The sequence below is a fragment of the Uranotaenia lowii genome, chromosome 1, assembly GCF_029784155.1.
Source record: "Uranotaenia lowii strain MFRU-FL chromosome 1, ASM2978415v1, whole genome shotgun sequence".
Lineage (NCBI taxonomy): Eukaryota > Metazoa > Arthropoda > Insecta > Diptera > Culicidae > Uranotaenia > Uranotaenia lowii.
Genome location: NC_073691.1, coordinates 50,932,550 through 51,004,638, shown reverse-complemented (window position 1 = coordinate 51,004,638; position 72,089 = coordinate 50,932,550).

Below are 72,089 nucleotides of genomic sequence, written 5' to 3'. Positions count from 1 at the left end.
TTTCTCCCTGAAAATCCCAGGAAAAATGGATTAGTTGATTGGGTGTCAGGTCCAGGATGGTTGTTACCTGGGTTGTAGTTTTAAGTGGTTTTATACCAGGCTACTAGTTCGATTGGCTGTTAGATTGCAGGTGTTGGTGATGCATTTAGTCTAAAGTTTGGCTGTTTCTTTGGCGAGGTTATTTTGTTCATTAGATTGATTCCTCCCAACATATGTTTCGATGCATTAAAATTGCTGTAACGCGTCCTCCACTGCTACCTGGTTCTGCCTTATTACTTGATCACCCAGGTGGTAAATACTTTTTACGGATTGCATTCCAAGGCACGGCGAGCCACCGCATCCCCCCAGTATGCTGATCTGAGCCCATGGGTGCAATTGGTCAACTCTAGATACTATGTACCCCTACGCCATAAAGTCTACCTGGGGCCTCGGTCTTAATTCCCATACCGACTTGCATCGAAGGCTGTACCCTAGATGGGAGACCAAGTCCACGCATTAGCGCTCATCGCTCATCCAAACTCCAGCATATATACTCTGCCTCTTGTTACGATTCGAGACTAAGAACCTCTCCTCTGACGACTCGAGGTCCAGCCTTTACTCGTAACTCGAAGCTCACTTAGTTTGCACGACTATCGTGCGCTCCGTCTCTGTTCGAGACCACTGCAAGAGACCAATGACCTCTCCTCTTACGACTCGAGATCTTGGCTCCGCTTGGTTTGGCTCGAGGCCTTCTTCTCTTTGCCCGTTCGTGTGCCGAATCGAGAACAGTTTATCCTGAACTCGCGCCTGTCACAGCACACGTCCGGGGCTTTACGAAAACAACTCGGATGATTCCCGGCGAAGACGTCATCCTACACTGGCTCGAGCGACTCACCCGCCGATGGCGTGAAGTCACTCTACCCGAGAGTATCCCGCGGCTTAAATACTCTTCTCCCTACGAGTTCAACTGTGATGAAGGTATAGTCTTATCCCCGCTGCTTCCGTCGATGGGAGAGCGTTCTTCTTAAATACTCCGAGCCGGTGGGCTTTGGGGCTGGCAACCCTAGGCTTTATGCCCGCCGTGTGCCGAATCGAGAGCAGCTTATCCTGGACTCACGCGTGTCACAGCACACGTACGGGTCTTTTACGCTTGCGACTCAGATGAATCCCGACGGTGATGTCAGCCTACCTGACTCGGACCACTCTACCCGAGAGTACTCCGCGACGTGAATACTCTTCCCCCTGCGAGTTCGACTGCGGAAAAGGTCTCATCTTATCCCCACAGCCTCCGTCGCAGAGGGCGCGTTCGACTCGGATACTCCGCGACGGTAACGGTGGAGGTATCCTACAAACAAACACGGGCGGCGTACCAGGTAGCCCGGCATACGCAGAAGTTATAGTCTTATCTTTGTATGTTTATTGACAGGTTCGGACGCACACTATTCAGATGCTCCCCGACGAAGGAGTTACCCTACATCGGTCGCGGACTGGTGGTGGTTCCAACTCCTCTGCAGGGCAGTCATGATCCGGGTGAACCCATCGCTGACCACGGGCCAAGTATTGGCATCCTCACACACTACTTGCTCTGGTGTCTCAACTGTGTCACCGCAGGTTGGTCAGAATGGCGAGGCAACATGTCCAAACCGATGGTGGTACTGCATGAAGCATCCGTGACCACTCAAGAACTGTCTTATGCAGAAATTCACCTCTCCATGTCCGGCATGTTCCGAGCTGTCCCACTGGTGCTGCCAGCTGGACTGGACATTTTCATCATATTGGATAATTCATCCCCAAAACAATAAAGCGAGAATCGAGCCCACTGCAACCTTCTCATCTAGGCTTGCCAGTTCGATTCCTTACCCAGCGCACCATCTGAGTTCATTATCATAGTCCTTCTGCCACCGCCGATTACCGAAAAAAAAACGCACTGCATTGGCCAGTTTTTTTTTCATCCTCCTTTGTCCCTGATGTGAGAGGAATGAGAAAGACAGTTATTACAAAGCTTGTTAATGCTGGTTCGGCATAGAATTTTATACCGATAATTCCACCTCCAAGGAGGTTCATTATTGGAGAATTTGTCTAATTTGTGGGTATACTCGTTAAAAATGGTGCATGCAGCTTCTTTCGTCACCATCGTGATGACTCTTGGCACCTGATGAAATCAACTAACAGAGTGTAACAATATGTAAATAAAAAACTGTGTCTACGCAAAGAAAACGAAAATAAAGCTTAAAGAATAAAAATTTTAAAACAAAATCCTCCAATTTTTAACCACGCTCCTGACGGATTACGAACAACGATATCCTAACAGTAGTGTGGTGTCGTCCGTCAATCCGTCGACCTCCGTTCGTGAACCCTAGTAAAGTCTCGGCCACCAGTCGGACGCAAAAAAGTGGTTCCGCTCGAAGGCGATTTTTATTGGCCACCGTTTTTCCTCTAATTTCGGAATAAATGCGAGATTTTATTATGTCAGGATGATGCCACCGTCATCGACGGACGACGACGTAAGAAATCGAGACGCGCCGTAACACTCCCCGGTTGGAAGATCCAGGGAAGTTGGCGTGACCACAACCAACCCAGGCCAGGTTTCTTCACCCTGCTCCGGATCCAATGATTAGGATTGGGGGAAGGATTCTGAACCGGTGCCAATTCCCGGAGGACAACTACTCGTAGATACCCGGAATAACATCAGGAATAATAAGACGAAACAGATAAAAAATAAATATCACATCACGGGAGCAGCAAAAGGATAATAAAGTTTAGAGATTATGGTTTCGATTTCGATGCGCACACAAGGATGATCCCGATGCTGTTGATGATGATGATGGCAACCGTGCTGAATGAAATGAAATTCAGTGTGCATCTATTTCGTCTGCCAAGATGATGTGAATTGCTTATTGTGTGTGCTGGAAGCTCAATTGTTGACTCAATTTATACGCTTTTTAATGGGAGTTTTATCGATGGTGGGTGCACTCTCTCACACACACCGGGCTGTATTGGACCGGAGGTTGGAAGGTTGTAAAAAAGTTACCCTCGTCCGGTCAGCAGCGCCTTCACACCGGAATTGGCCCAGGCCACCCACTTTTTGATTATGGCAAAAGAATCGTTCTGCAGTTTCGTATTGCGAAAGAACATCTTAGAGGAGGAGTGAGTGCACGTCGTTACGATTCCTATAACCACACTTTAAGTCCTGGTGATAGATTGAGCAGTTGTTTAAAACTTCTTTCTAGAGATTCTCAGAGAGTACCAAATGGCAGGTTAAACCCTTACTTGCGGTATTGACTTTTTCGGAAAGGCTAATTATTTTTTGATCATACAGAGAAATTTGTATTCGGATTGTTTAAAATATTCACTGTGGTTTTCTTTTCTAATTCAGTCGATCATTTTACTCTGGTTTTTGATCTTGTAATCTTTCGAATATTTGAACTTTTTTTTTTTTTTTTAATTTACATGAACTACTTCCAAGTTTGAAAGTTGACGAAGTTCATTTATTCCACGCTTCGGGTTTTTTTTTTGGAAATTTCGAAAGGGAGGGGGAGGGGACAAAAGAAGACATTGATATATGTTCCAGCCTAATCTACTGTTGATCTTTGTCGAAGACCGTAGCTTAGTATCTCTGGAGATATGTCTTTTAACATTGAAGGCAGCTCAAATCTACGAGAAAATTTCTCAAGTATTGTCAAGTAATCGTCAAGCGAATGATCCTAGATGGTTAAAGTATGAAATGAAACTGCATTTGAGTCAATTCATTCGGATTTTGGATCAAAGGTTTTCCATTTATTTTTATGGAGAAAAAATTTTTAAAACAGAGAGATTTTTATCCATCCTCAAAATCAATGGAATAATTGTCGGTGTTTTCCTTTGAAATAAAATTTTGTTTTTCGCTGGGTGTACCTACTCAATTTGTCAGATAGATGAATTTAATGAGCAATTAATTAAAATAGAGATTAGATAACAATTTCATCTATTGCTCAGTTTTTGCGATACTGTGCGAGAACGCCAGCTTGATTTATCGAAACTGAATGTACCACAAGACGACAGATTTTATTAATTCTAATTTATTATTGATCAATTGATTAACAATCCGAAATTCTCAACTCTCATTTGGCCTTAAAATTTTGGAGGTGTATCATGATTTTATTTCAGTTTATTTCAAACCATTTTTTACAGATTATGATTTACAATAATACTAAAACATTTTAAACACATATATGCATATCTGAGATTAAACAATGAATTTATACAATTAATACAATTTGCTAATCTCGAAGAATTGTTTGCGATGGAAAACTTCGATTCCTGGAGAAAGAGAAAAAAACTTGGTTATATTCTTGAAGGATTAGAAAGACCTCGATGAACTCAGATATTTTAGGAGACTATGGTAGATAATTTTGTCTGAAAATCTCAATCCTTTATGAAGGAATTGAAGATTTTAATTGATAACTGAATTTAGTCTTTTCTTGGACTTTAAATTGATCCTTAGAACTCAGTTGACTAGTTAACATAGACCTCATTTTATTCAAATAGAGTCAGTCCAAACTTTTTTGAAAATTATTTAAATATAGGGAGTGAAAAACCACCAAATCTTCCTAATCCATTTTGTGCGGTGACTCCAACAGCCTTGCTTTTGCTTCTTGTGAAAGATTTATCTCGTTTTGTTCGAAATTTTACAGTTCGAAGTCCGAACATGCGTTTTTGTTAATTATTAAGAAAATATACTATAAAACAGCGATTGAAGGACTTAAACTGCTGCCTTCTGATTAAATATTTTCCATAATTAAGGCTTAAGAAATATTAACTAAGTATATTCAAAAGAAATCGGCAGATAGAGACGAACGATATTGGTCAAAATCTGGATTGTTATGTTTCTCTCGAATAAAATGTCTCTAAATTTCAGGCTCCTTTTGCTACACCTTCCTTCGGCCTGATCTGGCCTTAATTTTGTTTGAAATCTCATACAATTTAAACCACTTGACCACCGCAAGCGTTGTATGGAAAATTTCAAATTTATTTTTCTGAGCGACAGACGTTCCTGAATGAATCCCTGAATTCGTAAGAATCGTAAAATCAGGACAATGCCGTTGCTGATAGAATAAAGACAGAGAGCTTTGGTTGTCAAGGCTGCTGCTAAGAAAAACTTGTTTCTGATTCAGCCTATGTTAGAAAGACGGATAGAGACAGGAAGCGCAGTTTTTTTTAAAGCTGCTGCAACGAAAAAAAGTTTTTCATTCTCCCTCCGGTAGATAGACGGATTGGCAATTGCTGCTACGAACAAAATTGTTTCTGATTCGGCCCCTTGAAAAAGACGGATTGGCTTAGAAAGCGCAGATTTCATGCTGATGATTGTTTTTTTTTTATTTGGCTATTTGGTGAATAAAGACGGAATTAGCTTAGGAAGCGCAGACATTTAAGACTACTGACTGTTTGTAGTGATTTGATCTTCGGTAGAAAAACATAGAATTGGGTTTGGAAGCGCAGAGGCTGCTGCTGATTGTTTGTTTTGATTTGGCCTTCCGGTGGAAAAAGACGAATTGGCTTAGCAGGCGCATATTTTTAAGGCTGCTGCTACTGATTGTTTGTTTGATTCGACCTTCCGTGGGTAAAGACGGATTGGCTTAGAAAGTGGAGATTTCAAGCCTACTGCTGCTGATTGTTTGTTTGGATTCGGTATTCCGGTGGATAAAGACGGAATTAGCTTAGGAAGCGCAGAAATTGTAGACTGCTGCTGATGATTGTTTGTTTTGATTTGGCCTCCGGTGAAAAAAGGCAGAATTGGCTTAGGAAGCGCAGATTGTTAAGGCTGCTGCTGATTGTTTGTTTGATTTGGCCATCTGGTGGAGAAAGACGGATTGGCTTAGGAAGCGCAGATTCTAAAGTCTGTTGCTGTTGATTATTTCTTTTTATATGGCCTTCCGGTGGAGGAGGAAGTAATTGGCTTAGGGAGCGCAGATTTAAGGCCAACTTCTGCAGATTGTTTGTATTGTAGGATAGATGTGATTACTTGATAGATAGAAGTTTGAAAAATAAAATCTGCTTTTTGAGAAAAACACAAGTCTGTAAATAAAAATTTCTATTGAGAATAGAGGAGAGAAGGAATGTAGACATGAGATGAAGGATATGTACAGAAAATGTATAAAATTACATAAATTTGAAAAGCCTAAGAATGTGTTAAGAATGGACTGTGGAATTAGGAGGAAGAATATTTGGAAAATAAACAGTAGCTTTTGCATAGAGTGGAGTGTAGAATAAAGATGAAAGATATTTGGTAAATAAAATCTTGTTTAAAAAAATGAATAAGTATAAAGTTTTTAAAGGGAATAGAGGTGAGAGAGAAAGTGCAAAAATTTAAAGAAGTATATCGTAGGAACAACAGAATTATTCAAACAATTATACCAGAAGAAAAGACAATACAATCTTTTCTTCTGGTATAATTGTTTACAAAAATAGCATAGAGCTACCAAAGGGGAGTCGATATATCTACACACCAAAAAATTAATAAAATTACATGTGACAGAAACGCTTGAACACCTAATTGTTTCTTGATCTAATCAAAATCGGACTTAATTTCACATCACTTAGAATCTAAACCTCACACACTTTTAAATAAATATCTTTAGCTTGAGTGTGTATGTTTTTGCTTTCATTCTCAAGTTGACAAATTCAAGTACGGTTGATTATAAATAAACATATTTGATTTCGCCAATCAATTTCCCTAGCCATTCCATGTTTCATATTCAGTCAAGTAACAAAAGAGTGACGTTAATTTACGCGCGCCTGGCATCCCAGTTACCTAACCATCCCAAAAGGAAACGTCAAAAATACGGGTTTGTTTTGTTTTGTCGTTGTTTTTGTTTGCTCCTGGAATGTTTCGGTTAAGTTTACCGGGAATGTTTGTGATTGCGATTAATTCGGTGTACATATCTCAGTTAATCAATTACCTTTATATTCAAATTGAATATTACCAAGCCGGATTTCAGACGAATGCTTTTTGCGTGTCGCTCTGCTTTCACGTCATAACAATGAACAACAAAAGCATTCTCCCGGAATTCGAAAAAACGGAATCGAAAAGTTATCACGATTACGGAAGTGGAATTGAACGACCATCCTGAAGAATACTGGAAAGACTATCAGGAACCTAGAAACTAGGAAAACAGGTATGTTACACTCGCATAAGTTTTATTTTACAAGTGTACATGAAAGAAAAATTGCTTTTCTAGGGGACCACCCATATTTCGTGTGAAGACTAACACTATCCAGCATAGGGCACGAAAGGCACCTTCCAAGTTTTAACCACAAGCTCCTTCAGCCAAGCAAGGAAGAATGACATCAATTGACTCAAGGCCGGATCCGGGAAAACAGGAACGCAATTGTGATCCGGGATACCTACTACCGGTGAGTTAACATAAAACATTGTGTTAGTGGCGTAAATATGGTTTCGCAAGCCTAAAAGCTTCTAGTATTCACTGCTATACTTCCAAATATTATGCTTATGTGTCAAACAATGTAAATTTTTAAATTGGTTTCTCAATTAAAAATATGTGCCACAAATAGGTTTTCCGAAATATTTCAGTGCTATGTGGAACACATACGTATGTGTGAAATGTTTCATTGAAAACGCCTTAAAATAGGCTGGAAATGATCATTTAAACTTCATTCTTCTATTCTACTTTCCGGCGTTTAAAAAGGTTGCAATTTTGATTTTTTTGGATGGATATTTTTTTTAAATTTTATATTTTAAATTACAACCTGATTTTTCTCAGCCAACGTCTTAAATGGTATGCTTTATCGATGACCCATCACTTTTATCAACACAACGAAGATTTTGAATTAATGTTCATTTTTTCCATGGATTGCCCAGATGCACAATACTGTGAAGCATTCTCTGCCCATCAAACTGACCGACGAAGCACAGCACCCGAGCCCTTTTGGTAAGATCAAAATTTTGAAATCAAAACATCAAGTGCATCCAAGAAATTTTGTCCGGAGAAATCTTGCCATTGGTGGTTGTATTGGATTTACGCGAGATGATGTTTCAACCTATGTGGAGCACCGGTTGCTGCTGGTTGCGTTGGATCGACGTGAAGTGTTTAGTCAAAACAACTGAGCTATTGGATTTGCCCGGAATTTTGACAGCATTTCCGTTCCGGAGATTGAGATATAGAAACCAGAGTTAGGCCCGCTAGGATCGATGGTGTGAGTAACGATTGACTTTTGTCTTTATTTCCCTACCCTGAGAGCTTTTCTTAAACCAACAAATACTATAATTTTTTCAATCATATAAAAATCCAATGTTCACAAGCATTTATCAAAGAAGATGAAAATGTAAATCTCCTATAAACAATAACATTGTGCGGGATCGAAAATTTACATGTAATAACATGGGTGGAAAGCTATCGGGCTCTACGTGTAATGATACTGCTTATATCATAAAATTTTACATGGAATAAACGCTCAGCAGGTCTTAGTAGAATAGGGAATTAGGTGAAATGCACACCTTTGAGAGAATATTGGACCAAAAAGTTATAAACCAATCAGTCGAAAAGCAATATTATTTTTGTATTCAGAGGAACTAGCTCTTGGGTATGTGCTTGAATCAAAAACACACACACACACACACACATACACACACACACACACACACACACACACACACACACACACACACACACACACACACACATACACACACACACACACACACACACACACACACACACACACACACACACACACACACACACACACACACACACACACACACACACACACACACACACACGCACGCACACACAAAAGGATTGACAACATTCAATAAAATTTGTTTCTTAGATATAGATTTACAATATATGTTTGCGTTTCAATTAAAATTCAATTCATTTTCTTAACGGTTCTGTCTATTGTTAAACAAAAACGAATAAAACTTATTTATAATGCGAACCAGGCTTAATGTATTCAAAAAAAATATGATGACATAGCTACACTATTGCTTTCCAGAAAATTTCTTTTTTGGAAATAACATTATTCCCTGGTGAGATTGCTAGTACGTTAAGTTTATATTTCGCATAAAGAGGTTTGTTGACTTCATTTGAATTATATACTATTAATAGCTCAGAAATTGTATTGCGTTGTGTAAAGTTTTGGTAGCGTAAGCTTTCAAGACATAAATTTGAAGAGGAATAAAATGTATAGCATTTATTTCTCTTAAAATTTATGTTTTCGAGTGCTTCTGTTACCAAAATATTACACAACGCAATATGATTTCCGTAGTGATGCAAATTTATGTCAAAAAAGATGCTTTCCTTTTGTGCATCCTTCTGGACAGAAATTTACGTCATTAGTGATATAATATTATGTTGAATGAGTCATATAATTAAAGTCTGATTGTTCGAGCCAAACTCGAAGAATTGGCAACGTCGCAATTGCGCCACCAACGAAAAAAATCATCACGAATCACCGCCTGCTACGTTTGTGTGTTGTGTGTCCATTCAAGGACATGCATTCATATGTGTACATAGGAAACGCCGGTAAACGCCGGCCGGCGTACAACAACAATTGCACGCTGTTACTTCAGCCAGCGAGCAGTGGAAATTTCCATTGTGCACACAGATGTTTGTGTGCGTATGAATAAAACAATCATCCAATCCAAGCAACCGGCGTGTTCGCCACTCGAGTCAGATCCATTCCATCCGTCGACAAGTGAAGACGTCGAATTTAAGTCAAGTCAAGTGTTCCTCCATTCTAGAAGTTGTTTCCTCCATTCATTAAGGTTCCTTCCTATGAGTTAAGTTGTTCTTCGAGTTAAGTTTTCCTTCCTCCATTAAGTCATGTTTCCTCCTAATAAGTTAAGTAAATGTACATAGTGTAAATACATGTAAATAGAGAACGATAAGTGCCTTTTTACTAGTAAAAATTTCTCCATTCAACATCCGGTAAATTGTGTCTTCGGACTTTTCGAACGGTCCCCAAATTCGAGCAAAATTACAGTCCACGGCTCTTTCACTGATTATTTATGGCTTCAAGCGTTTCTGTCTTTCGGTAGTGTAATTTTATGTCAAATGTGATGCTTCAATTTTGTGCATCCAATTTGACATAAATTTACACCAAAAAATTAATAGTGTGTACAATGAGAAGATTCCAACGATTCGATTTCCCCACAAAATACAAAATAAACGATTTGAGTAAAACGAAAAAATATTCCCCGACCGAAATTTGAACTTCAGTCCTCCGAGTTCGCTCTCCGGTATCTTACCACGATGCCAACTCATCAGTTGAAAAGAACCACGCTTTAGCTCTATATATGAGATTTTCTTTTAACGAACCGGTTAAAGGAAGGGAGAGACCGGATAGAGTTTCAAGGACCGTCCATTTATCGTAAATCAGTTCACTCAAATTGTAAATGTCGTATTAGCATATTCTCAACTTTTTGCAAACATTTACGAATTGACTAAACTGCTATCCGACTCAACTATTTTTGAGCAAAGCTTGTCGTAAATGAATGGTAGAAAATCACTCAATACCAACTTGTTTACGATGGTTATTGAAAATGTCCTAATATTCGATGTGGATTATCATTTCTATTACGATTTCATGTTTGCTGGGTAGAGATAAGATGTAGGCTTAGCAGAAAATAACTTAAATTTAATAAAAATAAAATAAAATAATTGTAATTGTAATTGTAATTGTAATTGTAAGTTGTATTTGGCAGCACTCAAGATATGGGTCCATTCACGGTGACGTAATTCACTTTTGAGGTGAAAGTTCGCACGTCCTGTTTACAAAAGTTTAAGAACGAGAACTGGGGTGCGCGAAATTTTTCGTGTAGCTGCACGGTCAAGAAATTTAACTCAAACTCAGTTTGAAGATAGCAAAAATCAAGTACAATTTTGTGAACAAAGTTTAGCGCATTCTTTGGTTTCTTAATGGTTGTCTCTCCGGAAATTATCAGAAAGTTGAAAATTCATGAAAATTGGAAAGAGGAGGTTTGTGAATTGAAATGTTTTAACATTTTTTAGCAAACCTGTTTTTTAACACACTTCTTCTGGACCAACCCACTTTGCATTGCATATTCTGAGAATCGCTTCTAATTGAAACAAAAAATCCCATCGAATATCGAACCCTATCCGATTCTAACATTTCAAAATAGTTGATCCGTGCTTGAACAAAAGTTAAGTTAAGAATATGCTTCTTAAAAATTTCTACCCGCTCATTTTCAACATCTGTAATTTTCTTCTAACCTTCCTCTATCCATCTATAATTTTCAAATCTTGAAATGTTCTCACTATGAGAACACTACATTCACCGATAAGGCCGTAAAAATTAATTTCAAAACAAAATTCACGGTGTTTATTCTTGAAATTTATTTTATTTTATCTAGGTTGATTCACGCACTGCCTGACCTGACCGTTAAAATTTAGAGTAGTTCAGACTTTTCTTTCAGTATGTTTACTGAAGATTTTTCCTATATTGGATTCTTTTGTCCCTGAATAGTGCTGTCATACAGGTACAGATGCGCATTTGTATACAGCTCCGGTAAAAATAACACAAGAAACTTACAGACAATCGATTCGGCACATTCGAATTCTTTAGAAGCTTCCACATTTGGGCATTCGATGGGATTTTTTTTTGTTTCAAGTAGAAGCGTTTCCCCAGTATACTCAATGCAAAGTTGATTGGCCCAGAAAAAATAAGTTGAAAAAAGGGTTTCAAAAATTTGTTGAAACATTTCAATAAACAAACCTTTTTAAGAACTTTTTAAGAATTTTCAATTTTCTGTACATTCCCGGAGAGATAACAGTTAAGAAACCAAAAAAATGCGCTAGTTCACAAAATGATACTTGTTTTTTGCTATCCTTACACTGAGTTTTGAGTTAAATTTCTTGACCGTACAGCTACACGGAAAATTTCGTCGCACCCTATTTCACGTTCGTAAAATTTTGTAAACAGGACGTGCGAGCTGTCACCACAAAAAGGAATTACGTCATCGTTAATCGACCCATTGATTTATTCTTGTGAGCGACAGACGTGTCTGAGTGAATCGCTGAATTGAGATTAGTAAAGAGTCGTAAAATCACGATAATGTTTGTCAATCACAGTAAAATAGAAGTAAAATCACGACAAGTTAGGTATTTGAAATATTTAAAAAATCCTAGTTGCTCATCCACCAAAACAACCACTTTCAAAGGGTTTTAAGTAAGAAACATGGTTAAAAATTCTTAAAATCCAAAAATATTACAAATTAGGATCAAGGAGCGACGAAATTGATTATATTTCAGTCTGCTTGTTATTGTAGATAATTTCTGTGATGGTTAATATTGTTGATGGTTTGGTACTCAGAACATAGGCACAAACCGAATGACAATTAATTAGTTTCTGTCACAGTTTGACAGTTACAGTGCCATCGGTTTGACAGCTAGTTGTTATTGGATCGATGACGACAACTTTTGGACAGAGGGGTTAGCAAATGGAGCAACGCGCCATATCGAATGATAACCTAGCTGGAGTACGGAAAAATTTTCGACTTCATACAAGTGAGGTACAACAGCCAAGCCAATAAATCGAACGGAACATTTGAACCGGTCACCAATCAAGTTTCCCTCATTATTTGCTTCCGTTCTGCCTGGTAGCATCATCATCATCAACATCAAATATTTAACACAAACACCCCTGGCTGGACCTAATGAAGAAGAAGGGCCCGCATTATGACGTCGTTGGGCTTTATGCTTCGCCGTGTTGCGTCACAAAGTCCGCGCTTGGGCCCTATTATTTCATGGCGCCCATTTTCGCTAATTTAACTAGTCGTAAAAAATCACTTCCACACCCATTAGGCTGATGAAATGTCCTCTGGGTGCATGTCCGCGCTCGTAAAAAACGTCACTTCCAATCGGAATAATAACAGTCGTCCAAACAGTGCGCGCATACCGCCATATTCAGATAAATTCAAATTAGGTCACTCATTGTAATTCACTTTTTTTCTCGGTTTATGAGCAGAGCTTGGAGCTATTTTTTTTATTCCATTATCGGAAAGTATGAAAAACCAATACGCAAATCCACTATATTATGTTTACTTTGCAACAAAAATCCACATTAGCATGGGAAATAAAAAAACACAACATACGAACGTATCATGTTTCTGTTCGGTCATGATTTATTGCTGCTGGACCGATTTCATTTTTCTTTTTTTTGTTTCATCTACAGATTTGTGTTCTAATTTTTCTGATGGCTGTCCGTTGGAATCATTTGTTACCGCCATCCTGTTTGTCATGTTGTCGCTTTACAATCGCTGCCGCGACCCAAGCCAACGGACAGGAACCGGAAATGTGGTCCACCGAACCCCGATGTCACTAGATGATGGAGTCCATTCCGGTGTCAAGGCTTTCGGTGTGGCACGGAACTCGCAACTTTAACGTATTTGATGTCATCTATTGAACAGTTCGAACCTTGGATGCTGGTTTCGAATATTTGTCTGTAAAAATACTAAATTTTTAAAGTTTTTCATTCATATATTAGGGATTCCAAACAACAAACAATGATTCCAAAATCGCCAAAAAAAAAAACATCGATATCTGATGTGAAAAAGTTCAAAGGAGAAGGGATGGAATACTGCATATTATTTCTACCTTCTTAAACTTAAAAAAAAATAGGGTATCATTTTGAAGTTTGAAAATTTGAGAAACCTAGTAATCTACCTAAAACTGTTTTAATTTTTCCCTTATTTTGACGTGCTTTGATAAAACTTCTTACGAGAAAAAATTTAATTAAAAGGTATTTTCCCAATTTTGATACTGGGTGTTGGAAAATTATCAACTTACGAATTCTGTTTGTAATCTCCCGTTACACACATTTTATTTTGTTTAGGAATAGAAATATGTTCAAGCGGATTAGCGCTTTTTTGTCGAACAGTGATTGGATGGATTTGAAATCATGTTAACATCAATGAAAGTGTTTTCGAACATTGACTTTAGCATTTTTTTATTGTTAAAGTTGAAGGAATCAATCAATCAAAACTTTTTTTGTTTCTAACTGCTGGTTCAAAATGATTTACTCTTTGTTTTTCGGTGTTTGTTTTTTCAAGGATAATATTTTACAAGGTTCATTCTTTTTTTATTCAAGCTCAGTTTAAGTAAAACAGTTTTAGCTGAGTAATCTTTTCTAAATAGATTCTAAAATGTTTGATTCAAATTACACGCTTTCGGCGAAACATATATTAGACCAACCAATTTAGACTCACTTTTGGCCTCATGTTTCAGTCATGGAAGAAAAAAATTACTGTAGTTGAACCAAACGCCAACCTAGAGTTTTCTCTTTTGGGGTGATTTTTCAAATTTTCAAAAATCACTTAATATTAATGAACGTTAATATCTGATGATAAAACTATAACTTTGAGAGAGCAAAAGGAGAGGGAGGAGCAGTTGCAAATGAGTACAATATAAGCTGCACACTGCTCCTCCTCTTCCCCTTGAATTTCACTTAACAAAATCATTTGTATTTTGAAAAATATGAAATAAGAGGAGATTTTTTGAATATCAGCAAAAGACTAAAATCATTTTTTTTTATTTTTCTTATTTCACAACTACAGGTTTCAAAAAGCATATTTTTGAGATAATTCTGATTAACGGTGATTAAAATTTTCTTTGGAGTATTTTACTGAAACGTGATTTGGAAATTTCCTAACATCATTTTCAATTATGAAAAACAATTTTTGTTCAAAATTCCGGTTATAATTTTTACAAATCTAAATTTAAAAATTCAACTCTCTAAATATAAATTTATTTGAAAATGAGGTTATCAAAAAGATATTCTGCAGATTGAAGCTTTCTATTTCTTTAATCATATTTTTGCTCAAACAATGCATAAACAAAAAAATATTTTTTTTTCAATTGCATTATATATTCTTAAGTTCTTTTACATAAATAGTTTTTCGTCGTAAATAGAAACTTTCGAAAATTCATCCTAAAACCTTTCAAATGATGATTAGGATTTGTATAAAGAATCCTTTAGTAACAAAATAAAATACTTACTTTAATCGATGATTGAAATCTTTAAATTTGCATTAAAATCTGGTTACCTTAGCTGGAGATTCTCAAAAGTTTTCTCGCTCGTATCCGGGCCGTTTTATTTAAAGCCTGGCAAAACTCGGGCATTCTTTTTTCCAAAATTTCTAACCAAAATCCAGGAAATATCCGGGAAAATATGACAAAAATTCAGGAACTATTCAACAAAAATCAAGAAGAAAACATTTGAATTATTCTTTTTTCATCGAAAATCATAACCAGATTCTGAATCGTATATCTGGCTCCTAAAAAATCTTTTGTGCTTATTTTAATAAATTTAGCTTGGAATATTTCATTTTTAGGCGAAAAAATTAAAAATTATTATTATACAGCTAATTTTTTTTTTGATTTTCTAAAAAAAAGTGAATGAATCCGGGCAAATCAGGATTCTTTTCAACAAAACTTTGGCAACCAGGCCGGGCTGAACCCTTCCCAATTTTTTCAAAGTAAATATCAGGGCAAATACGGGTAAACAGAATAACCTGGCCCGCTTAATTTTGCTTATTGACTTGAACTTCAATAAGTTTTTTCCTAAGAACAAATTCAATTTTAAAAAAATATCTGGAAATGAATAAAATTTTCAAAAGTTAAAGTAGATCGGATTGATGCAAACTCGATTCTAGTTATAGATTTTAATTTGATATTTGGATCTTGAAAAAATTGCAATACTAATATTGTTGAACAATACGTGAAAACATATCGAACTTCCTGCAATATTTTTAAGAGAAGATACATGTTTCTCTACCACCAATAACTTTTAATTGAAAGTCTATTCCTGTGGATGGTTTTTTTTAAAGAAGTTTTCCACGAAACAGAACTTGCAAAATGAACTCAAATTGTACTTTATTTTATGTCATTTTCAGCTGAACGAACTGATTTTGGTAAATTTTCTTAAATCGAACAAGTAAACGATTCCTTGCAATTAGAATTCCTCACCGAAATAGTCATCTTGATTGTTTTATTTTGATTTTGGAACTCATTTACGAGCTGAATTTGAATTTTGAACCTGAATTCAAAATTTGAATTTTCAATCTGTTTTGAAATTTTAATACGTTTTCTGAAACGTGCATTAAAACGGTTTTTGAATTTAGAAATACGAGCCAAGAATTGAAATCAGTTTCAGAGCCCTCAATCGTTAATCCATAATTAAAAAATTGATGTTTTGGAGTTTCACTGACTATTCTTTATTTGAATTGTGTATTTCTAATCCGATTTTTAAATCTTAATAAAAATTTCGAATGATAGATCTGTATCGCCATTTTGGAGCTTTGTTATGTTTGAATTTTGCTTAAGAAAAAAAATCATGAACTTTGAATTTGAATATGAAACACTATCTCAGAATGGTTTTTTAGTTTTTTTTTCATATTACGAAAATTTTTAACTAAATATATAAATGCTTATGATTTTCGAAAATCATGAATCAAATTTTGAAGGTAATTCAAATCCAAATTTAAACAACGATTTCATTTCAATTTTTAACGATGATTCAGACCGAAAATCAAGAATCTTAAACTGGATAGTCCGAAATATGAAAACACAAATACAATTTCGATTTTGATTATATGATTATATACCAGAATCTCTGAAATGAGTAAAATCTTATTAAATGAAAATTCAGAAATGAATTACTATCAATAAGTGAGAAAATTTCGAAAAAATTTTGCTGAATTCTGAAGCTGGGATTAGTTTCACAGCCTAATCAGCATAATCAATATGCTGAAGATAGTTTTACTCAGCCCAATTTTTTTTTCTTATTGAAACTTTGAAGTTCCCTTACAGAATTGAACGGCCTTCTGTTCTGCTCACAAGTAATCGTTTATTCAGCAAACACAAAAAAAAATTTCCTCCCCTCTCTTAGTTCGGTGCTGCCGGTTTCTCAGAATCCATCTTTATTCCTCGCATCACCTAAATTCATCTGATGTAATTGTTTTGCTTTTGAATTTGTTCGATACATGCCGGCACGAACGCCAGTTCTGCTGCACATTTGTTTTATTTTGTGCAACTCTTAAGCATAAAATGATACAAATTCTTGAGTTTAGCTAGATATTAAGCTCATGAATTGCTCCAACTGATTTTCAATGTGTGATAAATTTGGGGTAAGTAAATACAGTTGGACGAAATTTTTCAAAGTGAAAAAACTACTCTTTCCTAAAACAATCCTTTGGGAGTTAGTTTTAAGTTCTTCTGAGTTTAAATTTCGATATAGATTATACATTTCAACAATTTCCATATCCAAGATATGATTTATTGATTATATACCCTTTTGTGATGTTCGTTCACAATTCATATTCATGAAATGGCTGACATGTCTCAAAAAAGGCTATTTGAGGAACTTTTTGGAACTTCAAGTTCATAGAAGGCTATTTGAGACCCAATTTTAACTTTTATACTGAATAGATGTGATTGAAATGTCCAAAGAGGTTATTTGAGAAACTTTTTGGAACTTCAAGTCCATAGAAGGCTATTTGAGGCCCTATTTGTTACTTTAATAGGGTAAGTGTTCCTAATTTGGCATGTGTACCTTATGTTAACATACTGTACGATTTTGCCTGTTTTTGACGTTATTTTTCACTTATCACAATTATCAATAAAAATGATAATGTAAAGGATCGTGTGAACTTTCATTTTACAAACAATCAGTTTTCTAACTCACAGGATCTTTCGTAAAATCCGGATTGTTTCAAAGTATGTCCAAATTGAATGGAATTGTTAGCAAATTTCTTATAAAACACCTGTTTAGAAATAGAAGATTAAAGCTGAATTTGTCAACCGATTTTTTTGAAATTTTTTGTTGGATCAAAAACATCATGATTAAGGTAATAAGTATGTTAGAACCATGTTTTTTTCGTGTAAAAACTAAAGAAAGCATATGTCCACAATTAGGAACACTATTTTCAATGTGTTCCTAATTATGGACATAGTCAAAGTTTTCCAAACTATATCAAAGTCATAGAATGTATTTGAAATAAATTTGATTGATAGAATTGTGTTTCAACATAACTTCCAACTATCTGTTAAAATAAACTGTTTTGAGCAAATAAAACATGTTTTTTTTTACTTCAGTATATCTCAAAGCTAAAAATGTTGAAAAAATATTTTCGCCAGGTTGTAAAGAACGTACCTTTCGCGACAGAGAAGGAAACCATCAAGTTACAGAGAGCTTCTTAACGAGAACAGAATCGAAAAGAAAGATTAAAAAAAAAATATCTCAATAAAACACGTTGTAGGGCAAATGTACCCAATCTTGGCCCCTAAGGCATGGTTGACTAGATTTCCCATGATTGTAGTCTTCCTGTAATGTGTACCTTCAAAAGTCCTTCGACAAATATCATTGCTAACTAGCCTGAAATGCAGTAAAAATATGCCCTTGCTTGAAAGAGGTTGATAATTTGAGATAAACCTGATCAAACTTTTGATTGAAATGCTCCTTATTGTAGCCCCCGCGCTGTATTTTGGCCCTTTATGAGTTCCTTAAATTGGCCGACTCTAGGAAAAACTTGCCTCACTAATACAACAACAGTCCCCACGAATTCATTGAAAATATCCCGGAAGGAAGCACATCAATGTTCTGTTACGTGTTTATAATTTCTATTATAAGTTCCAAGCTATATTGTTTTGGTAAACATAAATATGTTCATTCATCCAGCATACAAATCGTTTGCTAAATCTTTAACATGCAATTATGATAGATCCGTTTCCATTGAAGTCAACAGGTTAACATAAGATTGTAAATGTTCATATTTTTTTTATTCCACTTCCATAAAAGGAGGTCCGACATTTTAAAAACCATTATGATCGAGGCAAGAAGCAAGCTAAAGCTAAAACTTAAGTCAGCGAACGATTTTTTGAATCATACATATTTAAAATGTCGCCCTTAGGAATTACCTAGCAATCGTTTGCGTACACCGGGATAGCAAAACAAGACAAACTTTCGCTCACTCTTGCCAGCCTGATAGAAATAGATTGCATCTCACTCATTCGTTTGGAAACTATAGGCAATGGAAGCGAACAGCAAATTCAAAAGCTGGGTGAAATTCAAGCTGCATCCCACTCGCACTCATGCAAAATCAGCACCCAAACTCGGCAGCGCTTCTTTCGCATATTCCTTTCCTACAGAGAACAAACGTCATCACCTCCTGCTGATGCACAGTGATCTATAATAAAAAACAAACTTGGTCAAAAATTTTTTTTTGATTTCACATGAAATTGCATACAATAAAAATTCAAGTTCGTTACAACGTAGTATTTCAACATTGCAGTGCAATTATTTTTTTTTATAAACATAATATTTAGAGTGTCATAATTTGAGCTTTATAACAATTCCTTTCAAAGCGACACATATGCAGCAAATGTTCATCTTCAATATAAATGAAATTAAATGAAATACGTTAAACCTCATTTTCAAATGTGGAAATTTTTGGGTATGGATATAGTAACTTCAACATTGAGATCCAAGATATCAATTCGGATTCCGATCCGGTAAATTAATTTATTGAGAGGTAAATTTTATTGAGAAGAAAAGTTCTCGAAATTTACCATAAAAGAACAGCTCAAACTGTAGCATTATAATTCCAACTAAAACGCCAAATACGCTTGAGTCGGCTTGAGAGATAAATAAATTGATTACAGTCCGAAATACATTCATCATATTTTTAATTTATTTCAATCATTCATTTTACTTTAGACCGGCTTTTCAATTTCCAGACCACTGTGCACCGTCGGCCGACGAGAGGCCGCCGGCTGCCGACTGCCTGCTGATGTCGTTTTCACACATACATGCATACTTCTATCTGTGGAATTGCATGCCAAGATAAGGCGAAAAATATGTTTATATTCTCTTAAATTTTTGATAAAAAATGTACGTTGTTTGGAGTAAGTTATAATTTTATATTTTTTGCCATATTTTGCTGCAACCAACGGTAATTTTTAATGATTTTTCCATAAGGAAGTGTGTTTTTAAAATCAATCTGAAGATGGCAGATGCACTAGCAAGGTAGGTTCATTTAAGATTTTTTCCGAAGATCGTAATTTTATTTGCAGTTTGTCATGCGAAAAAAAAATTATTACGCAGTCATTAGGATTCAATTGTGGACAAATGCTATGCAGAATGTTGCCATATGCGGTTTCCTTTAATGTTTAATTTTTTGTTCATTTTTAGGCGAATGTTTGACATGAAAATCACCAAAATGCATTTTGGCATGCCAAGATTAGGAGCATGCCAAGTTAAGGCTCACTTACCCTATACCGTCATTTGGGGCATCATGCAACACTTTTCAACTTCAATGGCTTCTTAAAAATGTCCACTGATAATCCTACCGTTTGTACATCAAAAGTTTTAAGGTTAATGGGACATCAAATTATCGTAGTCAGAAAAATAAATGATTATTTTTAAATTTACAAAACTGGCGATTTTCACCCTTCTAAGAAAAAGGGGTATCTAAGTTGCAAAAACCTTTCTTTTGATGAAAAATCAAAAATAAGTTTGAGTAGTTATAGTTTTTGACATATTTGTGATGTCGTTACGCATAAAGCACGATCTGACGTTATCCTTGATTTTGTTAGAATTAAAGTTTATATTTTTCTGTCAAAGATTGATTTTAAAAAAGAATGCATAAGGGTGCTGATACATTTAGGGATAAAAAATACTACAAAATTTTTACATAATATTCTAGCATATGGAAGCAAGATTTAAACTGTGAATCATTGATTTGAATGTCGATGCATTAAAGCGCAGAATGGTAACGGAATTTTAAGAATATTTATTTTAAAAAATTAAATAATTGTCCGAAAAATATTCATACACCAACAGTGTTTATGTAGGATAATAAAATCCATAGAAAGTTTGTTGGTAATATCACTAAGTCAATCCTTCACATTGTGTAAAGTTTTTTACGGCATCAAAAAATGTAAAAATTTCGATTTTTCTAACTTTCTATGAGAATCAAAAACTTCATAAAACTCTCTCACGATGTGAGAAACTATGGCATCATCGTTTTGTTATTATTAAATGATAATTTTTTTACATTATATTAAAATAAAAGTTAAATAAGTGTTGTGGTACACATATTTTGCATCGAACCATGCTGTTGCATGATGCTCTGTTTGACTGTACTTATTTGTTACAATGATTTTTTACTTTTGAAATATAATAAATGTATTGGAAAAGTAAAATTTTGAATTTTAAAAAGCTCAACATCCACTACTTTCTTCAAAACTAGCGTGAAGGAATATTGTGTAGGGTTCAAATAGACCTTATTTCCCTATTCATATTCCAAAAACGTTGTAAAATTTATAAAAAGGTGAGTTTTGAGATTTTTCTCATTAAAGTTTTAAAAACACAGACCCATATGCAAAATCAGGAACAATTAGTGTGATATTGGGTATGCTGATACATTTTTCCTCATATGTTAACATTAGGAACATCCATATGTTAACATTAGGAACAGTTAGTGTCAAATTAGGAACATCGACACACTTTATAAAACATGATATTTTTCGAAAATTAAGTCTTGAAACGATTATTTCAAACCAAAACAGAGTTCAGAAAAAAAATTGGAACTTAGTAACCAAAAACTTGTACATCTAAGTATTAAAGATTCGGCGTAATAATATCGAATCTAAAAACCTCTGACAAAATATAACGAAATTAGGCTCATTTATACTACTGAGTGATGCGATTGCCGTGTCACAGAAAGGCTATTTAAGGCACATTTTGTATCTATCATGCTCGCACTCGAGAATATTCGGTACTAATTCTCTTTGGAACTTTTGTTCAGCGAAGTTCGAACTTTGAAGGCACGCGTTAAGGTAGATATGGAACTTTTGGTTGCATGGATTGTATTGGATGAAGGAGAGAAAATTTAAAGAATGTGTTAACATCAATTCTGTATAAACTCGTTCCCACTCACCCCAGGTACACACTTAATCTTTTCTCCTGTGGTCGGGAGGATTTCGTCCTGTATTTTCAACAGCTGAAATTACAGGACGATTTCAGGACAGAGAAACAGCTCAGGAAAACAACTGTCACATGCACCTGTAGGTTCGAAACAGTTTTCTCCTGTAATTTGCAGGGAGTTCCGAGGTATTCCTGTAGGTTCGGAATGGTTTCCATTCGATATTTACATGAATTTCATATATATTTTCACCAAAATAACAAAATCTTTTTTTTATCATTTTTTAAATTTATTCACAATCGTATTATTGATTCCTTCCATTCCTTTGTCATAATTAACATATAAAAATCCTAGCTGCCTTTCCTGGTGGTTGGGTAATTTATGTTGGATTTACCTGCAAACAAAGAATAGTCAAATATCAGTTTTCAGTCGATTATAAATTGGATGAAAATACTAACCTGCCCCAGCACCATAACTTTGCTTGATTCCACCGGATTTTACTTATCCGTCAGATCCTCGGCCTTATTTTGTGAAGCATATCTCTAGCAATCAGCAGCGACTTCATCGGCAATCAACATATCCAGCAGTCAGCAGCGGCTCCATCGGTGTCGGTATATTATTCTCTAACGGCCAATTCCTCGACCTTTTGGTTCCTACCGCCCGCCAAACTTTCAGCTAGTCTATTTCAAAAGGGAAAATTATGCGGAACTTTATGCGTAAGATAGAAGAGGATGAACTATAAAAAACGCGACAGAAAACTTTTGACAGCTGAAGTTTTCCCATGATACAGGACAATTGTTAGAGTGCCTGTGCATTCGTGAATATTATGTCCCGGATTTCAGGAGAAATCAAGTATCCCAAGATTCGGGACGGTTCCCTAACGAACTTCGAAGAAATTCAGCTATTACCCTGTGGTTCAGAGAGTCATTATTCCGAGGGGGAAATTTGCAATCTAAGTGTGTAGGGTTTGGAGACAAAATTTTAGTTTTTTGTAAATAAACTCTTTTTCTTCACTTTTAATTGCCGGTTTTTCCTCACTGGTTGTTTCGAATGCAAGGTTTGTTCCAATGAAGAGTTTTTCATCAAGAGCCAGCTAGTTTATGAGAAATTTGCAATTGAAAAAGAAGCATATTTACCCGACATGAAAATAAAAACTAACAAAAAGTCGCTGTAAACATCTGCTATTGTCTGAATTGTATCCCTTTAACAGCAATTAGATAGATAACAAGTAAATTTACCCCGCATCCACACTTACTCCGGTGTACCTTACATGATTTCACATGATAAATCTGTTGTGTTGTGATCTTTTCAAAGTGAAAGTTCAATCAAACTAAGGGCTAGTTTTTAGACGTTTTTTTTTTAAAGACACAACTAGATGTTCAATTAACCTAACAGATGATAACAAAACGAACCAAAACGTGGTTTAACCCCGCAGTTCCCTAATAACTAGGATCCAAATCGAACATTTTCACCTTTCATCCCTCCTTCGAGATTTTCCAGCATTCCATTGACTCAATCAGACATCATTTTTCATTTTTCAGCACTCACTTTTTCACTTCTTTAATGACCTCTCGGAAAAGTTGCAACCAGCATCGGATCTTTTGGACTACAGTTGAGCGCCCTTCCGTTATGAGTTGCAATTGTTGGAAAAATAATAGAAAATTTGAACTCTTCTGCCCTTTGTTCCCTGGCCGTGTCAAATAAATCTAACCCATCGCGATCGATTGTGTCAATGGGTTGAAAAATGATGGGAAATTTGAGGCTCTCTATTCTATGGTTTGTTCAAATGGCTGCTAATGGGTATCTCACTTTTTAGTTTTCGTTTCAAGTCTGGCCGTTCATGGAAGTCGATTTCAATTTTTTAAAATAAAGCCCCAGGGGTTGAAGGGGTGAAAACTGAAGAATGGCAAATGTTTTCGCCGGATGGGTTGAGAAATTTTGATTTACGTTATTGGTGTTTTATTGATTTTTTCCGATAGGGCACATATGTCATCTTGTCAACTCGGCAATATTTCATGCCGATCAGTAAGAGGATGTTTGAAAAAATTGTCCTTTCTTATGTTCAGTCAATGAGGTGAACAAACTTGTCTGATTTGTGGTTTATTGAACGGAACTTCTTTCATCCATAATTAGTTCTTGTTTGCTTTAAAGAAAAATCAGACAACAAAAGTTTACATTCCCTCACGTTTTTTTTTCAAAAGAATGAACTTGAAAGAAAAAAAACGACAGTAAAGGGGGTAAACATTTTATGGCACATTCCATAAAATTGATCTTTCTCAACAAAGTTTCCCTTCCTCTCGAGCATCAACGTTGAAGGTAAGCGAGAAATGCAATTCTTTCAGCTTTTCAAGTCAAAATAAAGAAAAGATGGTTATCGAACTTATTCTTACTCCAGGGAAGATTTCGAAAGCTGGTCCGTCGTCAACCAGCCATCGGATGTCGTAAAAAAATCCTCCGGGTGGAAAAAGTTAATATTATCGACGATAATCGTTATAGCGCTTCTGTGTGACATTTTATGACCATTCTTACCTTTTCCTTGTTCGGGAATCCGGACTTTTCCCAACGGGGTCATTCCCGGGAATGTGAGTGAACGATTCCGTCCTCCACTACGTATGATTGACATTTATTGGAGTGATTTTATTTGCTGCACACCGTCAGATTGGGGAGCATTTATGAGTCGATGAATAATTATAGATTAAAAATGTTGGGAAGTTGTATACCCGAAACGTTCGGAGTGACTGTTATATGAAAGATCAACGATTTCTTATGAGAATTCCAAATTAATCTGGAGTACTGTAAAACGGGGTGTGATGCAACAACAAAGTAAAATGCATCACTTGGATTGACAGCACCGTTTATGATTCCATTTTTTCGTAATGTAAATTTCTTAGCATCCGGGCCGGACAAATCCGGACTATTTTATCTATAAGCTTTACAAAATCCGGGCATTTCATTTTAAAATTATCGACCAATAATCAAGGCAATATCTGGGCAAATTTGGTTAAAACCCAGGAAATACCCAAAAAATAAAACTTGAAGAAAAAGTTTTTTTTCATCATAACTCGTCAGCAGATTTTAAATAGTATTTAAGCCTTCCAAAAAACCTTCAATATTATATTTATGAATTTTGCTCAAAAAATATCGCTTTGAACGCATTAATAAAAAAAAATCACAAAACAAATTCGTGTTTTTTTGTGTGATTGCCTAAATCAAGTAAATAAAACCGAGTAAAAACAAATTGAGTTATGAGGACAAAGCATTGATCAGCTTTTTTTTTATGGTTTATCCCTGTGCTCGGAGGTCTCAGATTTTTCGTCTTGTTTGTCAGTTTGACAGTTGACATTTCATTTTGGGGATATCATTTTCCGTTTGAGCCACCACAATGGTGCGTCGCGTCAGTGACAGCATTGTACTAAAACGCTAAACTTGTTCTAAACAGCAGCGTTCTCCAGCGTCGACGTTTTTGTTTTTAAATAAATCAAAATTCCAGTGCATCAGCTGGGTTTGAATATTGCTGTTTTGAAATTTTGTGTTAAAATTAGACACAAATATACTCAAAAATAAAATCATCGCCATTTTTCTGTGTTTTGTGATGTTTGGCACCCCGAGTTTGATCTCAAAAATTCTGGAAAGCCTTGTCGGTGGACGCTGTATTGTGCTGCAAATAAATTCCAGTGCGTCGCATCAGCGTTTTAGTACTCAATGACAGCGTTGACAGCTGACGCGACGCGACGTCCGACGTGCTATTGGGCGCAGCACCATTTTGCTGGTTTTTGTCCCGCTGACTTTCCAGCAAAATTGCTGGAAAAAACAGCAAACGTTAATGCTGGTTTCCAGCAATTCAAATTGCTTGATTATCAGCAATCCAGATTGCTGGAAACCAGCTATTTCTTTCAAAACATTCGGCTGTATTTGGTATCAAATTTTTATTTCAATTCAAAATTAAGTATTGAATACTGGCTGTGCCTATGATGAGCAATATCTAAATATGAATTATTCCATTTTTTCAATTATGTAGGTATTTATTTCCAAAACTACACATTTTTTTTTATTGTACCAGCACCGGCTCTGCTCTGGGGTGGAAGCTTTGTGCCAAAGTGTTGACCACCTGAAATAGAGTTCTGATTTGTATCTTTCATGAAATACCTACCTATCCAATGAAAACTCACCCTTGACTTGATGTCTGCAGGCCATGGTTGCTATAATATAGAGGAAAATAAGAATAATTGATTTATCTATTCAAAGTTCGTGAAATAAATTCTCACCTTTTTCAGCGTACGAAAACAAACAGACTCTGGAAAGTCCAGCAATTCGAAATCCGATTGCTGGGTTTTCAGCAAAAATGACAAGAACGCAACCGAATGCTGAAAAATCCAGCAATCAGAAAACCGATTGCTGGTTTCCAACAAGAAATCGGATTGCTTTTTTTGCTGGAAATCGAGTCAAAACTTTAATGTGCACTCATAATCAATGGTGCTAAATTTTTATCAAAATTTTACCCGATTTAGTCCGATGTATCCTCATTTTTGGTTTAACCATTTTTGGCCGAAAACTTTGTTTATTGTTTATTGTTTATTGTTTATTGTTTATTGTTTATTGTTTATTGTTTATTGTTTATTGTTTATTGTTTATTGTTTATTGTTTATTGTTTATTGTTTATTGTTTATTGTTTATTGTTTATTGTTTATTGTTTATTGTTTATTGTTTATTGTTTATTGTTTATTGTTTATTGTTTATTGTTTATTGTTTATTGTTTATTGTTTATTGTTTATTGTTTATTGTTTATTGTTTATTGTTTATTGTTTATTGTTTATTGTTTATTGTTTATTGTTTATTGTTTATTGTTTATTGTTTATTGTTTATTGTTTATTGTTTATTGTTTATTGTTTATTGTTTATTGTTTATTGTTTATTGTTTATTGTTTATTGTTTATTGTTTATTGTTTATTGTTTATTGTTTATTGTTTATTGTTTATTGTTTATTGTTTATTGTTTATTGTTTATTGTTTATTGTTTATTGTTTATTGTTTATTGTTTATTGTTTATTGTTTATTGTTTATTGTTTATTGTTTATTGTTTATTGTTTATTGTTTATTGTTTATTGTTTATTGTTTATTGTTTATTGTTTATTGTTTATTGTTTATTGTTTATTGTTTATTGTTTATTGTTTATTGTTTATTGTTTATTGTTTATTGTTTATTGTTTATTGTTTATTGTTTATTGTTTATTGTTTATTGTTTATTGTTTATTGTTTATTGTTTATTGTTTATTGTTTATTGTTTATTGTTTATTGTTTATTGTTTATTGTTTATTGTTTATTGTTTATTGTTTATTGTTTATTGTTTATTGTTTATTGTTTATTGTTTATTGTTTATTGTTTATTGTTTATTGTTTATTGTTTATTGTTTATTGTTTATTGTTTATTGTTTATTGTTTATTGTTTATTGTTTATTGTTTATTGTTTATTGTTTATTGTTTATTGTTTATTGTTTATTGTTTATTGTTTATTGTTTATTGTTTATTGTTTATTGTTTATTGTTTATTGTTTATTGTTTATTGTTTATTGTTTATTGTTTATTGTTTATTGTTTATTGTTTATTGTTTATTGTTTATTGTTTATTGTTTATTGTTTATTGTTTATTGTTTATTGTTTATTGTTTATTGTTTATTGTTTATTGTTTATTGTTTATTGTTTATTGTTTATTGTTTATTGTTTATTGTTTATTGTTTATTGTTTATTGTTTATTGTTTATTGTTTATTGTTTATTGTTTATTGTTTATTGTTTATTGTTTATTGTTTATTGTTTATTGTTTATTGTTTATTGTTTATTGTTTATTGTTTATTGTTTATTGTTTATTGTTTATTGTTTATTGTTTATTGTTTATTGTTTATTGTTTATTGTTTATTGTTTATTGTTTATTGTTTATTGTTTATTGTTTATTGTTTATTGTTTATTGTTTATTGTTTATTGTTTATTGTTTATTGTTTATTGTTTATTGTTTATTGTTTATTGTTTATTGTTTATTGTTTATTGTTTATTGTTTATTGTTTATTGTTTATTGTTTATTGTTTATTGTTTATTGTTTATTGTTTATTGTTTATTGTTTATTGTTTATTGTTTATTGTTTATTGTTTATTGTTTATTGTTTATTGTTTATTGTTTATTGTTTATTGTTTATTGTTTATTGTTTATTGTTTATTGTTTATTGTTTATTGTTTATTGTTTATTGTTTATTGTTTATTGTTTATTGTTTATTGTTTATTGTTTATTGTTTATTGTTTATTGTTTATTGTTTATTGTTTATTGTTTATTGTTTATTGTTTATTGTTTATTGTTTATTGTTTATTGTTTATTGTTTATTGTTTATTGTTTATTGTTTATTGTTTATTGTTTATTGTTTATTGTTTATTGTTTATTGTTTATTGTTTATTGTTTATTGTTTATTGTTTATTGTTTATTGTTTATTGTTTATTGTTTATTGTTTATTGTTTATTGTTTATTGTTTATTGTTTATTGTTTATTGTTTATTGTTTATTGTTTATTGTTTATTGTTTATTGTTTATTGTTTATTGTTTATTGTTTATTGTTTATTGTTTATTGTTTATTGTTTATTGTTTATTGTTTATTGTTTATTGTTTATTGTTTATTGTTTATTGTTTATTGTTTATTGTTTATTGTTTATTGTTTATTGTTTATTGTTTATTGTTTATTGTTTATTGTTTATTGTTTATTGTTTATTGTTTATTGTTTATTGTTTATTGTTTATTGTTTATTGTTTATTGTTTATTGTTTATTGTTTATTGTTTATTGTTTATTGTTTATTGTTTATTGTTTATTGTTTATTGTTTATTGTTTATTGTTTATTGTTTATTGTTTATTGTTTATTGTTTATTGTTTATTGTTTATTGTTTATTGTTTATTGTTTATTGTTTATTGTTTATTGTTTATTGTTTATTGTTTATTGTTTATTGTTTATTGTTTATTGTTTATTGTTTATTGTTTATTGTTTATTGTTTATTGTTTATTGTTTATTGTTTATTGTTTATTGTTTATTGTTTATTGTTTATTGTTTATTGTTTATTGTTTATTGTTTATTGTTTATTGTTTATTGTTTATTGTTTATTGTTTATTGTTTATTGTTTATTGTTTATTGTTTATTGTTTATTGTTTATTGTTTATTGTTTATTGTTTATTGTTTATTGTTTATTGTTTATTGTTTATTGTTTATTGTTTATTGTTTATTGTTTATTGTTTATTGTTTATTGTTTATTGTTTATTGTTTATTGTTTATTGTTTATTGTTTATTGTTTATTGTTTATTGTTTATTGTTTATTGTTTATTGTTTATTGTTTATTGTTTATTGTTTATTGTTTATTGTTTATTGTTTATTGTTTATTGTTTATTGTTTATTGTTTATTGTTTATTGTTTATTGTTTATTGTTTATTGTTTATTGTTTATTGTTTATTGTTTATTGTTTATTGTTTATTGTTTATTGTTTATTGTTTATTGTTTATTGTTTATTGTTTATTGTTTATTGTTTATTGTTTATTGTTTATTGTTTATTGTTTATTGTTTATTGTTTATTGTTTATTGTTTATTGTTTATTGTTTATTGTTTATTGTTTATTGTTTATTGTTTATTGTTTATTGTTTATTGTTTATTGTTTATTGTTTATTGTTTATTGTTTATTGTTTATTGTTTATTGTTTATTGTTTATTGTTTATTGTTTATTGTTTATTGTTTATTGTTTATTGTTTATTGTTTATTGTTTATTGTTTATTGTTTATTGTTTATTGTTTATTGTTTATTGTTTATTGTTTATTGTTTATTGTTTATTGTTTATTGTTTATTGTTTATTGTTTATTGTTTATTGTTTATTGTTTATTGTTTATTGTTTATTGTTTATTGTTTATTGTTTATTGTTTATTGTTTATTGTTTATTGTTTATTGTTTATTGTTTATTGTTTATTGTTTATTGTTTATTGTTTATTGTTTATTGTTTATTGTTTATTGTTTATTGTTTATTGTTTATTGTTTATTGTTTATTGTTTATTGTTTATTGTTTATTGTTTATTGTTTATTGTTTATTGTTTATTGTTTATTGTTTATTGTTTATTGTTTATTGTTTATTGTTTATTGTTTATTGTTTATTGTTTATTGTTTATTGTTTATTGTTTATTGTTTATTGTTTATTGTTTATTGTTTATTGTTTATTGTTTATTGTTTATTGTTTATTGTTTATTGTTTATTGTTTATTGTTTATTGTTTATTGTTTATTGTTTATTGTTTATTGTTTATTGTTTATTGTTTATTGTTTATTGTTTATTGTTTATTGTTTATTGTTTATTGTTTATTGTTTATTGTTTATTGTTTATTGTTTATTGTTTATTGTTTATTGTTTATTGTTTATTGTTTATTGTTTATTGTTTATTGTTTATTGTTTATTGTTTATTGTTTATTGTTTATTGTTTATTGTTTATTGTTTATTGTTTATTGTTTATTGTTTATTGTTTATTGTTTATTGTTTATTGTTTATTGTTTATTGTTTATTGTTTATTGTTTATTGTTTATTGTTTATTGTTTATTGTTTATTGTTTATTGTTTATTGTTTATTGTTTATTGTTTATTGTTTATTGTTTATTGTTTATTGTTTATTGTTTATTGTTTATTGTTTATTGTTTATTGTTTATTGTTTATTGTTTATTGTTTATTGTTTATTGTTTATTGTTTATTGTTTATTGTTTATTGTTTATTGTTTATTGTTTATTGTTTATTGTTTATTGTTTTTTGTTTATTGTTTATTGTTTATTGTTTATTGTTTATTGTTTATTGTTTATTGTTTATTGTTTATTGTTTATTGTTTATTGTTTATTGTTTATTGTTTATTGTTTATTGTTTATTGTTTATTGTTTATTGTTTATTGTTTATTGTTTATTGTTTATTGTTTATTGTTTATTGTTGATTGTTTATTGTTTATTGTTTATTGTTTATTGTTTATTGTTTATTGTTTATTGTTTATTGTTTATTGTTTATTGTTTATTGTTTATTGTTTATTGTTTATTGTTTATTGTTTATTGTTTATTGTTTATTGTTTATTGTTTATTGTTTATTGTTTATTGTTTATTGTTTATTGTTTATTGTTTATTGTTTATTGTTTATTGTTTATTGTTTATTGTTTATTGTTTATTGTTTATTGTTTATTGTTTATTGTTTATTGTTTATTGTTTATTGTTTATTGTTTATTGTTTATTGTTTATTGTTTATTGTTTATTGTTTATTGTTTATTGTTTATTGTTTATTGTTTATTGTTTATTGTTTATTGTTTATTGTTTATTGTTTATTGTTTATTGTTTATTGTTTATTGTTTATTGTTTATTGTTTATTGTTTATTGTTTATTGTTTATTGTTTATTGTTTATTGTTTATTGTTTATTGTTTATTGTTTATTGTTTATTGTTTATTGTTTATTGTTTATTGTTTATTGTTTATTGTTTATTGTTTATTGTTTATTGTTTATTGTTTATTGTTTATTGTTTATTGTTTATTGTTTATTGTTTATTGTTTATTGTTTATTGTTTATTGTTTATTGTTTATTGTTTATTGTTTATTGTTTATTGTTTATTGTTTATTGTTTATTGTTTATTGTTTATTGTTTATTGTCTATTAGTTGATTGCGAACTGCTATTTTAGTTTGATAGTGGAATTTTTTCCATTTTTCATATCGATTCATTGAGTCATTTCCACTGCAGCTCGATTTAGTTAAAATTTCGAATTACTGAACTATCCATGACGTTACAATATTTTCTCAATGAAGTACAGTCATCGAATTGAGTCCACTTTTCCATCAATCTGACGCTCAAATCTTGCGTAATAAGTGGAAATCAAACAGCGCCACATTTTAGCCTAATTGCATGCATTAACCGCCGGAAAATGATTATGTTGTTGTTGCTGTGTTGATAGTGCTGGCTGGCTGTTGATGGCCAAAGGCAGGTCCATCTTTTAGATTTGATGTGCTGCCTTTCGAGAAGTCCTACCAATGCAGGAATCTATCGAACGAGCCAACCCATTCGCGAACGATAATCTTGCTTACTTAGGCTGCAAATAGGCTTTTCCTGAGGTTAGTAACACCCTGCTTAGCCTCATTCGTCTCTATTAAGCCTTCCTTTATCGAAGACGTTTCGATATGCGGAGAATCTTTACTAAGCAGATGCACGCACGTATTTACGTTTATACAGATATCTGAATAGGAAAGGGAAATAGACACGAATGGAAGTTAATTGCAAATTCTGTCCCGATCGACCGGTGTGTGTCTTCTGCGGCCATTAGCTGGGACCCGTTTTGTCCTGACTCCGCAAACCTCAGGACATCCGGCGTACAGTTTCCTAGTCCTATGAGGACGACGTGATGTATGCGGGAATATTATTCATTATGTAAACATTCATTAGATGCGATAAGAGCTCGAACCAAGTGCTTGCACAATCTTCGCATCCCCAAGACTTTGGTGAGGCTTCTGGCCAACGCCAGTCCAATCCAACTCGATGTTGATAGGCCCGAAGTAATTTGCACTTGACAAATTATGGCTATATTTTAAGACATTAGCACGTCAAACGATTCTTAGGAGAAGGAAGCGTCTTTGAAGGTAAATGAAAGGAGCAAGAAGTCCCATGAAGGGAGCCAGATTTCAATCGTCAAACTAATTCGATTATCATTATCGCTTCGGTATGGGATTTTGTGGCGCAAGTTTGCATAAGGAAAGGAAGTTGGTTTATTTTATCGAATCAGCTTTGCAAGGGACTAGTTACTTGTATCAACCACCGACCATGTTGTTGACCACCTTCGAGTTTGTTTTGCAACGATCCTTATCGATGATATTAATGACCATAATTGGGTTGAGCTTGCAAGATTTAGCTTGTTTGGTCAGGGCGATTATTTGCCTTTTGCAAGCGATTCCGATATCGGTGATAACTATCGTGTAGTAAAATGTTAATTTTTTCTAATACTTTTCATTAGTCTTTGGAAATAATCAATCAAACCTTTTCAATTAGAAATTTAAAATGTTTAAGCTAATTTTAAGATCCAACGAAGGTTTCACACCTTCCACCTTCCACCAGTTTAGCGATGCTTTGTGTAATGAATGAGAAAATTATAGTTGTATCTGTTTTTTGTTTGTTTTGTTTTTCTGAGATTTTATTGCTCTTGCGTCAATCTTCCCTTTTCCTCCGTGTTCATTTTTAGCGATCAGCAATGAATGGTTAAAGCTAGCACAACTTAAATATGCATAATGTTCTGTAAAAATTCATTGAAAGCAAAAAAAGATAATTAGATTCTGGTTCCAATCTTCTTAGGAAATTAGTATCCGCACTGAAATGAATTGTTAGATGATTTAAGTGAAGGTAAAAGCAATTGATTGAGATGTCTTACCATAAAACAAAATAACAAGTGCAAAAAAAATCACTTAAATTGAACAACTTCAGTTGACCTATAAGTTGCCTTTAAGAAATTTGTAAGAAAAAGTATGAATTTCTATTATTTTTTTTAAATAGGTACCGTAAACTGGGGGATCTTTGATCACTTTTTTCATTCATTTTTCAATATTTTGGAAGGGGTTGCTTTTTCGTAATACCTTAAAGCTTTAAAACCCTTACTGAGGTGAGGAGTATAAAACATGATCATTGATTGCAGTAAATTCAAACGACATTGGTGGTTATAATTAATTGTTTATTACAAAACCAGATTTCGAATTTCAGGGTAACTTTGATCACTATGGTTTTACGTATCTCAACATATTAAAATTTATTATTTTGATGGCTTTAAGCACAGAAGGCTCAAAACATCGAAAACAGAAATTTTTTGTTTGGACTTAATTGAATTTTTCAACGTTTTCTTTCAAAAACAAATATACTCGAAAGATGGACAATGTTGCTGCATACATTTAGGGGCAAAAATTATAAACATTTTTCAATATTTTTTGGCCTCAAAAACAAATGAAATTTTACCTTCGTGCAATTCCCTAAGTCCTCGCACTGTTCCCATTTTCTTTTTTCTTCTAACTTAACCATTAGATAGGGTTTTTAGCCATTTTTTCTATACGGGCTTTTTCATGGAAAATGACCGATTTTTTTTCAATATTAAAAAATTAACATCAAATGACCATAAAAATAACACCTTAACCCTCCAAAGCCGTTCGGGTCAATATGACCCGAAGCGCACATTTCAAACATCTTTATCTTCATTCCAATATACTGATGAACTGGTAATTTTGACAGACCAAGTATGTTCTATGAAAATAATGATCAAATCAACGCCAAAAAATTAAAATTTGAGTTTTGAAAATCGGTTCATTGGGAAATGAAATACAGCTAAGCAAAGCCAAAATTGGATGTCGTTTTTTTAAAGTAAGATTTTTTTCTACCGGAAGATTAGTCGTAGCGGTCAACACTTTCATTGGACCCCAACATATCTATACATTGTCGGATAGATGGATTCTTGACAATTTCAAACATTAATAAAAGAGTTAAATACAGAAAAGCTGTCAGAAGTTATGAGTATTTTAAAAATAAAATTGATTTTTTGGACTTTTTACTTTCTGGACCAGTTTCTGATAATCTGGTTATACTTATCAACTTTATTTTGAAATGTTGAGTAATTAGAATAAATTATCTAGACAATGAATATAATATCATCAAAATCGGTTAACATTTGCAGCTAGGGGAACGAAATCAAACTACAGTTCAAATTTCCCCGAAACGGATTTTTAGCGAACGGCTTTGGAAGGTTAACTAAACCTTAACTAGGAAAAAGGTTGAACTTTCACATTAAACAATCCATTTTCTCCTTAATGCTTAAATTTGATCAGGAGAGATGTTTGTTTGTGAGCCTTCAAAAACGAGATATTTTAAGATTTCAAAATTACATTTTAAGTAATATAAAAAATCGCCTAATATAAACCAAATTCAGCTTATTTGTAGCTCAATTTAAGGTTTTTCAAACGTAGTAAACAGTTTTCAGATATTTTAACTTCATAATTGATTAATGATGATTATCTGCAAACATTTTAGCTTGTTCAAAGTTACCCCGCTGATCAAAGTTCCCCCAGTTTACGGTACTGGGGAAACCTAACAACTTAATTTAGTTAAGATGTTAAGTCTAGAAATAACTTTGCCTTCAAGGCAACATAATTGATTTTCTTCTCTAGTTATGCATAGGAAATTAACAGTTGAGCGACTTTTCTATGCATATTCAAAGTGTCTAAAAATATCAACGAAATAGTAATAACACTCCAAATATCTACCAACTCAATAGCGGAAAATTTAAACCAACGGCAAACGACAAAGCAACAAACATATCTTTTCAAGAGCAAGCGTATCATCCAAATAAACATGATTATGAACACTATGATTCGATCCGATCGCAAGTTGTAACACTCTGCGATCGGGGCAGGGGGGAGAACAAGAGATAATTCCATAGAAAAGTACATATGTGGCAATCATAATCTCTCAAAATACCTGACAATCCCTGACAATAAGCAGAAATTTTCTAACAATTTTGTTAACCAATCTGACATTTTTTGTTGTTTTACTCATTTCACTCGAAAATCACTCATTTTCACTCGCAAAGATCGAATGAAGGTTGAAAAAATAGCATTTACCTACCAAAGTGAAGGCAATGTACATACATAAATTACATTTTTTCCTTAAGCGAAGAAAACTACACCGATTTGGCGTTATCCGACTCTTTATTCGTACCTATCGAAAGAATGCAAGAGAGCGCTTGATTTTGCTCCTTAATCGTTGCAGGCGACAATGTTTTCCAGTTCTCTCATTGGTAAATATTACTCAACTTCCATCTGATTACTAGCTTTTGGAACATGACGATGATTTTCTCACTTGAAGCCTGCGGAGCAAAATCTTTTCAAATTTACAAACATGGCAGACTTCCTATCATATCTGATTTAAACTGGCTTCAGACGACATTTTATACGATCTTTTCACTATGCAGTTGAAATTGCGATTCACAACACGATTGTGAAAGACTTAAGTTATCATTTCTGATAAGATTTCATGTTTGCTGGGATCATACAATGTTAGTAACAAAAAGGTATTTTTTTTTAAACTCTAGTTTAGCTCTAATTACTATTTTAAAGCATGAAATATGTGATTGATTGATCCACAATTTCATTTTGCACTGTCTGAGTAGACTCAATTCAAAGTAAAAAATTAAATCTCTGAAACACAGGCAAAAATCTAAAGAACGTTTAAAAAATAATAGAAAATGGTAGAAGATTGACACCACTTGTAGCGAGTGAAAATGAGCGATTTTTGAGTGAAACGAGTGAAACAACAAAAATTGACGGCCCGGTTAACAAAATTGTTAGCAAAGTTCGGCTTATTGTTAAGGGTTGTTAGTTATTTTGATAGATCATGCTTACCACAGACGTTTCTATGGAATTCTCTCTCGTTCCTGTGTTTCCTGATTTCCTGTGTTGATCTCCATCGACTTGATCTTTGCGACGTTGACTTTGCAAGTTTTAGTTAGTTAAACTTTATTTTACTGTGAGTTCTATCGATTTTTACATAAGTATTGAAATATCGAGGTAACTCTTTTCTGAAATAAGGTTACCACTACTTTAATTTCGTATTTTGATAATAATACTAATTGTGAAATTTTATTGAAAATGCAGTGTATGCCTCGAACTTTCAACTTTGTGATCGTGTTGTTAAAATTTCAATTGGTCATTAGGGGCTGTTCACTAATTACGTAAGCACATAGGGGGGGTGGGGGGGTTTCACATTTGCTTACGATCTCTTACTAGGGGGGTAGGGGGGGTTTCCAAAAATCTTACGTAAGAAATGTTACATTAAAATTCAATCACAGCCACAGCCATACGAAACCATATTACTCAGGTTATTACTCACCACCACCATTTGTTGGTTAATTTTTATGTAATGTTATTTATCTTTTAATGTCTTTGAATTAATAAAAAAAAATTGCAGGTTCTATAAAATTTATAGAGAACCAATTCAAACCAACATGCTATCAAAAACACTAAATCACATTATTAAAAAAAGTTCGTCGCTTTTTGCTTTACATCATAACAATCTTTTTAATAGAGAAATTTATATAAACAAAAAGGAAAATGGCTCGTTTTTACACCACGATTTGAATCCATCATGTTCCATCATGAATCCATCGAAAATGACTTCATCTAGAAAAAATCTTCAAAAATCAATATAAGGCGCTTTGAATAATGGATTACTAAACAGTTTTTTCAGTGATAGACACTATAAATTTTACAAACGATTTACCAAAAAAATTCATAAAACTTTATCGCTTACCGCTGACTGAGTCTGAGCTTTTAGGTTAGTTACAACGTGATTGCCGTTAAACATTTTTGCCCTAATTGTAGTAGTATATAATGATATTTTTTTAAAGATTTTAATGAGTTTTGAAATTAAGAGTTTACCACCGTAAATTTATTTAATGAAATTATTTTATCGGCTATAGCGGTGAAATTTTATATTCTTTGAGAAAGAATATTTTAAGAATTGAAAGATTATAGAAGGATAGAAGATTAGAATAAGGTGAAATATGTTGAAAATGAGCGGAAGGGTAATTTTAATTTGAAAAACTTTTCATCACATTTCATCGTTTTGTTCCTCACGGGCCCTCTACCTTGCAGTGCTAGATACATTGTGTGGTGGTAGCTACAATTCTATCGTTTATGACATTTCATCTGTTGTTTTGTATAAATTGTGCTTTTTAAAAACAGTTTTTTAAATTTTACTTAAAAAGTGCTTTGCTTTGAAGCATGTATGTCAAATTTTTAATATTTTCAAACTATTTAAAAAAAAAACGTGTCAATTTCTCAAAGAATAAAAAATCGTAAGATCTTACTAGGGAGGGAGGGGGGTTTTGAAAAATCTTACTTTGTCTTACCAGGGGGGGAGGGAGGGTTGATAATTTCCAAAATCGTGCTTACGTAATTAGTGAACGGCCCCTTAATTTAAAAAAATCGTACAATCGAAGCAGTTTTCAAACCATAAATTTCAAACAAATTTTGTCGCCACTCACCTTATTTCCATCAACTGTATCATGCAATATATATTTTATTTGTCCAGATACATGCATTAAAATTAAAGTGATATAATTTTCTGATTCCTAGGCGTCTAATGATGTTAATGTGTTTTAATTACAAAAGAAAATATCAAACCCCGCAAGTAGAAACCGAACCGGTTGGGTTGGGCAGGCAGTTGAGAGAATAAACCATTCATGAGATCACGTTTGTTGATAATGGCTGTCATTTCGCTCAACTACCGTGCTTTTTGTTGCTGGAGAACCATCCAACTAAGTTTGCGCTGTTTTTTCTCAAACGCCGAGTTTGCTACCCACTGGAGGTAAGCTACTTGTGCGTTTATTTGATTGTTTGGAAATGATAAAACATGCTAAAAAGATTCGAAAACAGATGTGAATCATACATCATTGCGTTCCTTTAAATATCCCAAGCAACCAAAAGTCTCGTTAAACAGGTCTTACGCCGCTTAATCAGCATAATAAATGTTCTGTTAGGGGAAAGTCGGGTAAGACGGACACCCTAAAAAGGGTGATACGGTCAAAATTTGGACAAGGGAAAACGCGTGTAAATCGGTGAAATGGTTTATTTAAAAAATCATATTAAATTTCTTTTTCAAGTTTAATAAGTATAAAATACAGGAAAAATATTCAGTTAGGCTTCCGCTTTTCCAAATCCGAATTGCCGAGCCTTACGCTTAACCCCTGCCATCAGATTTTGTACAGCCACCTTGTCCACCTTCTTCGCCGCAGAAAGCCAGTTTGCCTTGAACTGCTGCTCGTCCTTAGCAGTTTTTTTTGGTCTTCTTTAGGTTCCGCTTGACAATAGCCCAGTATTTCTCAATTGGGCGGAGCTTTGGCGTGTTGGGATGGTTCTTGTCCTTGGGAATCACCTGCACGTTGATGGCGGCGTACCACTCGATTGCCTTTTTACCGTAATGGAAAGATGTCAAATCCGGCCAAAACAGTACGGAACAACCGTGTTTCTTCAGGAAAGGCAGCAGACGTTTATTCAAACACTCTTTCACGTTAATCTTTTGGTTGACAGTCCCGGAAGCTATGAAAGTGCTGCTTTTCAAGCCACAGGTACAGATGGCTCGCCAAACCCGATATTTCTTCGCAATCTTTGACAGTTTCATGTGCTTGAAAATATCTGCTACCTTTCCCCTTCCTTTTGCCGTATAAAACTCCTGTCCCGGAAGCTGCTTGTAGTCGGCTTTGACGTAGGTTCCGTCGTCCATTACCACGCAGTCAAACTTCGTCAACATCGTCGTGTACGGCCTCCGGGATCGTGCTTTGGCCGTCGTATTTTGTTTATCATCGCGATTTGGAGTCACTTCCTTCTTGTAAGTCGATAGACCGGCTGGTTTTTTTCCTCGATGCACGGTTGTAAAGCTTAGTTCTTTTAGAAATGGGACACTTTCATTTGCTAATAGCTCGTTAACTAGTTATTGGATATTAAAAATTTTGACAGCATTTTGTTGCCTGTAAAAAGTACTATTCGGCCTATTTTTTTCAAAATTTAAAATTTACGCGTTTTTGAGATATGTACGATGCAAGAGAAAAACAAAAAAATAATTGTGCACAATTGCCTTTAAAATTCGTCATTATCAAATTGATAGCTAACAAAACCGTTGATTATACAAAGAATTACTAAGTTTTTGTGGTGGATAAGTATGCAAACACTGTCAATAATGTCCGCAAAGTTCAAATCAAGCATTGGAGTGAATCACATGATTGGCAACAACGGTTAAGGATCATCAAGGAAGTCAAGTCTCATAACAGCATTTTTAATTTTCAATAAACGAAAAATTAAGGGTAGATCGCTGAAATGTCCAAAACAATTTTCTCCGATAAGCTGAAAGTGTTGCCTAGTGATGACTCATAGAAATCCAACCTCAAACAACCATTTTTTGATAGTTCCAAAGCTCTTAAGCTGTAAAACCGGTACCCAAAAAAAACGTTCAAAAATGTGGTCAAAAATAATCAAATTTGTTCATTTCGAAACAACTGTTTCCACTAAAATGCTTCCAGTTTCCAGTTTCCAGAGAAGTATTGGACCAAAAAGTATTAGAAATTGAAGAAGGAGGGTGAAGCCACCTAAAATATAGATTTTAGGAAGTATAAGTTGGAGAAACTGATCAATACCATGACCGAAAAAAGTGTGCGCCGGCCAATGGGAGATACCAAGAATAAAGTAGAAATTTCTTTAACAAAAAACGGAAAATATTTTTTTTTCAAATTTTTTCATGAAAAATCATAACATTACCTTCTTTTTCTTCATAGAAAGTATTTGGTTCAAACGAATGGTTTTTGAGATACAGGCATTCGTAACTGTCCCATTTCTAAAAGAACTAAGCTTTAGAGGATACACCCAGACTATTTGCGGCATCTTGGAGAGAGAGGTTAGGGTTTCGCTTGAAACTACCGGCAACTGTCTTTGTCGTCTCAGCGGCTTCCGGTTTTCGATTTTCCCCCGATTCAGACTTCCTGGCTGTCGCCAAACGTTCCCCAAACACTTTAATTACATTTGTAACGGTTGATTTGGCAACTTTTAGCGAATTTGCCAGCTTTGCGTGCGAGTAGCTCGGATTTTCGCGATGGGCGAGCAAAATTTTGATACGCTGCTCTTCTTCCTTGGACGGCATTTTGACAACTGAAGAGTGAATTCCAAAATCAACCAACATTCTACACACACACACACACACACACACACACACACACACACACACACACACACACACACACGCACACACACACACAAACACACGCACACACACACACACACAAACACACAAACACACACACACACACACACACACACACACACACACACACACACTCACACACACACACACACACACACACACACACACACACACACACACACACACACACACACACACACACACACACACACACTCACACACACACACACAGACACACACACACACACACACACACAGACACACACACACACACACACACACATACACACACACACACACATACACACACACACACACACACACACACACACACACACACACACACACACACACACACACACACACATACATACACACACACACACACACACACACACACACACACACACACACACACACACACACACACACACACACACACACACACACACACACACACACACACACACACACACACACACACACACACACACACACACACACACACACACACACACACACACACACACACACACACACACACACACACACACACACACACACACACACACACACACACACACACACACACACTGATATTGACCAAATTTTGACCGTATCACCCTTTATCGGTTTTTCGGCATCCATCTTAATTCTTTCACCACCTCAAACCTACACATTTCTTTGATTTGCCTACTCAAGCAATCAAACAACCTTATGAAAAAAAATCAATCCTGATTCCAGATTTGAACCACAATCCTTCGAGATGAGAGCCAAACACGCTGCCACGAGGCCACGCCTACGGCAACTAAAATTCGAAGGGGTAAGAAGCTTTGCTAGAATACCTGCAAGCTGATTTTCAATGTGTGATAAATTCATGGTTATTAAAAAAAGTTGGACGGATTTTTTTCCAAGTAAATAAATTTACTCTTTAAAAACAATCCTTTGCAAGTTAACTAACCTGAATTGAAATTCAATATAATAAATTATTCATTTCATCAATTTCCAAACTACAAAAAAATATATTTTGATTATATGCTCTTTTGTGATGATCGTTCACACGTCATATGTCTCATAAGTACATATGGGATTTTTTGTTGCTTGGGATGTAGTTTCCACCATAAAACATTTTGTTAGGGTTTTCTTAGGAATCCAATGAAATATGACCATGAATAAACAAATAATGATGTCATTTTTTAAGGTCCTTGCTTTCAAAGTTTGAACAATGGACGCCAAGTTTTCACTCTAACGCAATAAAAATGCTTTAATTATATTGATATTTCAGCTTCAGACACTTCAAAACTCAGAAACATGCATGAAAATACAACGATTTCCATAATTATCTTTCTAAGAAGCTTACAATTTTCCTCTACTATCATTTGTCATATCGGACAGCATAATAATTTCAACGATTTCGAGGAAATTTCGGAACACGGTATCCATTGGCTAGATGCCTTTTCTAGGGACTAGACTCCCCGATCCTCCATCTCACCTGCCACCCATGCAGTGTCTAATCCACTCACCCATCTCCCGTGAACTTGCCGTGTGGGTGGCCAACCAAAATCCTGGCAAAGCAACACCGCTAATGACTGCGCTCGGTGTTACCATCTGTTGTGATTTTAATAACTGTTGTGGAAAATTTTTAATTAGTTTCCTCGCGCCTCCAGCCAGACTGACTTGCATTCATTGTTGTTAACAGAGAGCATCGCAACAACGTGGCCACGTGTTTTTTTTGCCAATATACCTACTGTTGGCTAGAAGGAGGCACCCGGATCCGGATTCATGTTTTCGAAAGTGTTCGCGTACTGACGCGTTTGCTTTTCTCGATAATTCCGGTCGGGGTGTTTTCTACTCGCCGGGGATTACGCGCGCTAATACCGTAATAATTAATTTGAATATCAGGGGATTAGCTTGGGTGCGCCAGCGCTTAGTCAACCTGCGGCCGGAGTCCTGACGAGAGCGAGGTGCAGTTCAAAGGGGTAGGTTTCTGATTTTCTCGGGAAGAAGCTAAACAAAAAACCCAACACTCGATTGGGGAAAAATATGTTCGCAAAATAGATGATACCCATCGTAGATTTGAACCAATCCAACCGTAAAATATCCCTTTGCGTCTCCCGGCTGGGACAGGTTTAGTTATCTTCCACTCTTTGGCTAACCGATGTAATGAATTTGTCAGCAGCCCTTAGCAGCACCAAGCTGTGCCACAGAAATTGTCCGTTGTTGCGTGAAAATTTATAGGCAAACTTAAGAGAGTTGGTCCCCCACTTTCACAGTTCCTCCCAACCCATTTTTCCACCAAACCCCATCAGGTTTCGGTTGAATTAAACATAATCAATGGAACCGAGTGTTTCACACAGCAAGGTAGGATTCGAGGCGCCAGAGAACTTAATTTATTCCCCGCCTTGGACCGCGCAATCCTCCCGTGATAAATTGTACCATCGTTTTGGGGACTTTCAAAGATTTCCAACTAACTGCTAGTGAGCAACATTCTACGGCTAACTAGGTGAAGACGGGCGTGAAATCTTGGCTTCCGAAAGTAATTTTTCTACAATGTCTCGATGGTTCCGGGGAAAAGCAGTGCAGTGCAGTTAACAATGGTGGCGATTTTGTAAAATTGTAGTAAATTAAAAAAAAAATACCACTGAAAATTTCAATGAATTACGATTAGGTGCTCGTTAAGAATCATATATACACGCAGCAAAAAAGTTATTTAGAACAAAAGAATTTTCCTTTGTTTAGTAGCCAAACAAAGGAAAACTACTTTGATTCTGGGACAAATTAAAAATCCTTTGTTTCTAATCTGTTTCCCTTTATTACATCAATTTTTCACCTTTGAAATTAAAACAAATTCCTTGATTCAAAGATTTTTTTTAATTCAAGAATAAATCCTTGTTTCAAATGTTTTTCTTTAGAATCAAACTCATAAGTCATAATACATTGTATCAAATAAAAAAGAGTTTGTTTCCACGGAATTTTTATTTGAATCAAAATCAATTTTTTTTGGGTCAAACACCAAGATTTCTTTGAGTGTAAATAGTGTTTTGCATATTAACAATAGAAACTCTCTCGAACCGCCATCTTTCGGCCACATCGTGATCCGTTCGTAAGCGCATCGTCCTCGTCAGACTCTTGTCCAGTCAAGTCAATCTACATTGAAGTCCGTGCGATACGTCGTAACCGGAAGTCGGTCTCACAGGTATCAAGGCTAGACGAATGGGGACGGGAGTTTTGGCTAAAATCATTTCTGTTGGGCACAGGTTCATTTTATCTTGGTTGGTGTAAATCAGTGTTCCGAAAATCACTCGTTCACGATAGGTTTCTAGTTGGAAAAATTCAAAGCCGAATGCTGCTGCCTGTAGTTCCCTAGAGAGTCGGCAGAGTGACAATGCGAAGTCAATGTAAACAAGATTCAAAAGCGAGAGCGGATTCGCATAAAGTCTATCTCTCAAGCTCACTACCTGGTGTATCAGAAATGATTGAGTCGCTTACTGATACAAGATTCAATTCGAAAATCCACTCACTCACTCATTCAAACTCAATCATCGGTTAACAAGGCTGGTAAATTTCAGTCAATTTCGTTTCTCCTGACCAACGTCTAGTAGTCAATGTTATCGAAAGAATATCAATGTCGTCTACCAGTTGAATGACCAAGCTACAATATCAGTCAAGCAGCAATGTCAATATTGAATGACATTTTTTCACTCCACTCGCATCATGCATAGGGTCGTCTTACTTTTTCATTTTCTAGCTGTGTTGGGAGGGATTTTACGTTACAAGTTGCGCAACAGTTGAAAAAATGTTGTTGTTGGCTGTAAGAAGAAAAATATCATAGCAAGCACGATGTCATTCATTCAACTTGGTCATGACATTGTAAGCTTATGTCGCTGACCAAAAATTAGTATCGCATGACATAGACATGCATAGCAGTATCAAAGTCGGCTGATATTGGCTGTCTGACACTGATAATTTGCAGCTCTGTCGGTTAATACTAAAAGCGATATTAGGGAATGTGAGCACCGAGAGCCAAATGAAACGCGTGTTGCTCGTGGAGTAAAAAGAAGAAAAACTGATATTTATTTGTCAAAAGTTACACGCTCGAAGTTAACCACTTATTTTACTCTTATAGTCAACCTAGTGAATGGTTTGCTCTTTTCACCCCTCCTCAAACGAATCACGGTTCAACTCCCATGACGGCTCGATGTTTTGCAAACGGCGTAACTGGAAGGCCCTTGGTAAGAATGTCTGCTGGTTGGTCCGTAGTAGAAATGTACCGCAGATTCACTTTGCCTTCTTGGACGCACTGCTTGATGAAATACAGCTTGACCTCTGTATGCTTGAGCTTCTTGGATGAACCATCTGACTCGGCGATGGCGATGGTAGACTGATTGTCTTCAAAGATGTCCGCAGGTAGACCTTCGCGAACATCTAGCTCTTCGAATAACTTGCAAATCCACAATATCTCGCAAATGCAGTCTGCCAATGCATAGCACTCAGCTTCAGTGGACGATAGTGCCACCGTCCGTTGCTTCCGGGTGCTCCAAGCTGTTGTGGACCCATAGATCTGGATCAGGTATCCGGAGACTGAATGCCGATCATTTATGTCTGTGGCCCAATTTGCATCGGCATACCCCACGATTTGACGACAGGCAGGATCTTTCTTGGTATACACTAGGCCGTGCCCCGATGTTCCACTAAGATAGCGAAGAATCCTCTTCGCGTGCTTCCAATGTTCTTCGCCAGGATAACATTGGAACTGACTGAAGTACGAAACATCTGGTTTATATCCGGACGAGATGTCACCATCAAATACGTCAAGCACCCAATCAATTCTCTATACGGCTTGCATAGATTCTGCTCGGCTTCCGGTTTCTAGAGCTGCAGGCTTGGCTCCATTGGAGTTGGCGACGGCTTGCAGGATTCCATACCGAAGCGTTTGAGAACGGCATCGACGTACTTCGACTGACTCAGCTTCATTACTCCCTTCGATCGGTCTCTTTAAATTCGCAGGCCTAGGAACATTTGGGCTTCCCCAAGGTCCTGCATCTTAAACTCCTTCCTCAGCATTCGCTTCACGGTTTTCACCTCGTCGAGATTCTTCGCACGCAACGTCATCAACATAGAGTAGAAGGTACACTTGACCAAACTTGCCTACTCGAACGTACATACAACTATCTTCTTGACATCGACGGAAGCCACAGCTGGAAATAAACTCATTAAAACGGTCGTTCCAAGCTTTGGACGCCTGCTTGAGACCGCAAATGGATTTGTTGAGTCGACACATACGATCCCCCTCCTCAAATCCTTTCAGTTGACGCATATAAATGTCTTCGTTCAAAGCTCCGTTGAGAAAGGCGGATGTCACGTCCATTTGGTGGACGACAAGATCAAACTGGTTGGCGAGGGCAAGCATCGATCTAACGGTCGACATCTTCACGACAGGCGCATACGTTTCCAAAAAGTCGAATCCAAAGCGTTGGGTGCAGCCTTTGGCGACTAAACGCGCCTTCCGCTTCAAAACGGTTCCATCGGGTCCAAACTTGAGCCGGAAAACCCATTTGCAGTCAATCGGTTTTCGCCCGGCCGGCAAGTCCACTAACTCCCACGTATTATTCTCAGCTAGTGACTTGAGCTCTTCATTAATGGCTAACTTTCACTCCGGTCAATCTTGCAGCCAGGGCTGCAAATTATCAGTGTCAGACAGCCAATGTCAGCCGACTTTGATACTGCTTTACATGTCTATGTCATGCGATACTGATTTTTGGTCAGCGACATATGCTTACAATGTCATGACCAAGTTGAATGAACGACATAGTGCTTACTATGACTTTTTCCTTTTTATAGCCAACAACTACATTTTTTCAACTGTTTCTCAACTTATAACGTAAAATCGCTCCCAACACAGCCAGAAAATGAAATAAAAAGACGAACGTATGTGTGATGCGAGTGGAGCGCAAAAATGTCATTCAAAATTGACATTGCTAAATGACTGACATTGTAGCTTGGTCGTTCAACTGGTAGACGACATTGATATTCTTTCGATGACATTGACTACTAGACGTTGGTCAGGTCGAACGAAATTGATTGAAATTTATCAGCCTTGCTTGCAGCTTCTTAAGCTCTTCGATGGAATCAGGAACATTCTCAACATAACTTTCGGCGTTAAGTGCATAGGCAATGCACGTGTAGTCAGCCAGCTTCACTGGTGGCTTCCGGAGTCGTTCACTGCGGCGCGGACCTGGTTCATTCACATCACTTCTCCCATCTTGATCAGCAACACTATCTTCTTCGAGAGATCTGTCTTCCGCTTCGTCAAACTCTTCGTCTTCAGACATTTGTTCGTTCTTGACACTGTTCACTACGTTCGACGGTTCGGGTTCTGGAGCGCTTCTCGGAGAAATAGGTCCAACCAATTGACCGTCATTAGAGCCTGGATCGGGATCGTCGATAGCAATAGACTCATACTCAGTCCGCTGCTGATTCAGTGCTAATTCCTCTATGACGACATCCCTTGCGATGTAAATCCGTTTGCCGTCCCACATGCGGTAGCCACCACCGCCATAACCAACGAAGTAACTGGTCTTGCTACGTGGCTCCAACTTGCTCCGCTTTTCCTTCGGGATATGACAGAATGCCTTGCTCCCAAAAATCCGCAATCTTGATACGTCCGGCTTATGCCCGTACCAAAGCTCATACGGAGTCTTGTTTGATTTCACCGTTGCTGTGGGACTTCTATTAACGAGGTAGACGGCCGCCAACACCGCCTCGTTCCACATGTTTCTGTTCAGTCCGCAATCCGCTATCATCGCTCTGGGCTTGTCGAGAATGGTGCGATTGAATCGTTCACTGACCCCGTTCTGCTGGGGGCTGTATGGTACCGTGAACTCTAGCTGTATTCCTTTGCCCCTACAGATGTCAGCGAACGCCCTGCCAACATATTCTCCTCCATTGTCGCAGCGTAAACGGCTAATGCTACTATCGAAATGGGCCTCTGCCATAGCGGTATACGTTTTGAAACATTCTAGTACCTCATCATTCGTGCTTATGATGTAGGCTGCACAGAAATGAGTAAAGTCATCCGAAAAAGTTATAAAATAACGCCTCCCGTTCCAGGAAGTGGGGTTCATCTTACCACAGACATCGCTGTGCACCAACTCGAGTGGCCTAGAGCTCCGCGGAAGTTCCTGGTCCACGAAGGGGCTGCGTGTCTGCTTGCCTTCCATGCAAGGTCCGCACACGCTACCGCCGCCAACTCCTCCAACGTTGATTACAGCTTCTTTCTTCAGGGATAATCTCCTCACTAAATCTTCACTGATCATTTTCACTAGTCCACTCTTCCCTATGTGACCAAATCTTCTGTGCCACAGTTCAGCATTGTCCACTGCTTTCTGCGACACTAGCACTTCAGAGTTCACTGGTTTCTTCACATCGACGTTTAGTTCATAAAGTCGACCCGATCGACTTCCCGTACTCACAACTTTCCCGTCACGCTTTATCACCGCAGAGTTCTTGGAAAACACGACTTCCATACCGTACTGCCCGACGCGACAAAGTCCAGGGTACACTGTTCCGGCGATAGTGTCTCCAACACAGTTACGAGCTGCCCGTACGAGTTCGGCATCGTTTGAAGCAGGTAAAACACCACTAAGCTTTCCTGCAGTTTGATTCCCGCGCCTTCCAAATCCCGCACCATCCGCTCGAACTGGAGCAGGTGCGCTTGGAGCGAACCAAATTCCACAAACTTCATCGCAGATAGCTTCTTTAGGAGGTAAAACTGTCCTGAGATGCCCTTTTGGGCGAACGTATTTTCAAGGGTAACCCAAATTTCACGCGGCGTTTGTTTGCCCTTTATATGCTCGAGCTGCGAGTCGGCAATATTTCGCACTAGCACCGATTTGCAGGTTACGTTCCTCTTCTTCCTCTCGATTAGTCTCGCCTCTTTTTCCCGCTTCACCCCAGCACTATCACTCGGTTGCACTTGGAGGTCTTCTTCTTCCTCCTCGCGAATGCATTCTAGCAGGTCCAACTCTTCCAGGAGTATTTCCATCTGGAAACTCCAATTGTTGAAATTTTCGCCATCGAAAAGATAAACTTTCTTTTCCGATTCCATTTTGGCTAAGAGGCAATACGACAACAGCAGCAGCAACGTAAAAAACAGTCTATCAAAAAAATTTGCTGTTCTGCCACGAGGGAAATTTTTCGCGCTGTACTCGAAAACGAACACTCTCTAAAAACTGGGGCTCGGGCTGCGCTGGGCCCATAACCTAAAAGCGATATTAGGGAATGTGAGCACCGAGAGCCAAATGAAACGCGTGTTGTTCGTGGAACTGATATTTATTTGTCAAAAGTTACACGCTCAAAGTTAACCACTTATTTTACTCTTATAGTCAACCCAGTGAATGGTTTGCTCTTTTCAAATACTGCCTGCGTACTTTCAGTCATAGTGGCAGATACATATGTACAGACACACTGCCTGTGTGTTTGAATGGCTATTTTGGTCCTCCATAACAACAGCAACAATAAAGCAAGATGCATCAGACAGACAGCATCCGATCATCGATCAGTAAATGAATGAGTGAGTGAGTGAGTGAGCAAGAAAAGTTATTGAGTGAAAAAAGAAACTGAAAATCTGGTTGCTTCTCGATCAGTTGAGATTTCCAACTGGAGAAGGAACGTCTCTCTTTCAAATTTTATTTCTTTGATTCTCGGAGCAGCGCTGTCGAACCTCCGGTCCGGCGCCGATTGACCGACGCATAGGGCTGAGATAAAAGATCTCCACTGCTGGCGATCCGGAGCCAGCGTCTTCACTTGCTGCCAGCCAAGGTTCTAGTCAACTGTGCGGATTTCAGCGGCTAGACTTCGCCGCCACGAGCTTTTGGGCCTGCCTCTTCTTCGATGCCCGTCTGGATTCCAATCAAGCGCCTCTCTGCAAATCTCGTTTTCATCTCTTCGCAGCGTGTGCCCAATCCATCTCCACTTACGTTCCCGAATCTCGATTTCTAGCGCCTTTTGATGACACCGGCGATGAAGTTTAACGTTTGAGATCCAGTTGCCAGGCCACCAAGCGCGGATGATGTTCCGCAGGCAGCGATTCACAAAAACTTGCAGTTTTCGCGTCGTCACCGCATATGTGCACCAAGTTTCACACCCGTACAGCAATACGGATTTGACGTTTGAGTTGAAGATTCGGATCTTAGTTCGTAGAGAGATCAGGCGTGAGCGCCAGATGTTTCGGAGACTCGCAAACGCAGATCGGGCTTTTCTGACCCGGGTTTCGATGTCCTTCTTGGTACCACCATCAGGCGTAATCTGGCTACCAAGATACTGGAAGCACTCCACTGTCTCAACCTGTTGTCCAGCTACCACGAAATTGGAACGATTTTCTGTGTTGATTTCCATCGACTTGGTCTTTCCGACATTGATTTTGAGACCTGCTGCCTTGGAGCTTTCGGTGAGGTCGTCGAGTTTGCTCTGCATGTCTAGTTGTGTTTGGGCGAGCAAAACAATATCGTCTGCCAGGTCAAGGTCGTTCAGTTGCTCAATCGCTGAAGGATTCCATGGCAATCCTCGGTTTGGTCTACAGTCAATTGATCCAGTTAAGATCTCATCCATTACGATGAGAAAAAGCAGCGGTTACAAAATACATCCTTGTCTCACTCCAGCAGTTACCGGGATTGGTTCGGACAAGACACCATCGTGCAAGACCTTGCACGAAAATGCCTCGTACTGTGCTTCGATGAGATGGACTAGTTTCTCTGCGACCCCTCGTCGTCTAAGAGCAGCCCAGATGTTTTCGTGGTTCAGTCGGTAAAATGCTTTTTCGAAATCAATGAACACCAGCAGAAGAGAGTCCTGGAATTCGTTGATTTGTTCCAGTATTATTCGTAGCGTTGTGATGTGGTCCACACATGATCGTCCGGATCGGAATCCAGCTTGTTGCCGTCGGAGTGTAGCGTCGATTTTTTCCTGGATCCTGTTCAGGATCACTTTGCAGAGTACTTTGAGGGTTGTACAGATCAAAGTTATGCCAGTTACGATGATACCCTGCATCCAGTCGGCCGGGAATGTTGCAGTATCCCAAATGTCAGCGAAAAGACGGTGCAACATTTGTGCTGACAAGGCTGACATTTATGCTGTCGAACACAACGAAGATAACCATTGATTTTAGAGGTTAAACTGTTTTATTACAAAATCAATTGCAATTAAGACCAGGACGGCTTCTTAAAAATCAGGACACCTCTGGGATCTTTGATTCGGAGAGCAGCATCTCTTCTCGTGAACGTACTAAGAATAAACTGAGTTAGCTCTCAGATTTCTCTTCAACACAATGCGCAACAGATTTATCCGCAGAAAGGAATTCTCTTCATCAGCGGATGTGAATGCTCTCGCTCAGAGATGCCAATGTGCCTGATTTTTCAGGTATTGCCTGATTTTTCGAGACTCTGCCTGACAACTTGACAAGCCATTGAATTTGCCTGATTTTTGAAAATATGCCTGATTTTGCCTGATTTTTGCGAATGTGATGAAAAATGGTTAGTAAGGTACTGGATTAGGTACCATTGCTGAAGTAAATGTGGCTGAATCAAAGCAATCGAAAGACTCCCTTGAATTCTTATTTAAAAAAGGGAATTAAAGGTAATCTTTCGATTGCTTTGATGCTTTGATTCAGTAGAATTACTAAACCAAGTAGGCTCACAACACATATTAGAGAGAAAATGAGGAGCGGTAACAAAAAAAAAACAGGTCATCAGTTTTAGGGAATTTTCGTTACTTTATAGTAGCCAGATATTGCCTGATTTATATATCGCCAGTTCCCTGATTTTTTAAAAAAATGTTGGCAACCCTGCTCTCGCTCACTCTTATGTGTTGACAATCTTACTCTTGATTTCAGTGCGTGTGTGCAGTGTTTATCTCTCCTCGCACAGATTTAGGGAGCAGACGAAAAAAATTGCACTCTCTTTCACAGGACAAGCCGTTCTGAGGAGTTTTGCCATCCATGGTCGGTCACACGCAAGCTTTCCTCCTCACTTCCGACATAAAATAAGAATTAAAATTTAAATTATAGACAGAATTCCTATGATTGATGAAAGCCTTAAGAGTGCATCTGCTTTGGACATTAACACGAATGTCTGAGTAAGTAATTATTGTGAATATTAAATATGAGAAAATATGTTTTAAGGTCCTGTATTAAATTTAAGTTCCTTGATAAAGAATAAATATAATTCGAAACGTTGGATGAAGCACATATAAAAAGTGTTATAATTGACCTGATAAGACCGAAAAGCTAATACATAACCCATACGTTATTCATGATCGAACAATAAATTGAATAATGTTAAAAAAATTTTAATTTTTTTTTATTTCAATCAAAATAATATTAACAAACTTTTTCTATTTGAAGGGGTAGCAAAGCACAGTGGGTCAGCTAGTTGACTGTAATTATTGTGATGAAAATCTTTTATTATATTTAAAATTTGTTGGGGAACGAAAATGATCGAATGAACACTTCTAATGCAAATTTCCAGACGCCCATGACTCTTAAACAAAACAGCCACCTTGAGATGTTTCCATAAGAAAAGTTGTTCTTCCATTCCACAATCGATAATCCTTTATTTTACACAATTTCAACACTCCCAGCAGGAGGTAAATATCGATAACAGAAAAAGGGCTTCGCTTATCTTAGACTAACTTCCTTCTCCGTCCTTCGCTAGGTTCAAGCAAAGCTTCTCGAACACGGGAGAGATAATAATTAACCATTACGGGGAAGAATCCTTTTCCTATCGTCTTGGAACGCTTCAACATGTTTCTTTAAATTGCTGTTTCTGCCTCAGTCAATGAAACGTTCCGAAAAGAAAAGATGGATGTCGAAACTCTAAACGAAGGCTCTCGTTCCACAAAATAACAGCCATTACTTGTGGGAAAAGATTTGAAACACTAGCAAAAAAGCTAATGATGTCGATACTGTAAACTTGGTACAAGGAATATCGACGACTTGGTCAACCGGGCACGTTCCAGAGCTCATCCCCCGAAGGAAACTGTGGCAACAATGTTGGAACAACAACATCCAAACCAAACCCAATCGCCCAGGTGGAGAAGTAAATCTTACCGGAAATTCTCTCTCACCCCGAAACGAGGTTAGGGCACGTCTCGGTCAAAGTTTTGGCCATCCCGAAACACCGATGGCGGCTGGGGAGAAACAATGTAACCATAATTTAATGTACAGGTTCTCAACCGCCAGTTGGCAAACAAACCCAGGGCAGGGCATCTGCTGCAGTATTGGGTCCGCCGAACTGCCAACATCCGGAAACGCAATTGAACCGGTCGCAAGGTGTTTGCATTTGAGGTTTCTTTCCTTTCTCTCCCAACCCCTTTCGGAATGATTCCCATTCCGGAATTCGGAACCCGCGTCATTGTTTGTCTTTCGCTGAGAACATGGTCTTCAGTTCGATAAATGGGAAAACAGGATGAGGGAGTTCCACGTGGTTGTGGTTCCGCTTTCGGAGATCCCGGGGAAAATCTGGTCCAGAGCTCTGTTGGTGTGTGCATTGGGAAATAATGGCGCCCCAGGCTATTCCACTTGTGGCTACGGAACCGTTAATGAATTAATTATGTTTCGCCTCGGCAAATAATGGGAGAATAACCTGCTCTTCGGCTCCTTGCCTGGCCTTGCTTTGCTTTGTAAAAGGGTCCAGAACTAGAGTCCATTAGGTCAACATGACACTCAGGTCCGTTGTTCCTCACACAACATGGTCCGGGGATGAAGTGTGTTTAGTTTGGGATAATTAGTGTTCGAGAGCTGCAAGGCGCCCGTTTTGGGTCCGCACAATGTTGCTACAATTGATTGCAATGTATTAAGTTGAGTGGTAGTAATAAAGTTACGTAAAATACTGATTTGAAGATCATTTGCGATTTGGTAAGAAATACATAAATCAAGCGACTAATGAAAGCACAAAAAACGTGGGCTATGATCGATAGACCCGCGTGGAACATATCATACAATAACGATCCCCATTATTTTCTTCCCAAGACACCCAAAAAAATTGTTTTATAGCTTTTTTTTTTATTATTAATGAACGATTATGTTAATCGGTTTTTTCATCAAAAGGAATCGTTTAGACACAAATAACGATACAAGGAATGGGATGTTAAGTATCTTAACGATTTTTTTTTATGCTTTTTCCTGCAGAGATTTTTCTAGAAAATGTAGCAAAACGATAGATGTACACAGCAAAAATTATTTCCTGTAAAAATACGCAAATGTTCTGTATCAAAAAGGAGCAGGACATTTACCGTAATTTTACAGGTCGAAAAACAAATTACGTGACATTTAATTTTCAGTGTACAACTTTTTTACAGGACATTTGCTGTAATAATGAATGAATCTTCGTTAACTTTCAAGGAAAACAATTGAAAATTACAGGTTTTGTTAATTACAGGTTGATTCATTTTAAAGGTTGCAGTTTCAGTGACACGTAATAGTCAAAAAATTTTTCTGTGTAGGTAATCGTTGTTATATCATCCATTTCAGGTTTTTATAACGATACAATGTATCTTTAGAAGATCTTTTTTCCGATTCTTTACAGGCCTAAAAAAACGATTCGTGTTATCATATTGTTTAATTTTTAAAGTAATGCATTTGTCTAAATGGACACAGAGTTTAGCCATTCAGACATTTGGCAATAGAATTCTTTGATATATTTTTACAATTTCGCTTTAAGGGTGTCCACGATGAAATTGCCACACACAAAATTGATTTGCAAAATTCGAGTTTCGTCCATACGTAAATGCCCGCACCTTGGCCTTAACCCCGGCCATAAGATTCTGCACAACCTGTGAATCAACCGTTTTTTGCCTTCAAACCCATACTTTCTTCAGTTCCTCGACTTTCTTCACTACCTTAGGTTGTTTAAGAAGGTTCTGCTTCATAATCGCCAAGTACTTCTCGATGGGGCGGAGCTCCAGAGTGTTGGGAGGGTTGAACATTTTCGGCACGAAATTGACCTTACCCAAGCAACCAAAAGTTCGAATATCACTTAAGGAACGAACTAATAAGTTCATATATAGCTGTACATAAGTTCTGTGGAACTTTTTTGCTGTTCAAAATGTTTTTTTGAGGTCAATGGAACTTCATTCTTTATCAAGTTCATCCAATACTCAAAAAAAGCTTTAAAGTACTGTTTTGGTTTCTGTTTCTACTTTTTTGGAATTTAACTCTACTTGTTACGTACCTCTCATTTTTTTTCAAAATCAAGTAGCTATCAAAGGGTTGCAAGTCTTTTTGTACAGCTCAATAGTTCGTAAAAAATCTCTGTTGTACTATTTTGTAAACTTGAAAGTTTTTAATTAGTTCCAACGGGCGTTCAAAAGCAACTTCGCATTATAGAAACTTTGAAGTAGATTTAAAGGGTTAAATCTACTTTTTTCGTACTTAAACACGTGTTTGCATAAATAAACACAATGTAAAGTACACATTAAGTTCCGGAAGAACTTTTTAACAACTTGAAAGTGGGAATTAAGTAGAAATTAAGAACCTGAAAGTCGTTTTAAAGAAAATGATCACATCGAGTAAAATTGTTGCCTACTCATGATGTTCATATAGAACAGCAAGTATGGATCTCGACTATCAAGCGGTGAGCTCGGGTTCGAGGCTTTGTAAGAACATTTTTTTCAAATGTAATGTGAGTTAGTAACAAATATGGTTGATTAATATGATTCAAATTAACGGACTTGAGAAGGCAATTGAAGGAGCGAAAGAGTATTTTTTTGATTTTTTATGATGCTTATAAAGTGGATTTTGAAGCTGGTTAGAAATTGTTTGGCGATTTATGCGAACTTTTTGTCAACTTTAAAGTTCGTTTAACTACTTAAAAATTGAGCTGAAAAGAAGTTGTGTTAGCATACTCGAAAGCTGATCAAACCTGATAGAGAAATGTTATCCGAACTTTGGTTGCTTGGGACGTCTTTGGAGTAGAGGCATGAGGCCAAATCCGGCCAGAAGATTGTTGGAACGTTGTGGGCCTTCAGGAGAGGAAGCAGCCGCTTCTGGAGGCACTCTTTCATGTACACGGTACACCTGGCAGATCATCGTGGCCTGGGTCACAAAAGGTGCACTCTTATTGCCGCACGTGCAGATGGCTTGCCAAACAAGGAATTTCTTCGCAAAATTGGACATCTTCTGAGTGCGGTCATACTCCGGAACGCTGAACTTATCCTTGGCCGTGAAAAACAGGTAGCCGGGGATCTGTTTGAAGTCAGCCTTCACATATGTTTCGTCGTCCATGATGCAGCATTCAACTTTCGTCAGCATGTTGAGGTACATCTTCCTGGGTTTTGGCGGACTTGTTCTGCTTCTCGACGCGATTAGCAGCGGGCCTTTTGTACCTTGAACGTTCAAAGTCTAGCCTTTTTTTCTTCTTTTTACAAGATTCAGGTGTTTGCTGCCGTGTGTGGGTTCATTCCACTAAAACCACCTTGGGCTTCGTGTGCCAGATGTGCCCCTTGGTTTCACCCTATGATACTGCATCAAGGGGTAGGCTGTGCTCATGCACTTATACATCTCACCCATTTCTTCTTTCTCAATTTTGGTCTTTCTCCTTTATCATCTTTCTCCTTTTCCTCTATCGCTAACTTCAGACTGCTACGGAAGACCCCGAGACGTGTGCCGGTTAGGTAACGCTTTCATAGTAACTCACGCCCGTCACAGCATCCACACCCGCTGGATTTCTAACCACCAAGGCATGGCCGATTGAGAAACTACCAAGCTAGAATCCCGTCACGACCAACCCGAAAGGTATCTCCGCTTCCTTTTGTTGCAGGAAAGATCGTAGCTGAGTACGTGAGACCTTTTAAGTCCCACCACACGTATGAGTCCAGATTAGTCCAGATTGCTTTTGAATTGTAGTGTTACTCGAGGCCCAAGACCTTCCATTAGCTTGTCAAATTTGGTTGGCTCTACGTTCATCATCTTTCCTGATTCTTCTGAATCAAAACAATCGAAAGATTCCTTTTAATTGAACCACGGTAAATTTACCGTGGTTGAATTAAAAGGAATCTTTCGATTGTTTTGATTCAGTTGAATCATTAAACAAAGTAGGCTCACAACACAACAGAGTCCTGATTCTTATTAAATCGGGCATGATTTGCGAGATTTCATCGACTATAGCACGCCACGACTGTTCGTCGTTGACAGCTTGAAATGAACCTGGGGCAGACAATAATAGCATGTTCTGCCGATTCCTCCGTATCTATGCATCCCGGAAAATAAGGCGAGTTGATAAGCTTAAACCGTTGAAGGTATTGCTTAAAGCACCCCTGACCCGAAAGGAACTGCGTTAGGTAGAAGTTGACCTCTCTATACTTCCGATTTACCCAGTCTGAAAGTCACGGGATTAGCCTATGCGTCCAGCTTGCGTTGTTCGATGCGTCCCATTGCTCCTGCCACTTGAGCATTGACGCTGCTCGTTGTATTTTACGCACTCCTCGCTCTTGCTTTGTAACACTCCATATCCTCCGCCAGAGTTATATCGATGGGAATCATGCCCGCGATTACAAAAGCTGCATCTGCTGATATGGTCCTGTATGCACAGGAAACTCGCATGGCTATCAGCCGATGTTTGCTGCGTAATTTGGATCGGTTGCGCTCTACCTCTATCGCGGAGCTCCAGGCCGCTCCTCCGTATCGTAGTTTGAACAGTGATACTCTCGCAAGGAGATGTCTCTTGCTACTCTTTGGACCATGGCAGTTCGGCATAATCCAGGCCAATGAATCTATGACTTTCGATGCACTTTCACAACAGTATTTGACTTGTGCACCAAAACGTAAGCGATTGTCGACCATTGTTCCGAGGTATTTCAACTGCTGTTTCGAAGATGTCGTGTGCCCTCCAACAGTAATCTCCATGTGCGGCACAACTCTTTTATTGGTCACAAGCAGAACTTCGGTTTTATGGTGAGCTATCTGAAGCTTAAGTCCCTCCATCCAGATACCAACTCTTTCTACGGACACCATTACAAGGTCTTCTACCTCCTCGATTGTTTCGCCGGTGATCATGAGCACGATATCGTCAGCAAATCCGACTTTGTGCTTGCCTGCTGGTAGTTTCAGCGTTAACACCTCATTATACATGGCATTCCAAAGCACAGGTCCGAGTATGGAACCCTGTGGAACCCCCGCTTTTAAGGCAGTAGATCGTAATCCCGTTTCGGTTTCGTACGTCAGGACTCGATTTTCGAAGTAGCTTCCTATTATCCTGCAAAGGGTATTGGGAACACGCATCCTGTGAAGCGCATTGGCAATCGCTTCCCAGCTGACATTGTTGAAGACATTCTTAACGTCGATTGTCACAATGGCTCAGTGACAAACACCTGTCGTCTTCTTTTTATTTGCGCGCTTCGCGTACTCTGTCACCATTTGGATGGCGTCCACCGTAGATCTCCCTTTCCGAAAACCAAACTGTTCGTCCGACAGTCCACTTTCGCCTTCTGTGTTGATAGATAATAAGTCTGTTAAATATTTTCCTCTCCAGTAGCTTACCAAGGGTGTCCAGGAGAAAAATGGGTCTGTATGATGATGGATGCCCTGGAGGTTTTCCAGGTTTCGGTAGTAGCACCAATTTGACCGTTTTCTACGAATTTGGAAACAATCCCTCGTCGAGACACTTTTGTAGTACCACTCTGAAAGTATCCGGAATGATCTGTACCGCCACCTTCAGCACTGCATTTGCAATTCCGTTTGGACCAGGGGAAACGTGTGCAACGATCTCTCTCAGTTTTTCCGGACACTTGCAACTTTATAGGCTTGGCCCCATGGGTTATCATCTACGCCCTGGCATAACGCTCTGTAGCAGTTCTCTTTGTTTGTTTTAATAGCTCTCTTAAGTGCCACCCTGGCTGCTCGGTAAACGGCACCTCTCGTTTCTCTATCGGCTTCATTTCTCGTCTGGTGAGCTCATTTTCTGGCTTTTAGATAGCTTGTACGAAGATCAGCTATTTCTGAGGTCCACCAGTAAGCTGGTCGTCGCCACCACTTCGGTGTATTCCTTCAGGGCATGGTCATGTCGCACACCGCTACCATCATTTTCGTCAGCTGCTTAGCATTATCGACCTGCGATGCTTCCTGCATGTATATAGCTTCGGTGCACACTTCCTTATCGAAAACTTTAGTCTTCCATCTCTGCTCATGCACTGGCAATTACTGCCTTACTGCCATCGGATTTCGGTCTCCTATGCTATAGCGTATCGTCTGGTGATCGCTGTGAGTATAATCGTCACACACTCTCCAATTCATTCGAAGTCCAGCCTTATTTTGGCCTTCTGGACAAAACTTCGGATTAGGTGCAGCTTCTTAGCCACATCTCGAACGATGGCGTTCGGGTTTCGGTTGAAGGCCCCAACTACGTGGTTGGGATTTTTGGTGTTGTACGGAATACTTTTTCCTTCACTTCTGGGCTTCCGATTGGTGGTCAATCGTTCCTCGTACCGCTGAATCACTCCCGACATCGTGGAATTCACGATTCCCAACGTTTTAACGATGGAACTATGCGAGAGATACTTGTTCTTGTGAATGCGCAAGATTTTATCACGCACGAGCTGTTCTTTCGAATCCATTTCCGCGAGTTTTGATCACAGGACTTTAAAACTTGCAGGATGTAAACAATGCACTATGAACTAAATCCACCCAAATTTTCATTAAATTGTACTCAACGGTTAAAAAGTTAGATCAATTTCATAGTGTGGCAATTTCATTGTGGACACCCTTTATCTTTTTTAAGTTTGTTTCATCTTTTTATATCTTACTTTATCTTGGATCCTTTTTTTCTAATCTTGTTTTGATTAATCTTGATTTTTTACTTTTGACAAGCTCAACCTTGATTTTTTTTCGTTTTTTCCCTTGTTTGATCTCAGAAAGCTATTTATATGCTCGTTTAAAACTCGACGTATAATTGAAACTTATAATTTAGATGTGTAGGTGTTTTTATAGCTGGGCCAAAAAGGCCAAAAAGGCCGAATGATAAATAAATAGTTATAGTGCTGCAAGCTGTGAAGATTGAACTCAAACAAAAATTGTGGCTTGCCTTCTGTTTGGTTAGTTCGAAAATTTTTGTTTACATTGAATAGAAATAAAAATTTCATAGATTTATTTTTCAGAAAACGGCGCAACATATATTAGTTGCTAGGCAAAATTAATTCTCTTCGCCGAAAAAAAAACATGAGCATTTTTGCCGCATTAATCTACGCATTTTCCCGAACGAACAATAAAAACCTCTTTCCCATCTCCAGGCCCCGCGTGGATTGGATTACAATAAAAGGTATTGAAAAGCGGGAACAGAAGCCTCGTAAAAATTTTCCGAAAACCGATTACACTTTGTTGTTGCGACTTCTACTTATGCTGGCAACGATAGGGGCGGGGACCCGCTAGCATTTCCGGATCAGATTGGATCGGATCGCCGCCACCGTCGAGGTAAAACTTTTCTGCGTCCCCATGTCAAAATCAAATCATTTCGCGGTCTGTTGCGGGAAAGTTTAAAGCATTTTTTTTCTCTCTCCTAGAGGATGGAGGCGCCAATTGGAAACTGGAGAGCCACGTTTTATTACTTGTCAGATTTTGGCGGGCAATTTGAGGCTTGTTTTTTCTGTCTCTCTTTCCAAGATTAGTCTTGGGTTGCCTACTTCAAGGGGTAGATAAAAGTAACGATTTTTAAAATGTTTAAATCTAAAAATTGTTATGAAAAAATATTTTAATTCAAATTTAAGCTGAATAGAAATTAAAAGATGATTTAGACCCAATTTTTTTTTTAATATAAATTTACTATGACGAAAATTTCCGATTGGTTAACATTTTTGGTGAAGAATATTTATATTTATCCATCATTCAACCGAATGATATTCGATCGATGCCATTCAATCATCCCTCGACAAACCCCCGACACTCTTTATAACGAACCGCATCAGCTCGTAAAAATTACAATATCCATATCGATTCGGGGTTTTGCAAAAAGGGCGTGAAATGCGGTTTTCGCAGCTCAACCAAGAAGAGAGACACTGGAAAAGGCGACGAACGCTGGTCGTAAAAAAAGTACATAATACCTTCTGCGGAAAACTGCACTCAGAAGTAATTAAAACGTCAAATTCCGCGTGCCCTTTTTTCGCCCGCCATAGTCGTCGTCGTCAGCCGGAAATTTGATAGGGCCCATCATCCATTCATCCGGTTACCTCCCAATCTCTCATGTAATGCCGAACGAACTCATAGAGATGGCAGGCTGAAGGATGGCAGATGAAAAAACAATAAAATTATAGAAATTAAATGTACCCGAGCATAAAATTATGATATGGAAATTTGGGCGTCTGCCTTGTGAGGGATGGTTTTTTTCTCGACTTGATAGTATACGGCCAGCTTTCACGGATTTAGTCAAACGGATGCAACTGCGGGCTGTGCTGTACAGATTGATGCCATTTTATTGGTTTTACATTAACGATATCAGCTCGGTTATGACTGATGGTGAATTTTAACGAGCGATTCTAATTCCCGAAAAAAAAAAATGAATTCTGTGACTGACACAATTACTGTAATGGATATGATGGGTTTGACAACCTATTTTGGAAGTTTGGGTGAATAACTTTTTTTATGTTTGTTTAGGAAAAAAGATTCATCGAGCTCCTTTTTCTTTTACCAAAAAGAATAAAAAAGCTCTGTAATTCAGTGAGCTAAACGAGAATAGTACCATAGTAACTAATCGATGATTTAATCCGTGGCAACAGTACAGGAAGATTAAAACATGATAAATCTTACGCTGCATGTTAAAATTGGTCATTGACTTACCAGAAAACCACATACCAAATTTAAGCTTGATCTGGTAACAGCAAGTAATTGCTCTGAGCCTAGAATGAGAACGGATATTGAGAAATTTTTTTTCGAGAGAAGTTTAAAAAATGATTTTTCTATATATTTTTTTCTTTACTGGTCGATTGCATCATTATATTAATTTTCTGTAATAAAAAATCAAGACAAATGTTTTGGAGTTATAGCACATTTTAAAAACTTCCCAGGAACTATCAAATAACCAGCTATGATCTGTAAACCAAGCATTGGTATTGTTTGAATATGAGGTCTTAATCTATTTGAAATCATATCAATTAAAAGTTTTCAAATACGACTTCAGCAAAACGAGTTTTGTTTGTTGCAAATTTTTTACTTTAAGGTCGGTTTCTGAAGACCACAAAAAACGTAAACAATATTTTTAAAAAGCATCCGGATAGCATACATTTGGACAATTTCTAAATGGTTCAGTTTATAAAAATCGGTTCAGTATTGTTGATTTTATATCCAAAACAGTAATCCGGCTCTATGTGATCCTAACCGGCTGATTGTTCTTTGCTTTCAAGAAAGTACAGTTTAGGTCGTATAGCTACACCCGCATATCAGACTATACCCCAAGAAGTATCGGTATAAGATTCTATGCCCAACCGGCATCAACAAACAAATCAGTTACATATTTTAGAAACGAATTATATTTATTGTTACTCTGACGTTTCGGTGTCGTAAAACATCATCCTCAGGGATAAAAATGGTCGTTGCTTCTGTGCTTTATGTGAGAGCGTAACCTATTGCAAAATCCGCAAAATCCGGCTAGTACGCTTTCACATAAAGCGCAGAAACAACGATCATGTTTATCCCTGAGCATGGTGTTAAACGACGCCGAAACGACGGAGTGAAAAAAAATCGTTCGTTTCTTAAAAATGTGAATAAATTGCCGGAAAAATTAACAATCACAGCAAATTTACTCGAACAAGGAAACGCATGCATTTTAATAAAGCAAGCTCTAATAAAAAAAAAAAAAAAAAAAAAAATTACAAAAATTACAAAAATTACAAAAATTACAAAAATTACAAAAATTACAAAAATTACAAAAATTACAAAAATTACAAAAATTACAAAAATTACAAAAATTACAAAAATTACAAAAATTACAAAAATTACAAAAATTACAAAAATTACAAAAATTACAAAAATTACAAAAATTACAAAAATTACAAAAATTACAAAAATTACAAAAATGGCAAAAATTACAAAAATTGCAAAATTACAAAAATTACAAAAAAGACAAAAATTTCAAAAATAACAAAAATTACAAAAATTACAAAAATTACAAAAATTACAAAAATTACAAAAATTACAAAAATTACAAAAATTACAAAAATTACAAAAATTACAAAAATTACAAAAATTACAAAAATTACAAAAATTACAAAAATTACAAAAATTACAAAAATTACAAAAATTACAAAAATTACAAAAACTACAAAAATTAAAAATGACAAAAATTACAAAAATTACAAAAATTACAAAAATTACAAAAATTACAAAAATTACAAAAATTACAAAAATTACAAAAATTACAAAAATTTCAAAAATAACAAAAAAAATACAAAAATTACAAAAATTACAAAAATCACAAAAATGACAAAAATTACAAAAATTACAAATGTTACAAAAAAATGACAAATGACAAATATATATTAGACAAAACTTAGCAAAAAACTTCCGTATTCCTCTTTTCCGCTTTTAATTTTGGTGGCATTAATCTAACCTTCGGAAAAAATATCCTTAAAAACTCAGAAACGACCATATTCGTCTGCATTTTGTTCGTTTCTAGCACTGGGTTTTACCCGTTTTTATACGTACACGCTACTAAGTTTGCAATGGACATAAGCTTTAAACTATGACACCCTTCATACATATTGGAGTGAACAACACGAAATTCTTGATTGATTCAATACATGATTCCATGTAGGTTTTGTCTCAAGCTAGAAGGATTACCCAGATCAAGTGAGCCTAAGTTTTTATTATCTCATAAAATCCGTGATAAATTTGATCAACCGAAATCTCAAGTATCTACCATAAATTCGCCCATATCGTTTCACGTTTTCCCAAACCATGACACGGCTCATAGGAATTGCTCATTAGCTTATTGAACTGGCGCGCTTCAAGTTTGTTTTTTATGCATTCATAAAAGTCACACTCTCGGGTAGCACCCGCATAGTGACAGCAGTGTGTTTTTATCGTTAATGAAGGAACAGTGACGCGAAAAAAACATCGCTGACAATTTGCCACGTACCCACCGCATAATTTACTCGCTTTCGTTTCGTGTCAAACATCCCGACCTCAGGTACTTGGTTCCTGAGTTCTGACGAGGTAGAAACCACATTCACCCCCTCATGTTTCACGGAAGAATAGCAAAACAACTCAAAGGAAAATCTTATCACCCAATTCAAATCTCAAAACTCGGGTCTAATTTATGCACCCCCACCGGCAGCATTTTGCCACTTTCATCGTCCTAAACTTGAACGCACACACTCCATCGATTAATTTGAATAATTCGAGAATGTGCACATTTCTGTTCGATCATGTGATAATTACCATACTTTGAACTGTTTTTTTCCAAGCCGACTAAATTTATAACAAATTTGTGCCTAGTCATTAGAGAGCAGATTGCTCACTTTAGATTCCGGCTTTTTTTTCACTGATTACGAACTAACTTGATGACATCAGGATGTTTGATGGCAGAAAGCAGTAGCGAATAAAAAACCGGGAACACTTTCGTCAACTTTCCCCATTCATTCGCGTATGCTGGTAATTAAAATTGAAATTGAAATTGACTGTGACGACCGGTGACGATTTTTAGTCCTGCTTAAAAGGGTTTATTGGAAAGTTGTACGATAATTTCCAAATGGGCTTGCCATATCGCACGTACTTTTGGACGATTTTGGATAAGGGCTTCCCAGTGATTTTTGAAATGAATTTTCCGCTTCGCAGCGAAATAAATCCGGAGCGAAAATGCGAAATAGCAGTTGAAACAAAAATTGCAGCCGGAGTCGCCAAAGTGAACGCGACCTTCGAGTGAGTTCCTTGTGATTCATCCGAAAGCTCCGAGAGCGGAAGAAACGCCCCTCGGACATCGTACCAGAGCACGATGCCCGAAGGGTGCATACATAGGATGGGATTCGGATCCGAGCTGTGTGTAACAGTTTTTCGTCGTTTTTTCTATTCTTTTCTGCAGAGCCCATTGAAAATAATTGTCATCGTTTGAATTTAATTATAAATAAATATGATAAATTTTCAAAATGATGACGGTTAATTAAATTGAAAATAAATCTTTTGAAAATTTTAACAGAGTGCATTTAAGTTATTTTTTAAAAGATTTAAAAAAAGATAGAAGATGATTGTATTTCAACGACACTCTATAGTTGCAATAAATTTATGTTTATAAAATAATGAAATTTCAAAAATGTTTTTCTAGGAACTTTGCAATAAAAAGTTCAACAGTAAACTTTGTTTGATTTGTCATTTTGAAAATGTTTTCTACATTATTATACTTACAGATTTTTTCTGAATTTATCCTTTCTTATTATTGTATACGTTTATTGAAGAAGGAGTTTCGGATTTCAGCATTTTAAAAGCAAGTAGGAAAAAAGGAAGGAAAATTTAAAAGATTTTTTTTAATTATTTTTTATTTCAATGGTACAAAATGAAATACAATCAAAACATGATCATAACCATTGCCGGGACATAAAAAAGGTATTTCGGATTTGAAACGAACGAATTTTGCAGATTCGTTGTAGAATTAACTGGATTTATTCAAAAAGAAATTTTATGAATGTTCAAATATATTCTATAAAAAATCATAGATTTTACAATTATGAAAATAATTCATGTGTATGTAAATTCATCTGAAAATGGACAAAAACTTGAATAAAGTATGAACACAAAAAAATAATATATATATCCCAACATTTATCAATAATGAAAATCGCAAAAAAAGGTAAATCCAGCAATTTGACTGCATAAAATACATAAGGTTATTTTAGAAATCAAAATTTAGATTCAGATGGATCTCAGATTCAATTTTCATAAAATTTAGATTCAGATTTCAGATTTAGATTCCAAATTCAGATGAATTTCAGATTCAATGTTCACACTTTAAACTTAGATTCAGATTTCAAATTTAGATTTGAGATTCAGTTTCAGATTTCATATTCAGATTTCAGACTAAGATTTCAGATTCAGATTTCAGATTCAGATTTCAGATTCAGATTTCAGATCCAGATTTCAGATTCAGATTTCAGATTCAGATTTCAGATTCAGATTTCAGATTCAGATTTCAGATTCAGATTTCAGATTCAGATTTCAGATTCAGATTTCAGATTCAGATTTCAGATTCAGATTTCAGATTCAGATTTCAGATTCAGATTTCATTCGATTGTGGCAACATAAAATGCCGGGCGTGTTGCCAAAATCGAACGGGGTCTGTATTTTGAAATGTTTGATTATGTTAATTTTTTGGATTAAATAATCCAAATTACAGAATCAAAACATGTTATTTGAATAACATAATTCAAATTTTGATGGGGTTTTGCAAAATTGATCGTAGGAAAATAGTTCAATTTTTTGTATTTCAATTTTTCATTGCATGATACTGCTGATTTTAAACGAATAGTTAATTTTTTTTCAGAATGTATTGGTTATTGGTTATTCAGACTATTAAATACAAAACTCTTCAAAACTCTTATTTCAGAATTCAATTTTAAATTCAAAACATGTTATTCAATTTACAATATAATAATTAAAGTTTTTGTTTACTTACATTCATATTCCGATCCTTTTTTTTTCAAATACTTCACATTATCACAAATCACTTCATCACATATGTAAGTAAAGCTTATAAACACTGATACATGAAACAGTAGTCAATTCCACATACGCACGACGCTATAGAAAAAGTACCGCCACGTCCGCACAGCATCGAAGCACGGGTGAAACTGAATGTCTTCGCAAGCAATATCAACAACACCAGCCGCCACGCTACTGAACCAAGTGAACGGACCGTGAGCCAACACACTGAAATGCAATTGCGTACATTCGAAAGAAACAAGAAATTTTAAGCTGTGTGGGTGCGTGAAGTTGGACTTCTACACTCAGAAATGAAAAAAATATGAAAATTATTATATTTCAATAACTCCGATATTTCTCTGTCATTAATATCCAGAAATATTAAAAAATAACTATTTCAGATATTTAAATTTATGCATCCGAATAATTTCTTGGCGTGTAATGATCCAATGCATAAAATTTAATAACCGAGAAATTATATATTATTTTCTTCAAACAAACGCTTTGTGCGTTTGAGTCCCAACTAAACGGGTATGAGCACATGCTAGATTCTTCAGTTGCTAAATGCCTTTCAACTTGACTGCATGCAGATTCCATTCTCTTTGAATATTTAACTGAATCATATTTAAAAAGGATGGACTCAATTGCAGCAAGTAATATTACCAGCGAAATGCACATGTTTTTATGCTATGGTCAATTATGCACATTGACCATAGAACATGAACAAAAATCAAACGATTTTCGTTTGGTTTTTCTGTTTATTTCTGCTTTAAGCGTTTGCCTTTACTTTACGGCTCAAACTTTTATTTCTGACCACCAGATGTCGTTCCATAACATTTCTCAATGCATAAATTTTAATCGCAGAAATATTTCCCAGTGAGAAATATCCCAGTAATTACACCATGAGAAATATCCGTGTGCGTAAAGAGGGAGATATGTGAAAATACCTAAAATATAACTGTTTGATATTTTATTTATTTCTGAGTGTACAGAAAAAGACCGAAAATATTCTAAGTTAGGAATCTCAAAGCCGCTGCGCCTTCGGAAAACCACCCATTTATTCATTTGGAGGCGGAATCGATGAACGGGAATGAATTTTTTCTTGCTGGGTTGGAGCAATAATAATTTGTCAGGAAAGAAATTTAAGGTACGTCATTTTTTTGTTCATTTGACAGATTATATTATTTACTCGTATAGTTATGGACAATTGGGTTGGTAAGCCTGTTTTCACTACACTCAGAACAAATCTTATTCTAAATTTCTTAAGACACGTCTTATGAACCCCTTTTTTTGAGTCCAAAATAATTGTTCATAACAGTCTTATGAAATTCTTCCAATTTGTAGAAGAAGTTCTTATAAATCACAGAAGAAACTGCAGTGCGAGGATAAAATGAACACATTCATCCATATCGGCAAAAGAAAAGCTTCTTAAGCATTTAAGAAAAGTTATCCATTTTAAATGTTTGTGGCATTGATTTTTTAATAGTAAATTTATGTTTCAAATTGTATTATGTTCATGAATGTCAAAAATATATAGAAAATATAATTTACAAACTATGAATTTTCAAAATTTTTGTCCACCCTCCAGCTTACTGGCTGACAAAAGCGAAAGATCCATAAACAAAAACCGGTAGCGGTCCCGTACATCTGCAAACAACTGACGGATCTGCTGATTCTGTGGGAGTTTTATTTGAAGTCCCACAACGAGGGAACGAGCGAATAAATGATCCTTTCGATCTATGTTTTTTAGACAATTTGGACCGGAATGAAAGTGCTGCGAATGGTTACGATTGTGAAAAAAACATGTACAGAACGTAGCAAAATGTAAGTTTGTAATTGAAATTATAAATTTTAAGTAAACAAATCCATATTATTGTAACATTTCATGTTTTTGAAAACAATTTCATATGACAAGAACAAATCATAAGATTATCTTATGCAAAACGAATCCTCCTCTTTCAAAAAGGTGTGGTGCAAATTCATTTCAGTCATAAGATAATCTTATGATTTTCATTTTTTTTTCTTATGGCGCCACTTCATAAGAGTATCTTATGGCATACATAATAGTATTTTTCTGAGTGTACATTTTCCTGGTTCCTCTAATTTACATTTAATTTCTTAACATAGTTTTTGTTGGGAAACATGTTTTAACGTTTTAGGAGATGGTTCATTAGAGCAAGTTCACTGGTGTTGGAAAAAGTGGTAGAAATTTTGACGATTTTAAAACCTTTTGAAAATTTTGCCTTCAAGTTTTTCTACAACACGTCTTGTATTTTCCCATGCTGTGATGCAAAAATAGCAATATTTCTAACACATACGGCTGAAATAGAAACAGTGCTTCAAAAAATACAACGCCCAAAGATCTTGAAAACATTTTGCATGGTAAAATTTTTAAAATGTGCTCCAAGTATCATAATTTCTACCACTTTTTCCCAATACGAGTGAACGTGCTCTTACAGGGCAACTTATGATACTAGGCTGGTTGCTTTTATATACTAGTCCAGTGGTCGGCAACCTTTTTAGTCGGAAGAGCCTAAAAAACCTAAAATTTTCAAAATTTCAGAGTTTGAAAGAGCCGCATTAAAGATTTATTGGTTTTGTTTTTAATAAAAAAAATCGAAATATAAGAATGATCATTCAACATTAGTTTTATGAAAATAACTTTCAACCCATTAGAGTTTTTTTCAAACTCTTGGATTTTTCTTTCAATCTGTTTCTGATTACCATTAAGTACATGGATTTTCTTCTGGCTCGTCAACTCTTCTAACATGATTTGATTGTAGGTATATCATATTTAATATATTAATAATTTTAAGTGGATAAAAAGCTTAAATGAATACTTTGCATGATGTTAATGTAAAGACTTGAACATATTTCTTTGAAAATCTGGCAAGCCCAGGGTAAAATGGCAAACTGGAATGCTAATGAGGCATGGCCGTAGGAATGGGGGGCGTTTTGGGGGTTTAAACCATCCTCCCTGAGGGTCCAGGAAAAGAAAGCGATTTTTTTTTCTCTGCACTCAATTTTGAATTCTTAATCAAATTTTAATGATTGCGTAAGATTATTCAAAAGTAATAAACTTAACTAATTTTTTGAACTAATACCAAAAACAAGGTTGTCGAAATCACAGAAAAATCTGTATTATCACAGAATTTTGAGCCAAATTTCGTCACAGAATCTGTGTCACAGAACACAGAATTTTGAAAATTTTCACAGAATTCACAGATTTTCTAAATTTTGTACAGATTTCCAAAATCCGAAATTTTTATGTCACTTTTGACTTTTTATTTTTGACAATAATTCAAAAAAATATGAAAACAAGGTAATGTAAAATGAATTTTTTCTATCAAAACTGTAAGTAATTTTCAATTTGTTGATGTTTGACATGATTTCTGCAATTAATTTCTCAAACTCAGTTTTGATGAAAATTTGATCCATGAATTTGAAAATGCATATGAATTTTCAAAATTTAAATAATGATTTCCAGAACTTGAAAAAAAAAGAATATTCGAAACCGTTCTGAGTATTTGTTTCGTTTTAAGATTCGAAACTGTTGAACTTTATGCGCAATTCAAGCATAGCCAAGCTTTAAAATGACGATCCAGAACTGAAAATTCGGATCCAGATCTTTATTCGAAACTTATGTTTAAATTCAGATTCACAAGTCGGATGTAAAAAAAAAGCTAAATAATGAGTGGAACCCAAAACAACAAAATATTTATTATATTTAAATTCAGATTCACAAATCGAATGAAAAAAATTGAAATATTGAATGAAACCCAAAACAACAAAATTATAATGAAAGAGTTCATGGTTAAGGGCTCTGAAACATTTTTCACATCTTGGTTCACTATTATTGACTTTGAATAAAGATTATGAAAACGTAATTGAAAAGGACTGATATTTAAAATTTCAGTTCCGATTCTGATGGAAAATGACTTTTACAATCAACATTAAAATATCAAGATGACAATTCCATTTAGGAATTCAAATGTAAATAGATCGCAAATTTATAATGATGATAGGTAACGTAATTTCAAATTTTCAGCTAATGATCACAAACATGAAGCAAAATTTGATATTATTTGGAAGTTTGTTTTATGAAAAAAAAATTTGATCTATTCATGAAACATCATCCCCGGATTTATGTATTGGAATTTATTCTAAACGAAGAATGTTTGCCGACAAAGAAACGTATAATCTTCACGTGAAAAAACCTGCAGGGAATTTCACATTTTCTCGGTGTATTGATTAGTTTTTTTTGAATCGCAGTTTTTCTTTAGATATTCGAATTTCGATCTAACATTTTGAATTTAAATTTGCAAGAATCAGACTTGAAAAGCAAAATTTTGATATTTTACTTTAACTTTTAAAAATTATATTTTTTCCATACATAGTTGAATCGAAATGGTTGATTGATTCTAATAAGATTTTGGAAATATCAACTGATAAATTTTCATAGAGGGTAAAAAAGTGATTGCGAAGGCTTAAAATATACAATTAGATGAGGATTACGTCGTTTTATAACAAAACAGAGGCTGTCTTAAAACTACTTTTTTGTAAGTGATAAACTTTGATTTTCCTGTGTTTGTGTTCGATTGATTCAAAAATATGCTCGTTTTAAAACAGCAGTTTTTCTTTGCATTTACGGTTAACAGTTAAGGTTAGTGGTAAACTAATTCTTGATCTCTATGATGATTCTTCAAAAACAGTAAAAAGCAAAAGATTGTAAAATAAGGCTTCAAAAAATGCTATTTTACCATTTGGTCTTTTGGGATTGGATGCAATTTTAGAAATTCTCTTCTGGACCTCTGAAAACCCGTATGCCAGGTCACAAGACTCAATCATCGCTTGTTTGGGCAGACCTTCGGAATGGTTTAAGAAAACACATCTTATCTTGATCGCGACAAACTTGAGAAGGACAGTTTATTTTCTTAACATCATTATTACAATTTTTCCCTCCAAAACTTTGAAGATGGATACAAAACGAAACAATGACGAAGTGGCAACATTTAAGATTCAAATTATAGAAAACAATTCGACTGACTTTGTTATAATTAGTAATACACTGCAATTAGTGTAACCAATAATGATCGAGATCCATCATCGCTTTAGCACGATTTTATAAATATTTTATTCAAAAAAATATATAAAATTTTCACAAATAACGAAAGAGCCGCAGCTTTACATCCAAAGAGCCGCAGAATGCCGACCTATGCGCTTGTCGTTTCTATTTACTAAATTCTACCATAGCAACCAGAATTGCTAGGATACTCATTTACTACGTGCACATAAACTTGAGTTGCTATGCTCCTTATATAAAAATAGCTTTAAATCGCTGACTGCTATGATTTCTAACACCCCCTCTCAAATATTTGAATCTGTTAACCTTGAAGCTATAGCCAACGATTTTTAACTCCAGTGGATGCTTCTGGGTGACTGTCGGATTACAGTCGCTCCCCCTCTGAACACCTCATGTACTCTGTCTGGCTGGGCATCCAATTTTGAAAAAAACGTTCCTATAACCGTTCAACAACTCTCCAAATCTTGCCCTGGGTAACTTGCCGCCTTTCAACCTTGGTTGGATGACCATCGACATCGGTACAACGTTCAAGAATCTGTTTGGGAATCACAACAGCAGTTAGAGCTTTATGTGGAAGAGAATCAGAAAACCAACCTGTCGTCTTCTTCCTCATCTTCCCCAGCAGTGCTACTACAGCCAGATTC